The 72,089-nt window shown below is 38.0% G+C and overlaps 1 protein-coding gene across 3 annotated transcripts; it reads right to left on the minus strand.

Annotated features, from left to right (window-relative positions):
- Window positions 1-4,441: 4,441 nt before the first annotated feature.
- Window positions 4,442-25,502, minus strand: lpar4.L (lysophosphatidic acid receptor 4 L homeolog). Of its 3 annotated transcripts, XM_041572210.1 has the most exons (3): window positions 17,696-17,982; window positions 13,005-13,365; window positions 4,442-6,066 (listed from the first exon to the last, which is right to left on the minus strand). In XM_041572210.1, the coding sequence occupies exon 3, from the start codon at window positions 5,901-5,903 to the stop codon at window positions 4,851-4,853; it is 1,053 nt and encodes a 350-aa protein (XP_041428144.1). In that variant the 5' UTR covers window positions 5,904-6,066; window positions 13,005-13,365; window positions 17,696-17,982; the 3' UTR covers window positions 4,442-4,850. The 3 variants fall into 3 exon arrangements, with proteins under 3 accessions (XP_041428144.1, XP_018084780.1, NP_001090494.1); XM_018229291.2 differs by lacking the exons at window positions 13,005-13,365; window positions 17,696-17,982 and adding an exon at window positions 25,317-25,502; NM_001097025.1 differs by lacking the exon at window positions 13,005-13,365 and having other exon boundaries at window positions 17,696-17,948.
- Between the last annotated feature and the right edge of the window lie 46,587 nt (window positions 25,503-72,089).

The raw sequence follows: 72,089 nt of genomic DNA on the forward strand, positions 1-72,089 counted from the left end.
TAATCGTTGGATCGAACTATTAAATCCTTCAAATGGAACGATTCGAATCCATCGATCGAACGAAATTCCTTCGATCAGAAATTTGCTAGAAAGCCTATGGGGACCTTCCCCATAGGCTAACATTGATGCTCGGTAGGTTTTAGGTGGCGAAGTAGGAGGTCGAAGTTTTTTTGAAGAGACAGTACTTCGACTATTGAATGGTCGAATAGTCGAACGATTTTTAGTTTGAATCATTCGATTCGAAGTAGCCAAAAAAACACTTCGAAATTCGAAGTTTTTTATATTCTATTCCTTCACTCGAGCTAAGTAAATGTGCCCCTAAATGTATATTTTAAGGTGAACAAATCAATCAATTTAGTAGTTGTATCTTGACAAAGGTCATGAAATGCAAGGTAACAAAATCAATATGTTTTCAAGTGCAATATTACTCCAAATATCAGAAATGTCACTGCTGTAAAAGGGTACTTTACTATAGTGACATGACAACTTCTTTGCAATACTAACAAGACATTCATTTTGCTTGTGTAACATTTTTTTCCCATTTAGAAGAAACTGATAGAATGAAGATGAGAATATACCATATTATATTGGCAATATATGATTTAGAGGACACAATTCACCCTTGAAAATGCAAACACTATGCATTCCCTATGCTTTGCTGTGCATGTTAAGATTTATTTAATTAAAAAGGAGTGGCAGTTTGAGACCAAATTCTTCCCATTAGAGCTAAATGTGCCTAACATTTTAAATTTTCTTAATGAAACAAGGCTTAGCAGCCCTTAGTGCCCAACAATAACATGTAGAAAGTGCTAGGTAATGTATAGACTTGGTGATGGTAATGAGAAAGAGCTGATGGCAATTGCCTTAGTTTGGGGCTCATTATGGCTTGGTCCCTCTGAAAAATTCTCTGGTGCCTTGCAGACCAGTCCAAACCTGCCACCTGATTGACATTATAGTTTCACCATATTTCATATTGAGTGTTTACTAGTAGGGAAAACACTGGATTAAAATATGGCTGTTTAGTCCCTTAAAGGAGAACTAAACCCTAAAATTGAATATGGCTAATGTTTCAACTTCTCAATAGCAGCAATGAGCCAGGACTTCAAACTTGTAACAGGAGGTCACCATCTTGGAAAGTGTCTATGACACTCACATGCTCAGTGGGCTCTTATCCGCTGTTGAGAAGCTAAGCTTAGGGGTCGTCACTAATTATCAAGCAGAAAGTGAGGTTGGCCTGTAATATAAGCTGATGCTACAGGGCTGATTATTAAATTCTGATGCTAGTTGCACTAAGCTACCATGTAGTAATTATCTGTATTAATTACTAATCAGCCTCATATTGTGACATTTATATTCTATTTGTACTGTATATTGTGAGTGGGTCCCTAAGTTCAGTAAGTGACAGCAGCAAAGAGCATGTGCAGTGAATCAGCAGAAAAGAAGATGGGGAGCTACTGGGGCATCTTCGGAGGCACAAGTCGTCACTGCTAAAGGGCTGAGGTAGCCTTGGGATGGTACAGAAGCCCAAAACATAATGTATAACTTTTCTAGACTGCTTCTTTGGTCAAGCTTTAATTCTCCTTTAAGCGTCAATCAGGTACATGTCAGGAGGCCAGATATGCACATGGCAAGCAGGATTCTCACTGGGTAATGCTCTTGCAGCTCAAAAGAGGAAGGCAAACTTACATCTGTAAGCAGGAGGAGAGGAAGATAAAGACAACAATGCTAAAGAATTAAATAACAAAATGTAAAAATAAAAGTGATTACTAGAGAACACAGAACACATAAAAAGTGTTTGTGTGTGCCGGACCACAAGTCCTTGGAGAATGGACTCTAAGGGGTGCAGTTTAATGCCCTTTAATGTTGTTGCACTGGTAAAGATCTTAGTGCTTATTTATTATTGCCACAAACACAATATATGTATTTTTATTTATAAGTGCTGATATATGCAACTGTAATGGCATCCAAGGCTCTTAGCACACATACTGGATGTACACTTCTCATAATAAATAGGACATTTGCCACCAAGATATATTTTATGTGAATATGCTAAACAGAAACATATCTTAACTGTATATGAAATCTTTTTTACTTTCTGGTCTGACTGGCCCTTTAATTCTCTTCGTGACACTTCCATGCACTTCTGAAACAGTTAGTGCTTAGAAACAGAACACTTGTACAACTTAGAGTCTTAATAAATTCCAGATCTGCTTTGCCATTTGTTTCCAGCTTCAGCTGAGGGAAATCAAAGCATCTGGTTGCATGAGTGCAAAACATTACTTGGGTCCGATCATGTCATCATTCAGAGACCAAAGTTCCAGATGTAAATAACAGCAACATTTTCCAGTTCTTTAGTTTTAGGATGGAAAAAAAAATTGGGGCTTTCTAAAGTATTTTAATACCAACACATCTGTGTACCTACCAAAGTACTGGCTATAGTTCAGCACTAAGGAAAATGAGACATTAAGAAACACAAGTGGAAAAAAAACAATTTTTTAAGTGCCTATCTTTACAACACTCAATCAATGCTCCCAAGCTGCCCAGTCTGCACCCCCTTTTAGGAAGCCATTCCAGTTTTCTATTTGCTAGTAAAAGGGCTGGAAGGTGGAACTCATCTGTCAGTTCAGCAAGAATCAAAATCTAACCTGAAGCAGGTACCAATTTCAGACTTCAACTTAAATCAAGTCACATTATATACATTTTTGTATGTTGCAGAGTTGCTCTGCAATTGATTTTTTGCCTTATAATTGTAGTGGTGTTTAAATTATGTGCCTTTTTGTTCTCATGTGGATTCTTGAAATCACCAAACCTCACTCAGAATAGAGACGATAATTGGGACAATTTATGATTTGCACTTAAATTGAAAATGACCCCAACATATTCCAAATACCCCAGAAACCGACAGAGCTCAGAACATAATCAGGAGCATGGCTAGGGGTGGAGACAGGGCCAAGACACACCCAAAAATATAAAACCACTGGGTTTTCCACTCTGGCTTTTACCTTTGATTATATTGAGAAATGCTGGGAGCAATCCAGCAACATCTGGGGATCCAATGATATGGTGTCTAAAACATACTAAATAATTTCATGTGGCATTTCCCTCTAAATACATTTTGGGCTCAGTGGTTTCATTTTCTGCAGCTGCTGGAAGAAACTACATTATGGACATTTGCCTCTCAAAATCTAAAGATTTAAATTTTTTATTTCAAAGTGCAAAAAGTACCCATCCCCATTTCTGTTCTATTTGGGCGGGACTGTAATTTGAAAATATATAGGGACTTTTCAAACTTCTAAACTGTCTGTAATTTTTTAGAACCTACATGCATTTTGAATGCAGTTAGGTTACAATTAATGCAGATGGATCTGGTTATGATTTATCGTCTCCCTGACAGAGAAAACTCCTTTTTTTCCCCATGGTAAATATTTCTACATATACCTTTCTTCAGGCATGTTAAATGCTCAGCCTTTAGCCACTGAGAATTAGAAGTCCTAGCATATTTGTCCAGCCACTTCATGGACAAAGGTATTAGGAGGTTTACATTAATGTAGCTGGAAGGTTACGATGATCATAATATTGTATTTGCCCTTCCTACTTGAATCACTAATTCCCTAAGCAAGATTGACATTCCTGCATGTAACCAGGATACTAGCCCAAAATGTGACCGCCTCAAAACATTTTTTGACTTTCAGAGCAAGACTAACAACCTTTTTTTTCAAATGGCACCACGTTAGCCGAGGCAATAGATAATCTGGTTCGTCAGTGCAACATAAATAGAGAAACCCTTGTTAAAAACAACTAGTAACACATAAACTGGTCTTCACTGCACATGTTCTACGATGAAGAGGTATAAATCGAGTACACTTTAATTTGACTTCTGGCACACCACACTTGTGGAGCACCAATGTCAGCAGTCTTCGAGCCAATGGTTGGATCATAATCGCACCGATCGATATGCAACCACGTTGATGCAGTCCCTGCCTGATATGATTTTTAAATCTGCCCAATAGGTATCTGGCTAATTTTTGGACAGATATATATTTATGTATTCAATAGACCATTGGGGAGACCCATACATGGGCAGATAAACTGTCTGAAGGGGCCAAATCGGCATCTTAAATGGCTTCTATGGGAGAGTTGCTGCCCTTTCAGTGTTGCCACACTAATGGTGTGGCCAGGCCATAAGAGACTTTAATGGAATTATATGAGCATAGATGTAGCTGGAACCATGCTAATGTAAGGTGTTCCCCTGTACTAAACACAATTCAACAAGAAAGTGTTAGTGTTAATTGTTCCATTAATCTTATTCCTCAGCTCTGCTTATAAAAAACATATGCAGGATATATTTATACGTTTCAGATTACAGTGTTTTGCAACTACTTTCATTCTGTGGTTTAACACATCAGATGCCTACTCTGCTCTAGCAAGTAACCACATATACTTTTTTGCAGCTTTGTGCTTTTAATATTGGGTATTGCTCCTGCAACCACAAATTAAAAGTGCAAGAAAGGAACAGACATACTGTATATATATATGAATATCTATATATACTCAAGTTTTATCTCCTGATAGTTACAAAGATATAGAATGTGTGAATGCTAAGTAAGAGACAGACACATTTATAATATTTTACAATTAATATGTACACAAATGCACATAGCAAACTGCCAAGAAAACACGTGAATGTTATTTTTACACAACTAGCAACAATATAGTTATACTTAAATTAAAGTTTGTGTTTCACACACATCCATCTATAATACTGACCAGGCTGAATACCGAAATATTCTCGTTACCATTGTGGCTGAAAACAACAACTCTTAGCTGTAGCCAACTATTCAAAAAAAACCTTAGTCCTTGTAATTAGCTTCAGACATTAATTCTCCTCCATTATTAATGTTCATCTGTTCAGTCAGCTCCTCTTGTGTAACTGGCAAGGCTATTTTCGTAGCAGAATCAATCTTAAATAGGGTATCCATTTTAATGATAGGGTTGATGTTAAATGACTTCTGAAAGGATTTTGAAGTGAAGTAGTAAACAAATGGATCAAAGCAACAGTTCATCGTTGCAATGCAAAGAGTGATTGGATACATTGTCCTTGCAAATCTCTCCACGGCACAATTGGAAATGGCTTGGGAGCGGACCAAAGCATACAGGAAGAGGATAGAATTAAAGGGTACAAAACACACAACAAAAATAGCCACGTGAACGACGATCATTTTCAAAACTTTTTCTTTGTTGGTTCCAATCTGGCACAGGGTAGCTGGTTTTCTCAAAGTCCTCAGGACCAAAGAAGAGCAGGTGAGGTTTAACAGCAAGGGGATGATAAATCCAACTACTTCAATAAATATGGTGATTTTTGACAAATATGTTTTCCAGATGCTTTTTGAAAAACCTTCAAAGCACGTGGTACTTGTGTTGGAAACGTTGGTGGTAGAAAAGAGGGATGCCGAAATACCTCCGCTAAGCACGATGATCCACACGCATGCACAAACTATAGCAGAATTTCTTCTGGTTCGAATAGTGCGGGAGCGAAATGGGTAAACGATGGCCAGGAATCGGTCAACGCTGATGCACGTGAGAAAAAGCATGCTTCCATAGATGTTGGTTAGGAAAGCTGTCCCAGAAATCTTACACAAGCTGTCACCAAAGGGCCAGTGCCGGTTAAAATTATAAAAAATTTTAAAAGGCAGTGTAAATACAAAGAGCAAATCAGACACTGCCAGGTTAGTCATGAAAATAGCAGTTTCATTTTGCATCTTCATTTTAAAGCAGAAGACAAAGAGGGAGGCACAGTTTGTAATGAGCCCAAAGATGAACACCACACTGTAAACTGCCCCATAGAGATTATATTTAAAGGAGTCATCAATGAGGCAGGTGGAATTATTGCTTTCGTTTCCCATTCCAAGATATGGGCGGGCCAATTGACTCCTTGTTTGCGGATCTCAACAGCATCCATAGAACAATCTAGAAGCAATGCAGAGTAGCTCCACCGGGCTAGTTTTTGTGGCGTCGCTTAGTACAAATTTCCCAGGTTTTCTTTTCTCCATATCATGTATTGTGATCCTATAATAAAACAAAAACAAATAGCATCACTATTTTTATAGTAACATAGTAAGTTAGGTTGAAAAAGAGACACACATCCATCAAGTTCAACCTTTTAACTCTATTTTAACCTGCCTTTAACTGCTAGTTAGGAGGAGGAAAGGGGAATATATTGCCAGAAAAACCTGAGAAGACAAAACAAAGCAACAAATATAATAATAGTACACGGCACTGGCTATGCACAGCTATGATTTTACAACATAATAGGTTTTTCTGCTGCTAACCTTTATTCCTAGCAGCTGCTGTGCTTCTAGCATTACTGGCACACTTCATTTTCCATGAACATAGAATTTTCAACTCATTTTACCTGCTACAATATCTCTAGTTCTGGTTATAGAGTTCTTTGTGTAACAATAGGAGCTCCCAACACTGCTGGCTGAGTTAATTAGAAAAGTTAAATGGGGAAGGACACCTTTAAATATTTAGCAATGATTCATGGGTGTACTTACAATCAAATAAAAATAATTTATTCGTAGGGGTTTTTATTTTTTATTATTTGTGTTTTTTTAGAGTTATTTCATTTTTATTCAGAAGCTCTCCAGTTTGCAGTTTCAGAAATTTGATTGCTAGGGTCCAAATTACCCTAGCAACCATGCATTGATATGAATAAGAGACTACTATGAATAGGAGAGGCCTGAATAGAAAGATGAGTAATAAAAAGTAGCAATAACAATAAATTTGTAGCCTTACAGAGCATTCATTTTTTTCAATGGGGTCAGTAACCCCCGATTTGAAAGTTGGGAAGAGTCCGAAAAAGAAGGTAAATAATTCAATAAATATATATAAATAATGAAGACCAATGGAAAAGTTGCTTAGAATTGTTAATTCTATAACATACTGTAAGTTAAACCGAAACATGTACCACCCCTTTAAAAATACAGCCATTGTGGAACGGAGAGGTATAGCATAATGCATTATTTTTCCAGAACTCTGTAATTTTACAATCCTTAAATACTGTGTTTGGGAGCACTGACTGCAGACAGGATCACAAAACAGCAACAAGAATTACCCAAACATAATAAAAGGATCCTGCTTGTGTATGAATGGAATACAGAGTTTTATATATCTGGTAAAAAGTAGGGAGGGGTGTGTGTGTGGATGCTGGGTTTTCATTTGGAGGGGTTGAACTTGATGGACAACCCAATTTAACTATGTAACCATGGTATGAGCATAGTTGCTCTCCTTTTTGATATGTAGCCTTCCCATAAATTACAGAGGTGACTTGCTCCAGTAACCAAAGGGTGATTATACAAGTAAGACATATAACTAAAGAGGCTATATGTGATTTAAAATACAACAAAATTGATAGGCTATGGAAACATAATGACAGAACATAGAGCAGCCATCTGTCTTGTGGTAAAATATGTGCACAAAGCCCTGGCCCGGCCTGGTTAGAAGCAGTTTAGGATCAAATAAACTATGTTATCCTGTAAAGATAATTGCTAAATATTGTTTAATGTGCAGACAAAATGAAACAGGGTAGTCAAGTTGGTGGCATGTGCTCTTTAACCATGGCTAGATTTTTGATAGATTTCTTCTCTCTTGCAAAAGAATCTGGCTTATAATTATCATGGTTTGTCAAATAATTGGCCCTAGGCATAGCAAACTCTAAAACCCAATAAGATACAAAGTCAAAAGGGGATGCCAGTAGAAAACATGAGCAAAACAGAGCATAATGTTTTAACAGGCCCAAGCCAACATGCAGGTCATTCAACTCAAACACTACCTGTACACTACTATTCCCGCTATCTACTTTCAGATACCTTCTGGCACTTCACTCACTGCAGGACTCTGGCTAGTTTTGGTAAGGATGCTCCTTTTAACATTTGTGTTGTAAATGTAATGTGCTACCCGACTATAAATTGGTTTTAACCATGGCCAATCTGTATTCAGTCACAGACTTGGAGGCATCAGATATTCCATGCTGTCTGAGGTATGGTTGTTGGTCATTTGTAAAACTGTTTTTTAAGCAAAAGTCCCAGAAACTATAGTAATTTTCTAGGGACTGCCTCCAGTCACACAAGGCCCTGTAGCCCAACATAGTACTACATGACAGTAGTGTAACAAGATGTTACTGGGTCCCAAAGCAAATTCATTTTAGGACCCCCAACATATCCAGAGGTTGTCCTGTTTTGACAATATATGTTGAAATTGCTGATTTATTAGGGCCTCATGGGGCCCTGTATACCTCCTGGGCCCCCCTGCCACAGCAGGGTCTGCTTTCTCTGTAGTTATGCCCATGAGTTGAGCCCTTACATGTATTTTATAAAACCGGCTTTAATACAAGATAACATTGACTTGCTAAAGTGCTCATCTCTAAAACTGATGCAAGGTTCGATGCTACAAATCACTTACATCTTCTCAGTTCTTTACTATTAAATTGCCCCTTCACTACAGTTCACATACAGTAAATCAAAAAACGTAAACCTCCTAACGTAAAGACCCATGAACTGTCTTAATACTTTTCATTATATCTGAGCAACTAGTCTAGAGATGCTGAACTATAAAATTAGATGTGTTATCACTTGAACATTGACAGCTTGACAGTCTGCAGTGTGGCTCCGGTTCCAAAACCAGAGAACTGCTCTTGCATAAGTTCAGATGACCTTACCAATGTCAAGTCCAAGGTTCATATATTCTCATGCATACACTACCTTTAGTGTACAGTATTGCGTGCCATGATGGGCATGTATGCATTTAGGATATCCGGTTGAAACTGGCCAAACCTAACCAAATACAGGCATACATGGGGCCTTAGGAGAAAAGGTTGGCCAAACGATATCATGAAATCATTAAAGGAGAACTAAACCCCCTTGCAAACAAAACCCCCTACCCTCCATAGTCCCCCCTCCCTGCTCCCCTCCTGGGTCCTGCGCGGAACCAATTTCTAAGACCCAGACGCGACCAGAACCGGCAGCCCGCGACCCGAACCACAACCGGCATATTTAGCCACTTTGATCCGCTACCCGACCCGGACCCTCAACTGCCTTATCCGCAACCTGACCTGTAACCCGCCAACCATCATCAAACAGGAAGTGGTAACTATCCCTCCATCTTGCGGCGCTTCGGTAATCTTCTGGTCCCTTCGACAATTTCCCTGGCTTTCGGCGCATGTGCAGCTGTTCGGGTCTGGAATATTGCTACAACTGCACATGTGCCGATACATCACTTACTTGAAGATTCCTGAAGCACTGAAGATGGCCCCCGTGAGCTCTGCTGCGCTGACTCTACAATGAGGGGCAATTACCAGGTTAGGGGTATTTACTTGTGTAAACAACTGTGCTGGGGGCGGGAGGAGGAAGGGGGGGGACTATGGAAGGTAGGGGTTTTTATTAGCAAGGGGGTTTAGTTCTCCTTTAATAAACAAAACACTGAAACACCTTCATTAACACATTAACTCACTGCTTCTGTAATGACCAAGCCCCTACATATGTAGGCCATCGCAACTTCTTGACAGCAGCAACCTCCACATTCCATAAGAATTTTCAAGCCTTTAGATCTGCTATCTGTACAATAAAACACCATCAACCTCATCTGCCATTAGAACTTTAGCTAACCATCAGAAATCTGCTTTTAAACACAAAAAAAAACTTTACTTTTTAAGGTAGCTTGAACACACGGATAGCCAATATTTGGATTCTTGGAATTGTCCAAAGGACAGTCAAAAGTTTATCGGGGGGGGGGGTTAATGATTATTAGATTTGAATTTTGCGTTACACATGGCTGATCTCCTTAAGGTTTCTGTTTGCTGAACAGGGGATGCTGTATAAAAAAAGAAAAATCACGAATCCTGTTGCAATGAACGATAATAAAACATAAAAAGGCCCTAGTCATATTTTCTTCTCAGCTGACAAATGCTTATCCACTATTCTTAAACTATATCCTACGCCGGGCTTAATGGTATTTCCTGTCCAAGGCTATACTTGCAGCAGAGAATCTGTTTTCAATTCTGGTCAATTATCTTGACTGAAATGGCTAGCTTTGACCAGATCCTTGGCCTGTGGTGGTAGGGTGGGGTGAAGTAAAGCATATGTTTGCAGTAAAAATAATGTCAGCCTACAGACCACCACACTGTCTGGATTCTTTGAGCTTACAGAGTTTAAAAATATTATCATGATAAAATAAGCCTTATGCTTAGTTATTGTTCTTTCAGACTGTGCTGTTTAACTTTTACAGACAAACGGTCTTATCTTGTGTCCTGCTGCTATCATTATTACTGTAATATAGAGTTTGATTGACAATTTTCTGTAAGAGGCAACTTTATTTCCTATAGGGTAAAGTAGAACGGAATGTCAATTTTCCTAAAAGCAACTGAAAGTCCACATGTAGCAAAGCTCTACCAATGAAAAGACTTTGCAGAATACAATTCTATTACCTGTAATCACTCCTTTACATGAGTCAGGGGGATTAGTCAGCACCCCTTCAAATTCTACTGCACATCCCCCAGCTGGTATTTTATTCTCCTGGCTGCAAACACATTTACTGCTATGCAAATGACTAAGAATCACGGTATATACTGAAGCCACGTTGTTCCAACTGATCCTGCTGCCAAACTTGGCATCTGCCCCCCCCTTCTAGTGAATACTCTAATTTTGTTTGTATAAAAAGTTTTATTGGGTTTTACAAAAACAAGCAAGATATAACATTCGTCCATTGAAGGACTATAACACAATCTTATACAGCTAAAGGTGGCCATAGACGTAACTTTCTTTCCAAGAAAGATTGTTAGTTTCAATACACACGTGTAGAGCTGAATCGTCAGATATACAGGTAGCTATTCAGGTCAAAACAATAGAATTCTACCTGTCTCAAACGATTCAGCACTAACAATGGCCGATGGCCTTCAAACACACCCGATAATAATTTTCCATCCAGCCCGATCGACGAGCCGACCGATATTTAAGTCTTCTGCCGATATTGGTCGGCTCTTTTCCCACCATACACACACCGAATATCATAAGAAAATTCGTTTTGTACAATATTATCTGTGCGTCTATGGCCACCTTTAGAGATTTAGGTGTCCTAGAAGAATGATAATTATCCATTTGATGATGGCAAATACACCTAAGCTGTTATTAGAGCTAAGTAAGAAAAGATTGTTGAACAAGAAAGAAATTATTACGGATATGCCGGAACATTTAAGTGACTACAAACACATCACAAATGTAAATGATCATTTTGAAACGAGTTACAAACTACAATTATAAATGTAGCAGTCCAAGTGAACGGAGTTTGTTAGTAGAGTCAAAAAAGTAATACCCTAATTCTGGTGTCAGAGTAAGCAATTTTATTTGCTTTTTAGTATCATGTAAAGAATGATTTTAGGTAATAAGTTATTTGCTAAAATGATTGGTAGCACTTTGTTAAAGGTTGGCATGCACAATGGGGCAAAGCTATTAAATATAATGGTTTGTCCATGACTTTGTCTCTACCTAAATCTCAATCTTTTGTGAGTCTGCTCTTTCACATGCTAATTATACTGGCTAACACAACACGTACTGGTAGCAGAATGTGATTACATGTATTACTGGTAAAACGAGATTACATTTGCAGAATAATTACCTTTTCTGTTTGCCTATTTACATATAGGACCAACATTATTATAATGTAACCATTAGCCTGAGGGATGAAGACACTGATCCATTACTAGGGCAATGGCCTGGCTGGGCTTGGTCCCCTGTCGTGTTTGTATCTGTTGATACACTTCCATGGTTAGAGAAGAGGCATCATGCAATCAGATTTTTTTTGTCTAGACATAGCTTTAGAATTGCAGTGCAGTCTGCCGAGATTGCATGTTTATACATTCACAAATCACCGGGAAGCAAGTGCAAAAATATTTTCAACTGCCCAACAAACGTGCATATATTGGCACCTTTAAGACATACAATAGGTAACAGTGACACAGCCATCACCCACTGTGAAAATGGTATTATTTAATACATAACAATGAATTTATTTGTCAACTTCTGGACTTAGTTAAATGTCCCTAAGCAGACAAACAAGACACACAGCAGTCTTCACTGGCATAGGCTTGGGAGTCAGATAAGAGGCTTGGAAGAAATGTGATGAAATTTAGAGGCTGTATATTTATAGAACACAAGAAGTGGCTGCCGAATGGGTTTTTTCAGGTAGAACTTTTGCAGCGAGTGTAGATTTGTATTGCTACTATATTGGGAAAAGGAGAGAAGTACAAGAGTAAGTACAACTGGATGCCTGTAGCCCCCTTTCAGATAGAGTGTTTGTGCAATGTGCTTTAATAAAGAGCAAGAGCATCATGGCAGCTGTCAATCAAATGAATAAACAATTATTTTCTAAATAACCAGTATATATGCTTTGCTGCACATCAACGGAAAAATGTAGTATACTGTAGATGAGCCTTCCAGCATCTCTGGTCTAAAAAAAAATCAAGACATTCCAAGCACAAAAAGAATCCACATACTGAAAAGCCAATTAGCAATTAATTTAGATGGATGCTGCATGGCTGCACAGAAACCACTGAAGTCTGCAAAATGCATTTTAATTAATACCTAATTACCCACAGAGGATGTACGTGCAAAGTATGTCTGTGTCAAGCGGTAGTTGGACTCTGTTCTTGAAAAAAAGTTGCATCAGCAAAACCTTCAGAATGGTTACAAACTGCTTGCCCTCACTCAACAAATGCCCTGCTTTGTGCTCCTATGGCAGCAGTTAGAAGAGTGTCAGCTGACATATTCCCCATAGATTCAAAGAGAGAAATCCTCTTGTTGTTCAAGTAAGGCCAGTGGGCTGGATCCTCTGCTGGACAATGGCCTGCACAGGACAACAGATTAGCAGGAGAATAGCAATGGAGGTTCTCACAGTGAGCCGTACCCTACTTCCAGCATTTATGCCATAGGGGCATGGATTCATTCAACACCTACCTCTGGGCATCCCCATAAACAGAATACTGTGTGTGCAGTTGGGTTAATCTCCAGCAATAAGCTTAAGAACGTTCCCTCGTCTCTGAGATGCACAAAGGAAGACAAAGTTGCCAATGAGCAATATGATAGAGTCATTCTTTACAGTCCGGTAAACAACTTGACAGGCTCTTAACAAGGAAATGAGGGAAACTCTTCCTCATTTTGCTGAAATCAGCATATATCTCAGTCTCTATGTGTTAGGTTTTGCAAATATTTACATATATGCTGAAGCAGTTTCCTACGTTAGTGCTGATATTCTAATGGTCGTGGGGCATTGAGAGGTCATGTCATTCATCTTGATGCTGTGCCAGCCAAAGTGTTTCTACAAAGAGATTTTGTTTATTACGTTATTCATCACTCCCATTGTCCACATTACAAAACAAATTCCCTATTGCTGTGTGCGACCTATGCACATCTAGGTTCTTTTTGGTGTTATAGACCAAAATGGTACAATTGTTATGTGAATTTCAGATTTGGTATCAGTCTGAAATATCTGCTATACTATCTGACGGATCGGTCCACAGACCAAACAGAAGATTAACATATAATGGGCACATTTGGATCATTTGGCAGACAGGCTAAACAATTGGAACAGCTGAAGTGACTCACTGCTGACTTTGCACACGTCCAATCCTCAAAACCCAATGTAAGCGATATTGCCCAGAATTTGCAGGCTGTCATACATGTTCAAAAAAAAGTGTACAAAATTTAGTTTTGCATAATGTTATCTAGTGTGTTAGACCAGATTAACTGACCTTCAGGCTGAGACCCGCTACTGCTGCTCTAGAACCCCCTCCCCCGAGAGGGGCAGTCCCATACTTTTGGAAATACTGTGGCACTATGAAGAATAGCAGTTGCAGATGCAATAGCAGGAAGAACAACACCCTTGTAGAAAAAGATGGTGACCATAAAACAATATGGTTTCTGGCTATCAGTGTCTTTTACTTAAAATCTAATCACAAGTGGATTTCCAAGATGGATGCCATATTGACAGCCAGACTGTAAATGTGTTACTGGAAGCTGAACGCCGGAACCACTATCGATATAAGCATCTAATTCCTGGGATAGAGAGTAGACCATACCATGACTATACTGTAGGTGTTCTCCGGTATCTGCATGTGTATATTGGCTGGTCTAGCATATCCGCTACACTCAAGCAAGATTTGATATTCTCAAAAGGAAAATAATGATCACATAGAGAAGACGAGGACCACATGGGCAACTACACCATACCAGATGAATCTAGTGAAAAGAATCCCACATTCTGACTTAATTGAACTGCTGAACTCCTCAAGATTGTAGCCCCGCCCAGCCTAGTGCTTGTTTTATTTCTGCTTCAATTTAAAATACAGAGTATTCTATATTAATATTAGCATACGATACATGGTAACCAGATGCCTTTCCTTGCTAAGCAGCATCCCATATCAATTAATAGGGACAACACAGCCCTATGGCACAGTAAGGAGCATATTTATCATGCGGTGTAAGAAAACGCTGAATCATTTTCCACACATCACCGTCTAATGGAGCCAGAACTTACTTACAAAAGTCTGAAGCAGTTTAAAATAATGGAGGAAAGTCTGGAATTCTCATGGCATAAAATAAAACAGCTTGATAAATTCCCATTTATTCTACACTGTTTTTTGGCAAATTTTGTTTTGTTTTACACACAATAATAAATAGTATGTGCTTCCAACAAATGGCAATGATGTCTAATGGTTCTTCAGTGTGCTACAGAGCAGCCTCTTTTCCATTCAACAGAATGGGAAGCAGTTATTGGCCTTGAAGGGTTTTGATGCCCACTGTTTTGCCCGAGAAGCAGCACAATCCAGATGATCAATGAATCATTGTTCTAAAGATAATATAACTTGGCAAACTATTCTGCACCAGTGAAACACTAAACAAATATCATAAACTGTGATTTATAGTGCAAGATAAAAACTACTACTAGGAAGTTACTAAAATCTCACCTGAGGCAACTCTGTCATAAAGCAGTAGCTGTATTGAAACTTTAAGCTAAGGCTGGTGGCACATGGTAAGATTTGGGGGAGATTATTCACTTAGTAAAAAATCTCCTTTTTCGGGTGACTAATCTCCCCACAATTCCTTCCTGCTGGCAAGAATGCGAATCGTCGGTGGGATGGCATGCGTAGCACTTCATTTTCCCGAAGTAACCGAAGTTTCCTCGTGAGGCATTGAGGGGAGATAAGTCACCCAAAGAAGAGGATTTTTTTTTTCGTTGGGCGACTAATCTCCCCAGAATCGTACCGTGTGCCGCCAGCCTAGAAGTCAATGGAACCGAGGCTTCTAACAGCATCCAGAGTGGTCAGACGTATAACAGGTATCCCAACTGGTCAAATGCAATCTACCTGTGACATATGATGGAAGCTCTTACCCAGCTACTATCTAACAAACCCACAGGATCCAGCTGTGGCAACTAAAATCCAACCATTCTCACCAACTTCCAAACAGTCTTTTGCAAGGAATTCAGTTACAATTCAAAACCTTTTTTGCACTTTAAATCGGAAAAATTGTGAAAATGTAATATAAGCTTCCTCATACTGAAATAAGAAACTTTCTGAATACAGTCAATTACAAATTCTGTACTGTTTCTGAAATAATCAAGTTTATCATCAGATATTCATTGACAGTTAGATCCAATATATCTTATAGGGGGGCTCCTTTTGCCCAGAAGATGTATTAGAGCTCATTCTATTAAAATCATCAGACATCCTGTCTCTCTACATGAAGAATTTGTGCAAAAGGCAGTTATTTTGTTAGATGTTGTTTGTACTGGAATCAGTTATTTGAATGAGCTCTAATTCATCTGCTAGGAAAGGACCCCCCCCCCATAAGATATATTGGATCTAACTGTCAATGACTATCTGACACCCAACTCCTGCATGGAGACAGAATGAAGAGAAACAGATGCTGAGAGAGGAATAGTGAGAAAAAACTTGATTATTTCGGAAATTATGCAGAATATTTAATTGATTGCATTTAGAAAGTTTCTTATTTCAGTATGACGAATTGTTACATTTTAATTTTCGATATAGTTGCCCTTTAAGCTACTCGTTTGTGATCCTTTATAACAGCCAAGGTGCAGGCAAGTCCATTGGTGATAGTATTTTGCCTCTTTGTGCAACGAGGAACAAAGTGTGAACAATTTCAACGACAATCAGTATAAAGCAACGCTTTTCAGCCCCGACTGAGCAAATGAGCAGACTTCTATTATGTGTGACACTCATTAAAACTGTGTAATGCCCCCTCCTCCTCCTGTCCATCTGACACCATCCCCCCACTCACACCATTTCTCATTCCCTCTGGTGTTTACACTGCAGCTCTCCCTTCTATCCACCCAACATCTGCATTGGAGTTCACAGTTCAAATGAAAAACGCCAAGGTCACACCCAGCTCCATATCCAGCTGCAAATGTTAAAGGAAAACAGAGCAACACAAAGTCCCACTTAAAAATCAAAACAACAACTGGGGAAAACACACAACTGCACAACGTAAATGACAGTGATATATACGGTCAGTATCCGAAGTCTGACAAAATAACCAATTTTCCCAATTCCAAACACAGATGAAGTCTTGCATTAGAAGGTGCTATGTGAGGGGGTCCAGGAGTACAAAGCAGGAACTTCTCACGGTAATGGGATGTGAGGATTTTGTAAACTATATACATTGTATTACAATTGTAGCTTTGTAAAGGCATAGGTGTCAGAGGCAGAGTGATGGTTTGATGTACATTGTTGCTTGAAATTGCCAAAAAAAAGTCTACCATTTGCCCCCAGGGGCACGATTATATTATCTATACTATGTCAGCTTGCTATGGAAAAGTAACAGTGAATACATCCAAATAACTACATAAATAAGGCTCAGGAATCCCATATCCACAACCAGTACTCACATTTGTATCTGAACACTGAAAGGAAAACTAAGGCAAACCCTGTTTCTAAATAAAAGTCCATTTCCACTTGAATTGTTTGCACAAGGCGTTTGTGAGCTGTGAATACACAAAGAAACAGTCACTTTGGTGCCCTAAATCCATAAGCCCCGGCTGCCTACGACTTTTTATTTTTTTTTAGGAGTAAATCCTATGGACACAAGGAAAGTTCCTTAAATGTATGTATATGGTGGCTGGGCAGTCGCTAGCAGCAGTGCAGATAATTACCCAAGGGAGGCAATAGGAAATCCAACAGAACTACTGCCATACTACAGACAGAAAATGAACCCTTATTGGCTTTTAATCACAAAGAGCCCTGCTCCTCTGGGATGACATTTTTAAGCGAATTTAAATCCTCCCAATTGCATTTTCCTTTAACCCTCTGTGACCTCGAAATGCTGGGATAATGAAATGCAAATTGAAAGATGTGTTTCAACTACAATTCCCAGCATCCTCTCTGCACACGCGCGACGGTGGGTTGTTGCGGGTCACACACAGCAGTTTTGGGATTTCAAGACCAAACAGCGGGGTCAGGTTTCAGGTTAAAGCCCATACTGTAGGTGTGCTCCCATTAACCCTTTCAATCCCCCCCCAGGCATAGGTTTCCATTCACAGCATGCAATCACTTTAGCATTGCGTTATTTGTCGGCTGGGATCAAATTCAATGTAGTTTTTACCCGCCGTAAAAACGCAGAGCGCTTACCCTTGCCGAGCGATCACACAGCGTTTCCTGCTGCAAGCCAGAGAAGTAGAGAACAGCCCAGGTCCAAGTGAAAACTCCTGTAACTATAGATCCATGGTTGGCACAACTCAGCTGAATGAGAAGTGGATAAGAACCAGATGTCCCGACTTTCTCAGCAGAGCGCAGTGAATGTGCGATGTGAGCGCAGCAGCTGCTCATCCCATTCCTTTGTTAGGCAGCAGCAGCCCCAGGCACAGAATGCAGCGCGCCCCGGAGAGAACACAGGGCAGAAGAAAGGGCCTGATGTCTGGGATGAATCTGAGAACACAGAGACTCTTGGGGGTCTCAATAGGAAACGCTTCTCATTGGCTGAGGAGTAGTATTAGATTCGGAGAGTCCTCCCATTCCCCCCCATCGCGTTCCCATTCTTTAGAAGCCAAAGGCAGGCGCTTTGGAGAGTTTACAGAGCGCCTTTGCCAGGGAAAACAGCTCCCCGAGAAAAGAATTAACATCTTAAGGGCTGTTCAAGGACTAAAAGCCCATGATTTCCTGGCCCATTAGCTGCAGGGAAGGGTGTGCCCCACAAGCTTGTGAATAAAGGCTGCTGGGAATACTCTCTCCCTCTCAATACATTTCACTTTCTTTTAATCTCTTTAATGGTGCCATCATACAAAGCACAAGGTAAATATATGCTTCACAAATTTACTGTAGATTTATTAGTAAGGGGGATTTTTTTTATGTCAAGTGTTTGGGTTCAGTTTTGTAAACCATTCTATTATACCACAATGTGTTATTTTAAAGTATATAGAGTTTATTTTCAGGGTAAAAAAATAACAGAAAGGTGGTATAAAGGGGATACCTTTATTGGCTAACTAAGATAACCATAGCAAGCTTTCAGAACATTTTTGTTCTTTTTTTCAAGCTGTTCGGCATGAAAAAAGGAACTAAAGTGTTCTCGAGGCTTGCTATGGTTATTGTAGTTAGCCAATAAAGGTATCCCCTTTATACCACCTTTCTGTTATTTTTTTTAAAGGGATTCTGTCATGATTTGTATGGTGTCGTTTTTATTTCTAAATTACACTGTAAATAATTCACTCTACAATATCAAATTTCATTCATGAACCAGCAAGTGTATTTTTTTTTAAATTTATAATATTGGTGTGTAGGCAGCCATCTCAAGTCATTTTGCCTGGTCATGTGCTTTCAGAAAGAGCCAGCACTTTAGGATGGAACTGCTTTCTGTTAGGCTGCTCCAACTTGCAGTAAAGAGTGACTGATGTTAATCAGAGCAAAAGTCACATGATTGGGGCAGCTGGGAAACTGACAATATGTCTAGCTGCATGTCAGATTTCAAAATTAAAAATAAAAAAGTCTGCTCTTTTGAGAAACAGATTTCAATGCAGAATTCTACTGGAGCAGCACTACTAACTGATGTGTTTAAAAACACATCAGGCATAGAGGCAGGGCAGATGATATTTGATTGACAGCTCAGATATTTAAATACCTTTATAACAGGTATGGATGCTGTAATGAAAAAAAATATGTGTTCAGTGTTTAATTTGCAAAGGACTTTCATTATACAACTTTTTATGCGTTGGTGACAGGTCCACTTTAATAGGGAAAAAATATAAATATATAGGAGGGCTGGTATTTTTTTCCAGAAAAGTATGGCATGTGCACCACTGCAGTGTGTGCCTTGCATGCAACTCACTAAAGCTGAATCATGGGATACACTGGTGCTCTTGACAAATTTGGGGATGAAAATGCATTAATAATGTCAGTGCACTTCAATTTGCATCAAATTTGCATTTTTGAATGCTTTGGTTTGTAAATGAGCCCTAGTATAATTGCTGCAAAGTTATTAGAGATGTATTAAATACTCATGGTCACACCATGTGACTGATGCCCTGTAGGCCTTATTGCACACTAAAGTAGGTCTGAGGAAGAGAATGTTTTTTTTTTTTAATCCCTAACGCTGGTGACAGAGGACAAATACTATCTCTGCCCTACCCTGAAACTGACCCTACTTTGCCTCACATTTATCACATTATTATGAACTATTTATAAAAAATCTGGAGGGAAGTGACATAGCTGCCAAATGGATATGGCATTGAAATACCTAGATTTTGGTGGGAATGGAAAAGCCTTTACTAGATTAATGCTGCACTGGAAACAGGCCCGGACTGGCAATCTGTGGGTTCTGGCAGATGCCAGAGGGGCTGCTATAAAGTGCCATAGAAAGTCAGTATTGTGTGGACTGTTTGGGCCTCTGTGTACCTGAAATGCCAGGGCTTATTTTAATTCTCAGTCCAGACCTGACTGGAAAATATCAATGACGACTTCCCTCAAAAACAAGTTCTTCATTGTCCCAAAGGAAATAAAAGGATTTTGCCAGGTCTAAGGGGCAATTCAAGTTCATGGATCTGCATGAAGCCATCAGACTTATAATTTTGGTTATTTTTTGCATCAGTCACACTTATTTGAAATGAACCAATCAAATCAGATAATAAAGATCTCATTTCAATAAATACAAGAAACCCCCCACCCCCATTTCATTACAAACGGCATGTGACTTATCACATGGAAATCAGATGTACATCCCATTACTGTGCAAGTCCTTTAAGAATAATGGGCATGACCTTGGCCATTCGGACTCTATGGACTTTCTGCAGCCTCCTCTGATACCTGCATGGTGCAAATGGGCATAAAATGGGGCGAACATTTATCTGATTAGTTGGAGCGTCTGATTTGGCCCACACAATTAGTTTGGCATAGAATGGGAAATAAAGCTCCGCAAAGAAATCATCAAGCTGCAGTTCCATCTGATAAGAAGGGATCTGACCACCAAATAAGGTCTTTGGAATGTTCTAAAATTACTGTGTGTACAGTATGCATGAAAACACAATTAGTGGACTTTCCGAGTGCCAAAATGTTTGCACAGCAGTCTATATTGATTTTGCTTAAGGCTATAATTTGTGTATGTCACACATACAGTTTAGGTCTAAACACGCTGAAACACAACCAGTTCCAAACAGTCTTCAAGGTGGCCTTGAATACAGTGATATGGTGGGGCATTGTGAGTGATTTGGATAAGCTCCACTATTGCCGTCAGTGTAAAATGAAGGACTTCTCCTTTAAGGGCAGAGATACACGTGGAGATTCGGGGAGATTTAGTCGCCTGGCGATAAATCACCTCTTCTTCAGGCAACTAATCTCCCCGAACTGCCTTTCCACTGGTTTGAATCTAAATCGGATGGCACTTGGAGTGCTTCGTTTTCCGGAGTCGACCGAAGTTTAATCTCAACGTGTGTCTCTGCCCTAAAGCTGTGTTTTGCATTTGCATAACCTACAACACAACTTTTGCATCTTCTGGAGACTTAATGGGGTGTTTTTTTAGTTAAAGAGGGTGTAAACCCTGCTGTAACGCTGTCCCACAGCGCACCCTAGTTTTCTATAGAAAAAAACACAATTATAGATGCAATATTTCACCAGTGAGAATTCTACTGATCAAAAACTACATTATGAATACAAACGAACTGACAAATAAGAATGGTAATTATTTAATTTTTTATCTTCATTATATTACGGTGGAATCAAACATGGGGATAAAGGAGAGACTTGTTCAGTGCTGCTGGGATTCTCATTGGAGGATTTTTTTAAATTTTTTATTGCAGTCGCTGGCTGTGGAGAATTGGGGGAAAGTTTTAGAGTAAGTCCACAAAGGCCGTTTTGGGGAGATTTGGTCGCCTGTCGACTAATCGCCTCATTTTTGCGGCGACCAATCTCCCCAAACGCCTTCCCTGTTCCTGCGCCGGCTAAAATGAAAAAACGCCGGCGCATATCACACATGGCGGTTCGTTTTTCGAAGTCGCCCGAAGTTGCCTCACAAGGAAACTTCGGAAAACGAATCGCCACGTTTTTTAATTTTAGCTGGCGGATATTCAGGGAAGGCGTTTGGGGGATTGGTCACCGGAAAAACGAGGCGATAAGTCGCCAGGTGACCAAATCTCCCCAAAACGCCCTGTGTGGCCTGACCGTTATTGTGCAATATTGCTTTACGAATACAACCCTAAAGTTGGTGGATTACAGCATGCCTCAACTTTTATTATGTGTTACATTATTCTTGGATTTGTAGTCCAGCAACAACTGAGTAAAGTTTGTTGTTGCAGCGCAGCAGGGCTTACTAAATTTTAACTTTTAGTATGTTGTAGCATGGCCGATTGTAAGCAACTTTCCAATTGGACTTCATTATTTCTTTTTTATAGTTTTGTAATTATTATTTTTGTTTTTTACTTCTGAATTATCCGGTCAAACGGGGATGCTGATGCAAGCAGCCAAAAAACTTTTGCTCAGTGAGGCTACAATTTTACTGTTACTGTTGATTCTTTTTATTACTTTTTCTCTTTAGGTCTTCTGCTATTTATACAACAGTCTCTCATTCAAACCACTCCCTGGTGACGAAAGTCATTTGAACCCTAGCAACCAAATAACTGGAGAAGTTCTAAACTGGAGAGTTGCTGAACAAAAAGTAAAGAAAAATCACAAATAATAAAAAAAGATCAATTGCAAATTGTCTTCGAATATCACTCTATATATTACAGTAAAAGTTAACTCAAAGGTGAGCAACCCCTTTAAAACCTCAAAATATTAAAAACTAAGTGGTAAGTAACATTTATGGTCCAGATCTAAATGCTGACAGTTTCTGATTTCTGCTAATTTCTCTCATTGGTAGTAAAGCTGGCCGTCCTGCTTCTTATGCAGATCAGATCAGTGCAATATGGATATTCAACTTGCACATATTTAACATTTCTGCTCCTAAGCAATTGTACAATGCTTGGTTTTCCTCCCAAACAAAGGCACATTGTAACTAAATCATTTACTGTTTTGTAATGATTTTAGCATAAAGGGAGTATGCTGCACTTTCCACAATGAACTGATGTTTTCTTTGGATGTTAAATAGTTGGGTTATTGCAAATATATGCAGATTTAATGCTGCAAAAAATACTGGGTTTTTTTTCACACCGCGAGCCTTTGTTAAAGTGTTCTGACTAAAGCTAGGCAAGGTTGGTTAACTGTTTTTGTTTTGCCTTGCCCCTTGACTGGAATACCAATTCATCTCTCTGGAGCTCTGCCAGCTGCTCCCTTTCAGCAACAGCCCAAAGAACTGGGTGGGAAACAGCACGGTAAGAAACCCACAGCTCCAAACTTGGCTCCGTGTAAGAAAGGAAAATAACAGGAGCAGTATTATTCCCAGAATAAAGCACATTTTCTATAACTTATTCTAAAACAAAGAGATCTATATTATTATAATGTTTTTTAATAGCAAGTATTTAAACATTTCCAACATATTCTGCAGTGCTGTATAATAGCATTGTTTTTTTATTATGTTCAATGTTTCCCCTTAACTTTCCCAGTGCTTCTTTCTTTGTGATCGTCAGGTATGGGACCTGTTATCCAGAATGCTTGGGCACAGTTTATTACCCATAGAATCCTACCAGATGGACAGCTGTGATATACAATATTATGAAATTGTGCACTAGATAGATTGTCAGATGAATCTGATGAAATCCATAACTGGCAGTAACTTGTGAAATTGCCTACCGACACAAGGCACTGGCTTTACAATAAAAGAAAGACAATAATGTTAAATGTAAATCGAATTGTTTAAAGCTGGTATTATTAACTGCGCGTTTTTCACCTTTAGTAGCTGTCTTTGGTTGAAGCAGGTTAAGTCATCCTGCCATTAAGTTTAATTAGAGGAACCCCAAGGTTTAGATAGTAATTTCCTGAAATATAAGGTGAGGGCATGTACCTTGTTGTGTATTAGTTAGTGTGGCTGTCACAAGTTTTTTTTTTTTCTTTTTAGGATTTTTTTTTTTCCTATAATATCCACACGTTAGACACTGTAATGGTCTAATCACTGATTATTACCTGAGAAAGGGTCACACCTCCAATACGTTGTATGTTCTTTTGGCATACAGTAATACAGCACAGGGCTAGTCCCTGGGAGTCTAGTGTTCCAGTAGCATTTTATTCTTGGTCACATGCTTGGAAGTGCCAGCTCCCGTAATACTGAGCCCAGGTGCAAGCAACAAAGACCTGGGTGCACACTGTACACCGACCACTCCAGATGCGAGTGGCCATGTCGGACTGGGGGCACCGGGGCCCACCGGGACTACTGGTCCAAGGGGCCCCCCTCCAGCCCCCTACTGTTATGCGCTGAGCTCGGCGCGACTGTGTGAAGGCGCTGCTCGGTGCATATGCATGAACGGCACCATGCACGAGCAGCGTCGCTGCTCAGTGCCGAAAACTTTTTCCCCCCATAATTTAAATATCGGGAGAGGGGGTCTGGCCCAGTGGGGGCCCATGAGGGTCGGGGGCCCACCTTTTTTTCCCGGTGTCCCGCCGGGCCAGTCCGACACTGCGTACATAGTACATGTGCATAATGCGCTTTTGACATCACGCGCATAATGAGCAAGTTGCGGCATTTGATCATTATGTGCATGCGTGTGCCCCAACATGGCCACTTGTACCGGGAGCTCCCTCCTGGTGAGGGTGGCCAAGGGCAATCTGTTATTAGTTATAGATACTGCATGCTGTAAGGTATATTGTGTGTCAGATGGAGAAGATGCTAGCGTTATATATAAGTAACAGACACTTGGAACTTATTGAACTTTACCTATGTTTGCAATACCATAGACTGAAATGCCTCCTGTTAATCTGTACATTATAAAATCCCCCGTGAACTGAGAATTATTTTCAAGACTGCAAATTTTTGGTATATTTTTATCATTTTTAAAACACAACTAAGTTACATATTGACAGAAAAGATAAATGTAGTTCATATGGTTTACTATGTTGGCGCAATCTAGCACCGATGCTAGTATATCTGCACCATGGTGCTTCATAATCATTAATTATATGAGATAAGTACTTTGAAAACTAATAAGATGTACGTACAATGAAGAACATGGTTATGAAATATACTTTTTCAAAGAATTCAGACATATTCTAAGAAAAATTTAATTTGTTTATCTTACTAACATTTCCTAACTGCAGAAAATGCACTGAACAGTTCACACATAGGTTGTAAAAATGTAGCAAGTTGACCCAGTTAATTTCTCTAAACACAGGTGGTTGGTAGAGTATTATTAAACTTCCTCTTGCCTAATCAAGTTTCTTTTGTAGCCCGAGAGCCTGAATTGTCCACAATCTCCACATTTTTAAATCAATTAAATACAGGTACAAGTGTGATCCATTATCTGGAAGTTATTCAAAGACTCCCATTTTATCCAAATATGTAAAAATAACTAGCTTTTTTCTGTAATAACAAAACTGTAGATTGTACTTGATCTAGACCAACATATAATTAATAGTTATTGAACACAAAACCAGCCTGTTATGTTTATTTAATGTTTACATGCTTCTCCAGTAGATTTAAGGTATGAAGATTCAAATTATGGAAATATTTATCCAGAAAACCCCAGGTCCCAAGCATTCTGGATAACAGGTCCCATACCTGTACCTGTTTAAGTAATACGTTGACAAGTCACTAGTCTTAAAGGAATGCTATCTCCAAAATAAAGTTTAGTTACTTTATTGTTGTTTAAACAATGATATATATATATATATAGTAACTCACAGTATCAGCACTCTCCAATTAGGGAAAGAAAATTCGTGGTGCACAGCCTTCAGGGGGATTGCCGGATCTCTCCTCCTCCTCATACAAAAAAACACACAGGTAAGGCAGCACTCACTTGATCAGAAAACGTGTATTAGATATAAAAATAAAGCATCAGGCTACGTTTTGGGCATGCATCGTGCCCTTTATCAAGCCAATGGTTACACATGGTTTACAGGTGTGCAAGGTCAGGTGACTTAAAAAGGAGTTATCAGGAAGTGACATCAGCGTTAAGTATACAGGTGTGACCCCTATAGGTCAAGGTTCACATTATATTACATACACATTGCCCTTACCCTTCATGTGTCCAATTTAACCCATGATAGCCAGCATAGTTTACAAATCATACATACATGATTTATTGACAGGCTCAGTCCAAATTGTGTCTAAATCACATCAGGTTTTTTAGAAACTCATAAAAAGAGGTACAGATCTTAATCCCTATTTAATCCTTTGGGTTGTAAGGATCCTAATTTGTGGATCCACCACACCTCTCTCTGTTTTAAACGGAGTTCACAATCACCTCCATTTTTGAGTGGGGGGATCATTTCAAGCACCATAAATCTGAGTTGATCAGCACTATGTCCTTTCTCCAGGAAGTGCTTGGACACCGGCTGACTCATATTGCCTAAATTAATAGCAGATCTATGTTGTGAGATACGTGATTTAATCATCTGCGTGGTCTCACCTACATATATATATATATATATATATTTATATATATATATATATATCCTTATATTGTAAAAAAAATTCTAGAGGCTGGTTGAACCTTTTTTTTGTATCCAGCCATTTGGCCCACATGCCAGCAAACAGATTGCTACCATTTGAATGGCTGTACACATGCATGGCCATCTTATTCATTCGACCAATCATAACTCCAGTAACTGAATAGGAACTGTGGCTCCTCTTGGCTATACCCCCTGACTGTCATATAGGAGCTACATTAGAAATTGTACTACTATAATTAAATGAATAAACTATATAACAGTCCAAGCACAGTAGCAAAATAAGTACCAAAATATATTTTTATTTTAAACAGATGAATTTGTGTTGGTGAACTTGATCAGGGAAAATGACCAAACATGTTTTTTTCAAAACACACCAGCTAGTGCTGCTTCAGCAGAATACTGCACTGAAATAAGTTTTTTAAAAGAGCTAACAGATTTTTTATATTTAATTTTGAAATCTGACATGTGGCTAGACATGTTGTCAGTTTCTCAGGAGCCCTCAGGTCATGTGACTTGTGCTCTGATAAACTTCAGTCACTCTTAACTGCTACTGCATTGCTTTAGTTTATGCTATACATGCTGTTTGCTAATAAGTATCTAGTTTTTACTTTTTGTACAATACATGCATCCAGTTAACATAAAAATGACATTAAAACTTGCCTGGTTGTCACTGCCTAATTTTCTGAATTTATATAATTACTTTAAAAATACTTTAAAAATACTTTCTGTACATAGTTTAACCACATTTAAGCTTACTTTGTGGACTATTCATGAGACTTGGCTGCAATACTTTTATTTTCCTTGGAAACTTCTAGATCTGTAGCAGGAATCCCAGTTACGTTGTTATAGAAAGGGACCTCAAAAGGACGTTCAACACTGCAGGTCTATGCTGCAACTGTGAAAGGACTTGGATTCTCATGCCTGCCCAAGCATTCTAATCATATAAATCAACACTTTTTGTGTCTATTTATTAAAGGTCGAGTTTGTGAGTTTTTTTTCTAGCCCAAATAAACTCACAATTTAAACAAACTTGAATGTTTGCTTGAATACTTAGAATTTATCAAATTTAATACCTAGAATATATTGCTTTTTATTGCGAGCGCAAACCAGCATAAAACACCCGAAAATCATGAAGGCAAAAAACATCTTCAAAGGACCTATGCCATTGACTTTTACATGACTTCGACAGGTTTTAGCTGGGGTATTTTTGGATTTGGACATTTAACAGCTTCGGGGTATAATAAATCTCGGAAAATTAGAGTTTTTTTTAGTGAAACTTTGCTCAAAAAACTTAAATTTTCAAGAAAGCACAACTCAACCTTTAATACATTTATTAAAGTCCTAATGCCAAAAATCCGAAAAATTAGTGTTTTTTTAATATAAAATCCAAATTATTAAAAAACCATGAATTTTTCAGGATTTATTTTACCCCAGGGATGGAAAAAGTCAGAATCCGAAAATCCAGTATCTCAGAACTGCCGAGGTTGCATATAAGTCAATGGGACAAGTCCAGAAGATATCTTGATCTGCTCTGGGTTTCGTGCAATAATCCGAAGATGTCGTAGTTATTGGGCAAAATTCTGAGTTTTAATTTGGAAATTCCAAAACATTTGTACGAATTGTTTTCTTATATGATTTTTTAGGGGTTTTTCCTGCACAGGAATTTTCAGGAAAATGTATTGATAAATAAAGGGAAAAAACCCGTGCAGATTTGGTCGGTAGTTTTCAAAAAATAATGACATAAATTCAGACTTTGATAAATGGGCCTCTACAAGTAATTAAGGGGCACATTTACAAAGCTCGAGTGAAGGATTCGAATTAAAAAAACTTCGAATTTCGAAGTGTTTTTTGGGCTACTTCGACCTTCGACTACAACTACAACTTCGACTACGAATCGAACGATTCAAACTAAAAATCGTTCGACTATTTGACCATTCGATAGTCGAAGTACTGTCTCTTTAAGAAAAACTTGGACCCCCTAGTTCGGCAGCTAAAAGCTACCGAACTCAATGTTAGCCTATGGGGAAGGTCCCCATAGGCTTGCCTGAGTTTTTTTGATCGAAGGATATTCCTTCGATCGTTGGATTAAAATCCTTCGAATCGTTCGATTCGAAGGATTTAATCGTTCGATCGAACGAATAATCCTTCGATCATTCGATCATTCGATCGTAGGATTTGCGCTAAATCGTTCGACTTCGATATTCGAAGTCGAACGATTTTAGTTCCTAGTCGAATATCGAGGGTTAATTAACCCTCGACATTCGACCCTTCATACATCTGCCCCTAAAAGTCTTTTCTTCCAGCAATGTTTTTACTGCATGCTATTTAAAGGAACAGGTTTATTAAAATATTAATCACTCAGGGAATACACCTCCTTTATAAACAAACTATATGATACCCTCACAGAAATGTTTATTAAAACACAATGGTACTGATTTTTCTACCTGTACACATATCTATCTGTATATTTCTATATATGTATACATCTATTTTTACTTTATTTTGCATATTTCTACTCATTTAAATATAGTCTGACTACAAAACGATTTAAAAAGAGAAACAGTAAAGCTGGACTGGATCAATGAAAACTAATTTGGCTGGCTATTTATTTCAAACACAAAATCAGATATAAAAGACTGAAAATTTATTCAGATTTGACCAAAGCTTTCAGTTGACTGGATCAGAATCCGTTTCCATTTATTGGCCAAGACATTTTAAAAAACACCACACTTTCTCTCATAGATGGGCCGAGCTTTCTCTATGGCTTAATACATTTCAATAACATAACACTTTATCCTGAAGCCTCGATGGTTGCTGAGAGCCCAGTGGTTTTGACCGGTGGAAGTTAGAATAATGCATTATTTTATTGAAAATGCTTAGTACAGCCCCATTGGTGGTATAGATCCTGTATGGAAGTCCTATGGGACACATCACAGGATTATGTTACCCCTTCAATAGTATTAAAGTTTGGGTTACAGTCTCTTCAATTCTTCTACTCAAGGTAGAGAAAAGAGGTACAGAACCCAGTGCAAGTAAAGGAGTAATTAGACTAAGTAAAGTAATTTGACGAAATATTTCACTGCGTTTTGCTGTGAAAAAAAAATGCCCATATACTCTAATGGATAGTTAAAAATATGTTGTGTGGTTTAAAAAATGCTGCACAATTTAGAAATATTACTTCAATGCGCCTGGTGAATTTGCAAATTTTAGGAGAAGTGAAATGGATCAGATTCAGCCTAGGCAGCTGCATAGCATGGTCAGCCAAGGCTTTAATGATGGTTTCTAGTGAAGGTCATTAGCCACGTGGCATTTACCAATACAGGTTACCTGGATATATGGATGCTGAAAGAAGTTGTGTGCCCGGGACATCTCATAAAGTTTCAATGAAGTATAGGAAGTGCTGCATACAGATAGATGGGCAACTCTTTGGGTAGAATTATCCCTATCCCTATGTTCATAGGGGGAAAAAAACAGAATCACAGGAATAAAAATGCAACCAAGTTTTTTATTCTCAAACAACAGAATATGTAAGAGAAAACCACAACTAACATGAAAATCACACATTTATTTTCAAGAAGGCTGGGAAGCTTGACTGTTTTAAATTAAGTTGTGTCACATCTTCATAGACAACATCCATTTACCTACAGAAACGCTATAGCTTTTACTTGCTGATTTGTTTTCACGTGCATTGTTTTCTTTAATAAATTGGGACTCTTTGAGTTAAAAAAAAAATATTCTTGAATAACATAATTTTTGTTGCATATGTTCTCCCTGTTCTCCATCTCAAATATTGATACATCTGCCCTTTTGTGTTAAATTATAGGAGCACAAAGCGTTGGACTTCAGTGTGCAAGGTGCAACGCCAGGGGGGGCACCTGTTTGCTCGCATTTTCCACGATAAATGGAAAATGTAAGAACCTTACAAGATCAAGTCTGTTACACTTCATAAATATAATGCAGGGAGCTGGACTTATTACCGAGCTGCACTTATTCTAACCATGCTTTATTCTAAGGAGCTCATTTATGGGAGACATCACCCAAGGATTATTTATGATTAGCGATGGGCGAATTTATTTGCCAGGCGCGAATTTGCAGCGAATTTGTGAGATTCGCCGCCGGAAAATTTGCGAAATGGCCGCGAAAACTCTATGGCGTCAAAAAAATGTCGAAAAAACTGACGCCGGCATCAAAAACAAGACGCCGGTGACATTTCGCAAATTTTCCGCCATTTCGCAAATTTCTCGGGAAATATGCAAATTCGCCCATCACTATTTATGATCTCATAACTGTACATTTTGAAACCTTGAACAAGACATTGCATCTCTCTTAACTGCCTTATACTGTTTCTATTACGATCAGTTTGGTCTGACTGCACTGCACTGAATGAAATCGACTGTCTGTAAAAGTACATAGTAGTCGTACAGAAAGCTTAGAACAAACAAATTGTCAGTGGTTGACACAAGACATGGTCCTAAAATATTTATTCAAAGTGGATGTAAATGATGATCTGGCGGAGAAGTAAAATAAACCCATTGTACATAGTCTCCACTACTATACATTGGTTTCTGCCTCTTTCATTTCATGGCAATTTCTCTTTATGTAAGATTCAAGTAAATGATTGATTTTTTTTTAAGTTTGTATTGAGAGTAACAGAGAAATAAAAAAAAAAAAACTAAAAAAATCTCATTTGTGTCATATTTAGATCGAGTAAAACTGCGCTAAGTCATTACTCTGTTACTATGTAATATTAGGTTTTTATGTTCTTGTTATTTTTGCTGAATGTAACATATATGCTTCTGAAACATACAGGATCTATGCAGGTGCAACAGTTTTGCTATTTATAATCATGCAGCCTCAAAGTGCATGATAACAATGAAGTGATAACAATAGAAATCAAACGTAAACTTTTTAAACTTCTTAAAGTTTAAACCTGTAGTTAGTATTCTGATTTTTTTTTAAAGTTTTATCCCCGTATCATTATACACTATACAATATATGAGCTGGATGAAGTTCATATCTCTCATGTGATATTGGCTTTCTTTACTCAATGGACAGACAGTTACAACACTGACAAGTAGCGTTCCGGATTAAAGCTATTTTTAGTAAAGGGTCTGCTGGGAACACAATGTATTGTTACCTTTTTAAGGTAACTGGGAAAGAGTTATCATGTTCTCAAGGGCTAAACTGCAGCATTAACGTTTTTTTAAGGTAGAGGTTTTCAGTCTATAGTTCTTTACACCTGTTTGTCTTCCAGGGTAAGAACTAAACATATTGGGGCAAATTCACTAAGATGCGAAGTTGCGCCAGGCGCAACTTCACCGCACTTCGCCAGGCGTAGTTTCGCCAGGGCTCCGCAAATTCACTAAAATCCGAAGTTGCGCACAGGGGTAGCGTAAGGTTGCGAAGTTGCGCTAGCGTTGATTCGCTATATAAAGCGAAGTTACGCTAGCAAAGGCTAATTTGCATACGGCGCGAAATTCAAATTTCAATGGAGGAACACGGATCTGCACTACAAATGCCAAGAAAACCTTCAAATCAGCAAATAAAAATGTTATTTTGCCCTACACATGCGCCCACTGTCTAGGTAAGTTGCCATGAGTCAGGAAATGTAGGGGGGAGGAAGGGGAGCCCCAAAAAATGTTCGATCTTTTTCAGCCTATCAGCCATCATGTAAAAAACACGCCAGCGTTTTTTGGGACTTAGAAAAAAAATTTACTTTTTTTTAAACAATCCCTATCTCTATTGCGCTTCGCCAGGTCTGAGGTGGCGAAGGAAGTCTAGCGTAAAAGGTAGCGTTCAGTACACTGCGCAAGTTAGTGAATTTGCGTAGTTTCGTCGCTAGCGAAAATTCGCCTGGCGTAAGGTTGCGAAGTAACACTAGCGAAACTACGCCAGCGTTCGTTAGTGAATTTGCGCAGTAGCGAAAATGCCAAACGCTAGCGAATTAATGCCAGCGTTCGGCGCTTCGCGGCTTAGTGAATTTGCCCCATTGTATTGTATTCCACACAGCTTATCTGTTATCTGCTATGTAAACTTGTGTCCTACAGCCCAATTTCACATTGAATTGCTATCCCCACTGCTACACAGCAGCTTATTTATATAAACTATAGAAGCTTATACAGTATAAGCTTAGTTATTTCAGAAAAGGTACAGAAATTTTAATTGATTAAATATAGAAAGTTCCTTATTTAAATTTTATGAGGCTTATATTACATTTTCATGATAGTTATCCTTTTACAAAAAAAAATTTGATTTTAAATCTCTGGGCTGATTATACATAACATGCTTCTCCTGATGTAATTCTCTGAAAATTTTATATTTGGTTTTATCAGTTACAGTCCAGTTTGCTTAGCAACCATGATATGACATTGTGGTTATTATGTATCTTGTTTAGTTGCCTGGGGCAATAAGGATGAGCGTTTAGATTCTCCACATTAATTTACTTATAGCTACAATATATATTTAGAAATCATGGACATTATGGTTCATACTCATTTACTACTATATGCAATTCAGACTCACCCTTGAGTCAGCACATTTCCTTCTAATATGAATGTACATGATGCCAGGGAAGTGAAGGGTTTGAAAATGAAATTAAAAAAAAAAAAGAATTATTTTAGCAGTCAAAATGAGAAACCCTTTATGAAAAAATTAAATTGTTAGTGATGTATATTGAAGGATGAATCTACTTCTTTTTTGTGATCAAGGTTCATTTCCAGTTATCATTGAGGGGGTTGAAAGGAAGCATCTGGAGTGATAGCCTCTCCTTGAACTGAAAACATGACAGTCGTTTAAGAGATAGCCATAAAAACAAAATTAGCTCTTATTAATGTAGCAGCCAAAGAGGCTCTGGGTGAAGGGGTATGTGGAATTCCACCATACCAGTGGTATATTGTCTGCTTTTATTCTTTTTTTGCTTTGCTCAATGCACCATTTGATCTTAAACCCTAATGCCCATATTTGTTAAAAGGCACTTAGTTTGCCCAGGAGCAGTAACCCATAGCAACCAATAATATGTTTGATTTTGCTGCAGTACATACTATCTGCTAATTGGTTGCTATTGTAGTTCAAGAGGTGTGTGCTTTAACAAGTCAGCTGTAAGGAGGTTTACATTCCCTAACAGCTGAAATCACACTTATATTTGCACACACATGCAGTTTTTTAAAATATTTTTATGATATTATTCTGATGCTTTATGAATTACTGACCTTTGTTCCTACATAATGTTGGTAGTTATGCATGCATAGGATCTGTTATCCGGAATGCTTGGGACACAAGTAGAAAAAAATTAAATAATTTAAAAAAAATTTGAATTATTTGCTTAAAATAGAATCTATGGGAGATGGCCTCCCCATAATTAGGAGCTTTCTGGATAATCGGTTTCTGGATAAGGGATTCTATACCTGTGCACTGTGGAAATATCCACACTGAAGAGTTACAGTAGGTGCCTATGTAACAGGATATTAAGGTTCCTACTCAAATTCCCAATTTCGACTAGTGGAAATCTATTAATAAAATAGATTGTTTAATACTCTGACTAATTAAAACAACCCGAAAACTCGAATTCGATCAAATTCGTTTTGATTTTTTTCTCAGAAAAAAAACTTGGATTTCAGGAAGGCTGCAAACATTTACAAATAGATCCCTGCACCTCTCCCTTTTTAAAGGGCCAGAGTTTTGAACTCGAATCGAGTTGGATAACTCCCTTGTCGAATTTGACAGTTTTAACTATAAACATTTTCGAAAAATTCGAATTCGAATTTTCAATTTGACCCTTGATAAATCTGCCCCAGAGTGTCATAATCAGTTGACCACTGCACCTATAAGACAGAAAGAACATAGAATTAATAATCAGTGAATTGGAATTGCCAAAAGTATTACAGTAGCTGCTTATACTCATGCTGTACTCATATACAGTGCCATGTGTGGTATGAACAGAAATTCCCTTTTACTATTTTCCGAAACTGATCCACAGTGAATCTCTTTTCCTAAAAATGTCTCTACCACACAATGACCTATGTGCATAAATCCCTAGAGAGTAAATAAATGAGCTCTGTAAGACTGGTGGGAAAATAAAACTGGCAGAAAAATGTAAATATACAATTTGGTCATTTTTCTTGTCAATAATTTTTATTAACAATTTACATTTTACAGAACGAACATGTTAAAACAGAAGGTATATTATGAATTTCAGTTGTCCATTTAGAAATAGAAAGGGAAGAGCAAGAAAGAGAAAGTATTGGAAACATACCTTTAGGGGCATATTTATCAAGGGTCGAATTTCAAATTGAAAAAACGTCGAATTCAAAAAGACCAACCGAAATGAAGTCGAAGTTTTTTTGGTCGAATAGGTCCGTTTTCAATCAAATAGGTCAGTATTCGGCCGAATTCGAATTGTATGAATCGAAGGAATAGCGCACTTGATCAAATTCGATTCAAACTTTTTCCCAAAAAAACCTTTTTCAAAGTCCACCAATTGACTCCAAATAGGTTCTAGGATAAAACAGCAATTCGGCAGGTTTTAGATGGCAAATGGTTGATATTCAAATTTTATAATCAGATGATACAAAGGAGAATGGAAAAACATAACGTAGGATAGGATTTAATTGACCCATATGTATCACTGGAACTCTGTTAATTTAAAGGGAAATGGTATGTCTCTATATTCCACATGCTCCAAAAAGACTCTTTCCTCTGTTTTTTCTCTACCTGAGTGTCCTATTGCTTTTTTACCCATGAACCACATTCAAATGTAAAAAGTTGGGGAGCAAAAAAGCATGAACATTTTCATGGAGTGCCAAATAAAGGATATAATTGGCTATTTGATAGACCTTTGGGATTGGCAATCTGCAGGAGACTCTGCTTGGACATAAACCTGTCTTTTATGTAGTAAAAACCTCCCTCCAAGCCAGGAATTGAAAAAGAAGCACCTTCTTTGAGGCCACTGGGAACAACATACAAGGGTTTGGTGAACAACATGTTGATTTCACGCAAAACCTTCTTTTCATTCTTAGGATGCTTCATTGAGATCATCCTCATAATGCAGCATAATAAGTCATACAGCTCATTTATATATGTATAAGTGCAGTATGCAAAGTGCAATATCAGGTACAAGTCGCCATGTTTTTTTTAACTCACAGTTGCAGCCACAAGATGGTGATGGGCCTGACAGTATTATGTCCCTTATATCAAAACAAATGAAACTGCATGAGCGTTCAGTCATGAACTGGGTGCTGCTGCTAAAATTTTCGTAGTGGGATGATATTACTTTCAGCATGTGGCATTGACATACCGGCAGATTTACTAAAGGGCGAAATGGCCATTGCTAACGAAAATTCATCAGAAATCCCATCCGTAGGCACATTGCCAATTTACTAAGAGGTGTAGAGGACAAATGTTCTCTGAGACGAATGCTCGTTACTCCGCAAATTCACTAAAGTGCGAATTTTACATAACTTAACTCTTTGGCCAGAGTTTCCATTGCCACCTTAGACCTGATAAACTGATAAAATGAAGCTACTTCCTCCTCAATGTTATGTCAGTGATATTATATCCTGTATGCAGGAAAGTCATAAAAGTTCTAAAAAAGGCTGGTATTGTTTCATATTTTAAAGCGGGATTGCCTTCAAAAATTCTAACTATTCTAACATTTTTGTGTTAACAATTTTTTTAACCAAATTGAGGGGCATGCCAAATTTGTTTTATTTTCTGAAACTGATCCACAGTGAATCTATATTCCTAAAAATGTCTCAACCACACAATGACCTATGTGCATAAGGCCCTAGAGAGTAAATAAATGAGCTCTGTGAGACTGGTGGGAAAATAAAACTGTCAGAAAACTATTTACATGTATATATACAATTTGGTCATTTTTCTTGTCATTTGTTTTAGGGTGTACTCAGGTCTAGGGCATTAGAGGATCTCTTAAAGGGATACTGTCATGGTAAAAACATTTTTTTTTCAAAATGAATCAGTTAATAGTGCTGCTCCAGCAGAATTCTGCACTGAAATCCATTTCTCAAAAGAGCAAACATATTTTTTTATATTCAATTTTGAAATCTGACATGGGGCTAGACATATTGTCAATTTCCCAGCTGCCCCAGGTCATGTGACTTGTGCTCTGATGAAATTCAATCACTCTTTACTGCAAGTTGGAGTGATATCACCCCCTCCTTTTTCCCCCCAGCAGCCAAACAAAGGAACAATGGGAAGGTAACCAGATAGCAGCTCCCTAACACAAGATAACAGCTGCCTGGTAGATCTAAGAACAACACTCAATAGTAAAAACCCATGTCCCACTGAGACACATTCAGTTACATTGAGAAGGAAAAACAGCAGCCTGCCAGAAAGCATTTCTCTCCTAAAGTGTAGGCACAAGTCACATGACCAGGGGCAGCTGGGAAATTGACAAAATGTCTAGCCCCATGTCAGATTTCAAAATTGAATATAAAAAAAATCTGTTTGCTCTTTTGAGAAATGGATTTCAGTGCAGAAGTCTGCTGGAGTAGCACTATTAACTGACGCGTTTTGAAAAAAACATGTTTTCTGATGACAGGATCCCTTTAAGTCTTTATTTTGCTTCCTTGATCATGTGTAATAATAAGTGGCCACTTCAAGCATTTGCACCAACATCTCTCACGAATTAACGCTAGCAAAACTTCACCAGCGTTCGGTTGCTGAGACTTCGCATTTTAGTGAATTAGCGTAGTGGAAATGAATTAGCGCCTGACGAAGTGGCGCAAAGTGTGGCTGATCATTTGGTGAAAATTTGCCCGTGAACTTGCCCCACTGACGAAGTGGCGCAAAGTGTGGCGGATCATTTGGTGAAAATTTGCCCGTGAACTTGCCCCACTTTTTTTTGCCACAAGGCTGGTAAACTTATTGATGCAACATGATGGGAGAACCCTGGAGATAACACTATGTTCATGGTGGCACTAGCTGCAGTGTACCCCAGAATCAATAGGTGCATTTGCACACTATTCTTCTGACAGGGTGGGGTTAACGGATGCTCAGAATGGAAGTGAAAGGATTGCTTGAGACAGAAGAAATGAATGGTATAGTTTCTCACAACGACTGTGGCACACTGCTCCCCACAACTAAGGTAGCGCTTTGTAAATGACCCCAATAAACCAGTCTACAGTTATAAGAGTTCCTTGGATAGCAGACTAATTTTAGTAGTTAGCTCAGCATGCTCATAACCACATCCTGCTAATTAAATGCAAACATACTACTGAGATCTATTAGACACAGAACATTATTCAAGGGAAATACATATATAGGTCTCAATTAGCAAAGTTTAAAATTAAATTTTTTTTCATTTACTTTACTTTTGTAAACCAAAAATGTTTTTTTCTACCTGTAAAAATTCATTGGGCACATAATTTTCTCATTCTAGAATGTCAAGTAAACTCTACTATTTATTATCAATGAGAAGCTTGTTCAGTGGCAGAAACAGTACTCAAGCAGTCAAGCAATATTCTGATAAATATTCACTCTTTCCTTATGTATAAAAGGCACTAAGTTTGCCCAGAAGTAGTAACCCATAACAACCAATAAGATGTTTGCTTTTAAACAGGTGACCAGTAAATACTACCTGCTGATTGCTTGCTGGATTTGGAGTTACTGCTCCTGGGCAAACTTAGTGTATTTTATGACATAACCCCATTTGCATATTTAAGATACTTTTGCTGATTCAAAATTATTCTTTTTATTGTTACAGCTCCTTCCCAGCCAAATGGGATCATATCTTCCATGTTTTGCTCCAAGCAGATGGATGCCTGTATGTTTTTTCAGATTGTTTGGGGGTATCATGGGAGCTGAATGCATAACAATTCAAGAACAAAAAGGTTATTTATAATGCAGAAACATGGAAAAGCTCTATTCTGCTATGAACTAGAGGGAACAAACGGTAGCAAATCATTTTTGCATTTATCAGATGCTCCATTGTTTCTTAAGGCAACAGCTGTGTAGAATTTCCTGTTTGCACTTGTGTTTCTAAAGGGCAAGCTTACCTAAAGCAACTTGACTCCGTATGTTCTTCCCTTATGCCACAGAAGGAAGAGGTTACGGAACCACAACATCATCTAAAAATATATCTGAGACTTACCACTTAGGGTTACAATGGTTAGCTGGGTTAAAAGTCACTAGCACAATCAAAAGTTAAACATAAGTAAAATGTATGAAGGGGGGAGTGGAATAACTATTCATAAATCAGAATGTGAGAGTCAAATGAACTGAAGAACTGGGAAAAATGAACCAAAAGCCCATGAGAATTCTTACATGAGCACCACACTTCGAGACAAAATTTTACAGAGAATGTAAACAAAGCTAAATGATATGAAATCCTCCTAGGCTCTACATTTTTTGGCTTGGGAGTATCAGGGATACATGTTTGCTACTATTCTCTACCCAACACTTTGGTTCTTAGGAAATTCATCCTCATCTTCATAGATTTCACTGTCTTCTCTTTGCAGACTATATTTTATTAATTAGATGTTTTTTTCCATTATCACTTACCATTTCTCATAATTATCTATGCCTGCCATCACTTCCTATATACAGTATCTCTTCTATCCCCTAAAGCTTAATCTAATTTCCCCTTTTTACCACAAGATCTACACTAGTCCCTGTATGGATGCTTAAATCACACCAGATAAACCAGTTGGACCAATGTTGCATTGTAGCTGATGACCGCTGATTAAAATGACTTAAAGACACCTGACTTGTGACAGTACATTGTTGTAGGAGTCAGAAACAGAGAACAGAAAGGGATAAACACATCTCAACTGCAATTACATTTACAAATACATTTAAAACCACTGAAATTTTGTAATGCATGTACTGTTTTTTGCAAGGTTGCCTAGAATTGCATTTTTTTTCATTATGCAAAAAACAGCTGTGATCTCTACCATCAAACATTTAATTTGAATTAAACATTTGAATAATATATATGCAACATAACTGAAATACTCTGCCACGATCTCTTCCTACCTTGACTACCCCTGAAAGTATTATAATTGAACTTCTCTTTGCAAAACTGACCTCTACAATTAACCATAATGTACAGTAAATGCTACATCCAAATTTAATGTATACCCATCTCTAATTCTCTATTGGTTCCCTTGGATCATTGATCCATGCTTTGGCAGCTAAACTGACCCCCATGACTTTTGCTTTGTGTTCCCATGGAGTGTATTTCTTTAGGTATGGGATCCTTTATACCGAAACCTATACAGAAAGCTCTGAAAGGCCATCTCCCATAGATATCTAAAAAATGCAATTTTTTTTAAAATGATTTCCCTTTTCTCTGTTATAATAAAACCATATCTTGTAAATGATCCCATCTAAGATATAATTAATCATTATTGGAAATAAAATCAGCCTATTGGGTTTATGTGATGTTTGCATGATTTTCTAGTAGACTTAAGGTTTGAAGATCCAAAATTACAAAAAGATCTGTTATCCTGAAAACCTCAGGTCCAGAGCATTCTGGATAACAGGTCCCATGCCTGAAGTGCAGTTACTATATACTATAGTAATAGTGCTTATTTATGAAGCAAGTGTAAAGTGTACTTATCAGACTCAAAACACAGGACCAGGCTGGCAGTACATTTAGGTTTTTATAATGTATATACATGCAATCCTGCAAATAAAGTAAATCAATCAATAGCAATAAAAAATGTCAGAAACGTTAAGAACAGGCCATTCAACTAAAATATAACTTCATGTTGAATTTAATTTTTAATTGAATATTACTACAATTACCAATTGTTTTGCACTTCACTTAATAGCTACCGAGCTACAGTATCCAAATGGAAGGCACAGCATTCTTTCCCAGATCAGAAGTTGGCTGTACCATTCTTACTGTTTAAAATTGAAGAAAAGTAATCTTGAAAGTATAGCTCTCTTTAAAGTCTTGAAAAGACTTTAAACTGTATTATGATAAAAAAAATCTTTAGTCTTTTCTGCCTAAATAGAAATTAAATCTAAATCTAGTGCATGTCAAAATGACAATCCACTTTTAAATAAACCCAGTGTTAGAAAAGGTACTCTGGAATAAGGTTACAAAAGTATTTATCCAGTGGAAAAATTGTAAATGGCGAAAATGTGTGCAATACAAATAATATTTTTTTTTTAAATTTGTTTATATTTTTTAATATTAATATATGTGAACTTGTGAAAATATGTAGCACCTCATATGCTAGTGGGGGGGGGGGCAATTGCGCAGTTTCTAGTTTATACCAGTGTGCTGTGTATATCATAAAACTTCTTACAAAAACATGAGTTTTGTCCCAAACAATATACAAGTGCCACCTTTATGGCCACCTTTAAGAACCATTAAAATTCCTAATGTAAGAACAGTTTGACAAATATTACATTGCAAAATGGGAAATTCGATGCTATGTATGTTTTCCTTAATCAGTGCACATTTTCTAGTGAATAATACATTTCAAAATCAAAATTCTTATTTATGCAATACCATTTATGAAATTTTTTATATGTCTGGAATAAATAAAGCTCTGTCTATTTGACAGGACCATGATAGTCTCCTCTGTGATGTGTACAGATGCAGTATACCTGCCCTGACCCTCTCTGCAAGAGGGTAGTGTCTGACCTGTCCTTATTGGACAAATAACATCCACTTAAAGGACAAGAAAAGGTTAAATTACAGGGAGGGAGGGGGATTTAATCTGTCAGGAATCCCCAAGTGATCTGAAATTATATCCTTTTTCCAAGGGTCAGTGTGACTCATCTACAAAATATATACCACCCCAAGGTCCATGCCTGGTGATTGGCATTGTGTTTTAGTGTCATGGTTAGTGCTTGTGCTGATTTGGGGATGTTACATGGATAGTACACTAAAGGGCAGATTTATCAAGGGTCGAATTTCTAAGAGGAAAATACTTCGATATTCGACCATCAAATAGAATCCTCCGACATTTGAATTTGAAGTCGGAGGATTTAACTCATCGTACAATCATATTCCGATCGTAGTACGATCATACTCCGATCATACTTGAATTGTACGATTCGAAAGATTTTATCGTACGATCTTACGATTTTCCTTCGAATATAAAAAACTTAGAAAATTGCTCTGGAAGGTCCCCATAGGCTAACATAGCACTTCTGCAAGTTGGCGAAGTCGAAGTTTTTTTTAAAGAGATAGTATTTCAATTATCGAATGGTCGAATAGTCAAACGATTTTTATTTCAAGTCGAAGTCGAAGTAAATTTGAAGTCGTAGTATCCTATTCAATGGTCGAAGTATGGAGATGAGATGATGGAAACAGAACTGTGTGAAGCTGTTAACATAACTGCCTCTTTCTCTAGTGGTTAATACAGCAGTATTACAGAACTATGTCCCTAGTAATTTTAGAGCCTGTTCACTTTTCCCAAGTCAAGCTTAGTACATATTTTGAACAACATTGTATGTGTCTTTAGAATGTGGCTGTAGATAAAATCCTTAAAGAGATACTGACACCAAAAATGAAACTCTTTTTTTTACATTTATCATAATATTGCCTTTGAAAGCTACTTATAACTTTGCCATAAAGTATTGGCACAATGCTTTTACATTACCTGTCTGATCCCCCATGTTCCTGTATGAGGGTGCTGCCATATTTGTGCAGCAGGAGTCCATTAGCATTAGAAACTTTAACTGACAGGTTGAGATGGGACAGTCAGGTTTAGAAACTTCAACTAACAATAACTTACCTAAACAAACATAAACAAACATCTCCGCAAAAAAACGATCAACATGACCTATAGGTAACTTTTAATGTACATTAATATTTTAAAAAGTAATTTTTTAGTGTCACTTTAAGGATATAGTACATGCAAGTAGACAGCTATGCAAGTAGACATCTACTGTTCTAAGGTGAGATGGTGTGTCTGAAGGACCAGCAACATGAGACAACTGGACATTGTTCAAATTAATAATGGAAGTTTAAGATTATAGTTGTATTTGGACCAATAGATAGGGCCACTAGTCAGTCTGGTACCTACAGATCCTGGTGTTCCCTGACACCGTTTGGAGCCCAATCTTTCTGTGGTGGCGCCTACAAAGATCCAGTCTTACTACAAACGCCAGATGATTAGAATAGCAAGGGCATAGATAAAAGAGTAGTTAAGGCAGTGTCAAGGCAGTAGGAGTCAGAACATGTGAGACAGGCAAAATGGTCAAAGCAGGAAGAAGGCATCAGTGTCAAGGTCCAGGCAAAGGTCAGGATTCAAGCAATGAAATAAAAGCAAAGGTCACAACAACTAGGCAGTCTGTCACTGAAGCAAAACAGGAGGTTGCAGAAATAGGTGGCAGCTTGAGCTTTTGCCTAAGAAAGCGTGCTGATGGTGGTACACATGATGGCGTTAAACTTGAAGACAGGTTCAATGTTCTCTGTCTATACAATGAATGAGATTGGGAAAATATACAGTATGTAGTAATTTTGAGACCAATACTTTTAGAGATTTATGGTTAAGTAGTTAATATATATCAATGCCTTCAGTCAGCAATGTTCTGAAAATTACAGTCTGTTTCTGTGCCAACAAGCAGCTATTCTCAAAAGTCTTATTACTCAAACTTCAGTATAAATATAGCAGCAGCATTTTTTAAGGCTTGTATAGCCTAATTCCCATTTGGAGTCCTTTGCCAACAGAAAGCATTGCCCATTAATCCCTAAATAAAACAAACAGAGGTAAAGAATGAAAGTGTATATTTTTATTCCTTTTTGGTTGAAATGCCAATTAAAACATCTGTTCTCCATTTACAGGAAGAGAAAGAGGAATACAATAACTATTAAAAGCCCATGCAGATATACAAAGAGCTTGGGGTGGAGATGCTGCGTAGGTAGGTGGAGCTGCGACCTTCAGCCTCTGCTTCCAGATTAGCAGTCTATAGCCATTGTGAAGTACAACCTTTGGCTGTTATAGGGATGATGTGAGCTGCAGGTTGGACAGCACTAATATAGATAATAAATATATCTAATAATTGTTATATAATATATTTTGTTTGAACTTTTACTCCCAAATGTCTCTGTATGATTCTGGAGGCCCTGGACAAAAGCCCTCTCTCAACACAACTGTACATGAAGGACAACTGGGTGTCCTCAGTGAACCACAAACCTATAAACCAGACCACAATATAATAACAAGAAAGGAATGCCCTATGAGGGCGGTGCTACAATCTGGCCAATAGATAGTATGGAAAGCTCCTGTTCACTAGTCTAGACTAGGGAGCACATGGTGATGTCTCTTATATTCCATGTTTTGGAGAGGGTGAATGTTCTGGAGGTCCTGAAGCAGGAGACCTCTATAAGGGGTAGCCAGAATCCTAAGTTTGGCTGCACACCTTAGAGGAAGTGGAGAAAGTGGCATTGTTAATGCAGAATTCTCGATGCACATTCTAGAATTTGTGAGTTAGATAATGTAAGAACAACTTTATGCTGCGCCAAGAAGACTGTAGTGTGGGGTAGTTCCTGGACGAAACCTGCCTAATGTAGGGACTTCAGTTGGTAGGCTTAGGCACGCTATGAGACCTACTTTAGGGGTACCTGGGGTGTGAGAGATACCTATGTGAGCTCCGTGATGTGAATTGATGTGCTGATTCTTTCATTTCTTCAATAAATCGAATTTTCTATTTATCAGCCTAGAAACCCATCTTCCAATACATCTGTGAAGGTCCAGCTTGGGTGAGGAGTCAAAACTAGTGGTTATGTACATTAGAATGTTGCTAGAAATCAGTATATCTTGGTGTCAATAGTGCTACACAACTTTCTTGCATGGAAGTGGGATTATGATGGCTAATGGTTATTTTAACTGTCACTGTCGCAGTCATTAATGCTCAAAAATCATAATCATCACCACAAAAATAATGAGTTACCCACTCTGGAGTGACATTAGCTTAATGCAACAAAGCATCCCTTTTACTATGATAATTGTGTTTAGCCTTTAGAGAAGAAAAATAGCCATGTGCCATCATCCCCCCCTAATCCATTTCTAATTGAGTCTTTTATAATGGATTCCCAATCTCCGTCTATGCTCGAGGTTGTGAGTTTCTGAAATTGCTCAGGGGATAATTTCTAAAAGAAAGATAAAAACCACACATCTATGCAGTAGGGTAAAGGGACCATTTCAATTCGCCATTTCTATTGACAATTTCTAGTCATGCTTTCAGCATACAAAATGAAATATATATTTACCTTTTCTCTCCAGTTCCTGTGTAGTCAGACTGCATGTTTACCCTTACCTCCTGCCAAAAAACAAAGTGGCCCTTAAAATAAAATATCCATAAGACCAGCTGTAAAAACAAAATAAATAACATTTTAAAAATGTCCACCACATCTCCATATCCAGTCTCTTAAGAACTTCTGTACACTTTCGTTGAATCTGGGCTCCTTTAAACACACCCCTTTCAAGTGTATTTTTTTATAATATATCAATATGATTTTGCAATAAAATGCAATAAATGCTTGTTATTTAGATTTAGCCTATTCTTATTTTCGTTGTCTAAAAAAATTTGTTCTTATTTAGTGTGCAGCATGGTATTGAGAGTAAAACGAGTGCCCAAAGAACTTATGGCTATATACAGTATATTTATATTGCACCTCACCGTTATGGTCAATGGATATATCTGATTGTACAGATGATATTCAAACACAGACATGTTCAGTGACATGGATATGTTGCATCACTTTTAGCTATCACAGACCCACTATCTCACACACAAGGAGTATAAAAGCACTTTGACCCTCTATACCTGTCAAAATAGCAAAATCCCTAAAGCCACATTGCTATAACCCAAAACTGATTTCACTATGGGAGCCAGGTTATCCTGTTAGAGAATTTGACCTTTTTAAATTATATAGAGGCTGCATTCCTTCTGACTCCCCAAGTAAGGTACCTTCAAACCTCCCAGATGGGCTTTTCTGTCCTGTGCTGGTATTCCACTTAGACTGTAAGCTCTATGGGGAAGGTACCTTCTTGCTACTATCTCTTACCACACGGCATTTAAGCTGCATATATATATATATATATATATATATATATATATATATATATATCCTATCCCAAGGTGCAGCATCTAGGTATTTTAATTGACCTGTTGCCTATTATGATCATCATATATAGAGCTACTGTATCTATTGTATACTGAAATAGTGGTGGTTGTGGATAAAGAATATGTATGTGATAAGAGTTAAAATGTAAAACATGTTATGCACTGACTGGTTCTAATAATAAAAGTTAACTTTCCCTTTAACAATGATTTATATTAGGTACGTTGAACTAGTATATAGTAACTGGGTGTTAGGTTTCATTACTTTGGAATTAAACCATAGTTTGAAGTAGAGCTACATTTGGAGAAATAGCAAACACAGCACTGGAGTATTTATTTGAACATTCAGGTCTTTATGAGAACAGTTTACATTTGCCCAGGGACTGCAGGTGAAGGAGATTAAGAGATTTATTCTTGGTGTCCCCAGTTTTCCATAACTTGTGCAGTACAAAATATACGTATATTATACGTATATGCTTCCACCAGCCAGGGAATGCTAGAACTACTTTTGATGATTTATATTTGTGATTAAAACTGGCACTGAGTCCTGTGACACAATGGGAAAAGTTTAGAGCCTAACAGTGTTTGTTAAAGGGGAACCATTTGTATTCTAAAAAAATCATAAAATTGTAAAGGAGAAGTTTAAAACAATTATTTTTCTTTGTGCATTCCTTTTAGCATTTTTTTCTTCCAGCACAACAACAACACACCCAGATTGTGAATTGCTGACTGCTTTATCTTGCTGATTCCAGCATAAGTCAAAAAAATGGCAACCCTACTTCCAAAAAGCATGGCTGAAAGCATTGGGCTAATTTATGGATGCCTTTTTCACACAATTTAACACATACTTATCTGCACTAGCACCTTGATCCGAAGCCAGGTGCTCCAGCTTTTCTGGATAAGGTACAATACATAGGGCACAGGAACTTTCACCTGATGATCACATTCTAATGGCATTTTTAGTGGCTTGCACATTTGTTCAGTACTTATGATCTGATTTATACTCCAACTGATGCAAACACGGTTCTTAAAAGTTTGGTTAACTTTATTTTGAGGATGACACTGTTAGGATGCTATGCTGTCATTCTGGAAATTGTGGATAACAAAAATACAATCTGCATGTCTTTTTGCTGTTTGCACATTACACTGATCCACTGATCAACTAGGGATAGCTAAAAAAATACAAAGATAAAAAATAAACATATATCATTTGCATCTTTTATGCGTGTTTATATTAATGATAGACTTTTAACCTTTTTCTCAGATGCTTGTCTTTGTAAACTCATCTTCTTAACACCTACTTTAGCGTTTCTGTATTCTAATGTTCCTTCTCTGATATTCAAAAGCAATATTGATTCTGTAAGAAATTACATTGGTTGCAACATCAGTCTTTCATCTTCTCCTTGAACACCCTTCAATGTCCTTTGCACCTTTTCACCTAAATGACGATAAAGTTATAAAACTCCTGTTCTCATCTCATCTCTTACAACCTGCCTGTCTGTTAACAAGGACCCCCTTTGGGAAACAGCTGGTCAAGCATCCTCCTCTAGGTGACATCGGCATCCCCCTGCAACCGCGCTTTTCATCGACCCTGGAACTTTCTGCGGCTGAGGCAACAGGGACCAGAGCACTAGAGAGATGAAGCATGGTACAAACAAGGAGTAAGCAGAAAGTGAAGTCTAGGTCAGGCAGAGGTCAGGTCAGGCAGCAGGTATCAGTAGTCAAATAAACAGGCTGGGGTCAGAAACTGGATCAAGGACAAACACGGGCTTAAGCAGGTTCTTGGAAAACAGAAGCCAGCTTGGGCAAACAGGAAACAGCAGGAGCAACATTTAAAGGGCAAGGAACCAATCAGGAAGGATTAATTAGTGATAGACAGGCAGGGGACCTGCAAGAATTCTTTGTTTATAAAACAAAGCTTGAACTTTAATGATGTCATTGCACTTGATGCATGCGTCACACTCATACCGGTGATGTCACTATGCTAGGCGCGTGTGCCGGCGCCATTGCACGCTGGAGGACCCCTGCCCCTGCACCTGCCTGCCACCTGTTACCAAAAGGTAAGGGAACGCGTCTGTCCTGCAGGTAGGGTTACACTGCCCTCTGGATCTTATTCCTTTCAAACATCTTTACTCCCTCTACTTATCCAACTATCAATCTTTGCTATAGATATGTACTAATTGCCATGCACTCTGTAATTCTCCTTGTCTCCAAGGAGCTTCAGTGGCTAGTATAAATACTAGAACAACATACTAGTGACCTTTAATAAGTCGCACAACACTGTCCTGTTCTGGTTAACTTCGTACGTTTCCATAATTCATGTTTTTAAAATGGACCACTATCTTCTCCTTTTTGTATTTATCATACCATGTAAAACATACCACTACTAATCTCTGTTCTTTAGTGTACATGTATATTCACTATCACTGCCTTTTGCCATGTGTAAAAGGTTTATATTTCACTGCCAGTTTTTGAAACTCGCCAAACCCAAATGTTTGCTTATTTATTGAAAAACTTAAAACTTGAAAACTCGGTTGCTTAGAAACATGGTAAACCCATCAATTATTTGATGAGTTTACATTGCTGCAAAATATGTTGGTGCTCTATAAATACATATTCATATGTTAATAATAATTATACATATCGTTTCCAATGAGTATACCAACTTTCAAATAATTTCAAATAATAATATTGAAAAAATCGCTTGAATTTTGTCAGGACAACTCCCATTGACTTCATTGCATGAACTCACCAAGATTTTAAGTGCCAAATTTAATTTGAGGTTTTCACTCTTAATAAATCTCAAACATTTGTGTTTCAGAAATCCTATGATTAGTAAATTTTAGTGCAAAAAATTCAAATCATGGTAAAACTTGAAAAAAAAATTGATTGTTAATCATTTGGCTCCCAAGTATCTCCTTTAGTTACACAAATACCTACCAACTCACATTTGTATGCTCCCTTATGCAAACTGCTGATTGGAATGGGAAAAGGGAATGGTCTCTGTGACATACTGTAATAATTTGTATATAGATAAGATTTGTTTTCGAGGTTACAATGCCTCCCATCTTTATTACACTCCAAAATGGAAGACAGCAGAATCCAGGAATATATAATGTTATTATACTATATTATAACATATGAAACTGATAGTAGAGAATAAGGCAGATACTATATATTTGTAAAATATGAGCATCTGGAGAACCTTGTGTAGCATCTGTGGAATCCAAGAAGTCCCGGTCTTCCTATAAATTGTTATAAATAGTGCTTGACCTTAACAATGCTAAATAGCCCCCTGAGAATTGTAGGGGTCCAGTGGTGGAGAGGGTTGTAAATGAGTGTGTGGAATGAACAACAGCAGAAACATAGATTGATGTGTAAATATACAAAATCATCACAATATGTGTAAATAAATGAGCAGTGTGCTGAATGAATTGTAACAGCGTCTTTAAGGGGAATAAATGTACAAATTTATAATATATTTAACAGATATAAATAAATGTACTTTCTAAATAATGAGCTACTTTCACACATTCGTGGTTTTACATGATGTTAAACTAGAAGTTGCCTCATATTGGAATGCACTAACAAACTTACACTTTATTAAGTGTATTGTTAATCATTATGTATTTGCTTTGTCATGCATCATCTCTCTGTTTGCCTACATCTATCTTTGTTGTATACAGTATGTATGCTTCACTTTTTTTTAGGGAATAACAAATATGGAATGTTATCTGGGCCTGTTCCCTTCTCTTATAGCTAAGAAACAGAAACCATTTTTGACAAGCACAAAAAGCAGACCTTTCTTGCAACAAACATGTGCCTGAGATTCTAACCCTTTCTGTGACACATAAGGTTGCTCCTAAATGTACTTACATAGCTAGAAAGGTTGAACAATATTAACAGTTCATAGAAGAGGTGAGAAAACTCATAATTCACTTTGCAGTGTTCTGCATCTGTTATTCAGAAGATTGTCTTCATCGAAATGTTTGTTTTCTAAGAGACTTCTGAAAAAGGGTGCTTATTTGGAACTAGCCTATCTGAGTTTCTGTTTCGTAGAAATTTCACAGAAAAATCTTGATAAAAGAAATACAGACACACACAAAGTTAGCTCTTATTATATTAAACAGTTTTGATGGTGCAGGTCCAGTGGGAACCAGTGCAAGATGGCTGAAAGCTATCTCTGTATGATAATTTTTAATGAAAGATAAAAGGCATTCAGTATTTGGGTGCTAGGGACACTAAGGGGCAAGGGGACTTTACTTAAAGTCGAATATCGAGGGTTAATTAACCCTCGATATTCGACTGTCAAAGTTAAATCCTTCAACTTCGAATATCGAAGTCAAAGGATTTAGAGCTATTCGTTAGATCGTTTTTAGATCGATTTTAATCCATCGATCGAACGATTTTTCTTCGACCTAAAAAAAAATTAAAAAGCCTATGGGGACCTTCCCCATAGGCTAACATTGACTTTGTAAATGGAAGGCAAGATCCCAAGGTTCTGCAGTTCAATCCCTTTGCCGGTATATGACCTGTTCTCCCTCAGATCGACCAAAATGCAAACAACCTTTTCTTCAATTGAAGATATACCAGCGCTAAAAGCTCAGGGTAGACACAAGAAGGAAATGCAAACACAATATGGATATGAATATATTTCATTCGATCTAAAAACTACTACACTATATTGTGTTTGCATTTCCTTCTTGTGTCTACCCTGAGCTTTTAGCGCTGGTATATCTTCAATTGAAGAAAAGGTTGTTAACATTGACTTTGGTAGCTTTTAGGTGGTGAACTAGGGGGTCGAAGTTTTTTCTTAAAGAGACAGTACTTCGACTATCGAATGGTCAAATAGTCAAATGATTTTTTAGTTCGAATCGTTTGATTCGAAGGCGTAGTCGAAGGTCGAAGTAGCCCATTTGATGGTCGAAGTAGCCAAAAAAAACATTCGAAATTCAAAGTTTTTTTTCCTCTATTCCTTTACTCGAGCTAAGTAAATGGGCCCCTAAAGGTTGTGTAATATAGGGACTTTGAGTCACTTACTTTGGTTGGCTGAGTTTAATAGGAATTATAATGGAGTGAGATGTGAAGCATAGCTCCCAGGTAGTGCTACTTTGTACAGGCACCCTGTTAGCAATATTAGCAAAGCATCCAATATAGCCCCTTGGCAGCAAATTATATTATTTTGGTAACATGTGAAATAGCACATTAAACAAACCCTACTGCCTTTGTAAGTACATTATGCTAGCACTTAGTGCACCTTATGAGTGCCCAGGAGTCCTCCTGCCAAAAACACCCCACTGCCTGTTGACTTTGCAGAACAAGTGGTCCACAACAATGGTCCTTGTCATGTTAGAAGGATCCCATTACACTAGAAGCATGCTGCACTATGCTTTCCTGACTTGAAATCACCCCTGCCCCCATCCTGATTGAGCTCATCATAGGGAAGGACAGGGAAACAGGGAATTGGGTAAAAGGTCAACTATGCTTTAGTAGGAAAGGCCAGTTTCCACTTGATGGGACTTCCTATAGACCTTACAGTGCAGTCAAACGCAAAGCTTCAGTTATTCAGCCCCTGGGTGAGTGTGCACATTTGGGGGGGGGGGTGCTACACAAGGCATTGTCAGTGTGTATTTCCTCAACAAGGGCACAGTAAATCAACCTTCTATGCCAAGCCTTGTGCTTGGTGGTTCTCCTGATCCCTGTGATTCAAGCTATTGATCCTGGAAGTCAGAAACCTAATATGTTTCTGGCACAATGTGAATTCTTCTTTCAGGAATTCAAAGTGACTCAGACTTGAAACTTACACCCTTTTACTCAAAAAATCGAATCTAAAAATAGAAATACTTACAAATTTCTATGAGCTTAAAAATACACTTTCCGGTCATAAGGTAGCAAGCAGAATCATTGTGCCATATTTTCCATTCTCTATTTGTAGCATGCCATGTGGTACACTCTCCCAGTAATCCTGTTGCTTCTTGCCCTAGGAAATCTCCTTTTAGGGGCCAGTCTTTTTGCAGCCTTAATGTGTTCAAGAGCTGTCTGTATGAATTTATGTCTTTATACTTTATACTTCTGCCACAAGTTTATTGCACTATAAGGCTAGGGCCATACTAGGCGGACTTTGGCCTGCTCTGCTGCTGATCTTCATCTGCTTCTGTTCTGCAGCCAAAAGAATAGTCTCCGCTCAGCAAATAATGGGAAATGTGAATTCTTGTGGTTTCCCCCCAAAATCTGATGCATATGCCTGCACCCAAATGGAGACTCTGCTTCCAGATGCAGCAGAGCAGCAGAAGAATATCAGCAGGAGAGCATATTCTGGCCCTAGCCTTGAGGGTTTAAACAATTTGTACAAGGAAAGTAAGTCTCTGAAATACAAATGATCTATTTCTATATAAATTAACTGAAGATAAACTTGCCTCTACAGCCTCTGAAGCACCTGGCAAAGTTCCTTTCCACTCTCTTTCTCAGCAATGGATTCCCAAATAGTGGCCTTTAATCTGTTGTTGCATTGCACTACCGTCAACAACTACCCAACAAAAGCTACACGGCTACAGGTTAGATTTATGTGTCCTAAGCCTGACCGGGGCAGCAAGTTGTTCATTCACATGAAAAGCAAGAGAGAGTTAGCATCCAGTTAGCAAAGATAAACTAATATACTAGTCACACGTTTCAGAATAAAGTCAGTTACTGCATGCTAACGTTTTCTTTTATATAAGTTAATTTAAATGGAGAATGTTCTATTTATAAAAACACATCCATCAAAGTGTATCATACAAGAGTAATTGGAATGAACTTTTGTTGATAGTAAAAGTTGTCAACATGCAGTGTATAAAACAATGGAAGAATAAAATGAGAAACAGTTGTTTGCTTAGAGGAAAGCAAGAAAGTGACTTGCATTTTGACCAGGATCCCAATCTATACAAGTGATTATCCCATCTTGACCCACTCTTCTCCTCACAATAAACAAAACAGCAGATGGTCCCCCAGACAACGGTTTAATTTCAAAATCTGGTATATAAACAGTTCCACTGAAGCCAATAAAACCAATTTATTAGAAAGTAAATCTGTAAACTCTTGCATTAGCGGCATCAAGACTCAAAATTAGCAATATTGGTCTAATTACTGAAAACAATCTTTGGTAACAGAATGTCCCACTCTGTAATGAAAAACATAGCCAATTAAGGATTTATTTATTAATTGTATCCTGTTGCAATCTCTCAACACTCGATTTCTAAATGGATGTATTTTTACATTTATAAACATATGTTAACAACGTTGGAAACCCCCAAAGAGTAAATTACATTTTGAATTCTTGCAGTCTATTGTAACACCAATGACTGCTCTCAAAACAGCATGATTCCTGCTTATTAGTGCTGTCCAATTATTTATTCAGTAAGCCATATTTTGTTACAAAATCAAGATGAATTACATAATAAAATCGTTATGCCATTACATTCAGAGAAAGATTATCCAGACTGTACATATTTCTCTTCTGTTTCATTTTAAGTCTTTGTATATAGAATGTTTGGGAGTATTTTTCAAAATGAATTCTAAAACGAATCATGACCTCCTCCTCATCTTTAAAGGAATGGATATTTGGATAATTGTCGTTTGGACTGGCTTGAGTCTTGACAAGTAACTTACATTCAATGTCAAGTATGTAGCACATTGTTTTCTTGTATTTATACTCCTAAGTTCTGTTCCATGGCAAAGTTCCAGTACAAATTGTGTTTGGGATGGGCTGACCAAGTATGATATTCTGATTTGAGTTTACTTTCAAAAGTTCAAAGGGTGTTTAAATAAGAGACAATCACTAAAAACAAACATATGTAGGTCTCTCTGATACAGACAGCTATATTTCTATATACAGTACATTCACTGGGCAAATTACAACATTTTAATGCTCTGACAATATGTTTTATTTCTATTATCATATCATTTCTCACAATGCAGAATTTCCCCCCAGAATTATCATAGGCACAAAGGGGTGCTGAATCTGATGCAATTGTATTCCATCTAATTCACAAAAATTAATGCAATTGCACATGTGCTTTGTAGCAAATCAGATACAGTTATACAGAATATTTTCTGGTGTTGGCCATTCAAGTGACCTATTGTTTTGGCACAACTGAGCTGCAGTGATTGACACCAAACCCTGTAGGAACCTTGGAGCTACTGTCTGGCCAGGAGGTGGCTTTAGAACCAGGGTTCCCTTGCATCAAGAGGTGCATATATATATTTCTCAATTCAGATATTGAGTTGAATTGAGAAAGCCAGTTGGAAGAGAAAAAAAAACAAAAGTCGATGTATTTGGTTGATTTATTACTTTATATATCCATTAAAGTCTGTGGGAAAATATGGAATTGAATTAGGAGATATATTTTTTCTCACTGAATTGAATGTGGGTCATTGTTATCATTTGGTGTGTAGATAAGAAATTTGGGTGATACTACCATTGTCTTTGATGCATCTGCTGCATCTAGTATGCTCCAGTGTACAAGCTTATGTCATGTAAATGTTCAATCATCTTAAAAATGACATTTAAATGTTAGTAAACAATCTTTACAAAAAGAAATCTCTTTAGATAAAACTGGGCAAAGTTCTACTATGATACCGCTTACTCTTGGCTGTATTGTTGAAATGAGAATGATCAGAAAGCCAAATACTGTAGCTGCATTATAACTGCTCATGAAATGATTATTTAGATGAGTCACTCAATCACTGGTTGCAGGATGTAGAAACGAGCCCTATTAGTAAACAAGAGGATGCAAGATTTAAACAATTCTTTAGTCTGGATGAATTCATAGCTTTATTAAGCCCGGCTATTTCTTAGCTTTAATAAACAAATATACATTTCATCAAGGCAGGATAATCCAAAGGACTATCAAGGACTGTCAAGGACAACCAGGCTTTTAATTATAGAGTCACTATATTTTCATCATCATTTAAGTGTACATGAATGTGCTCACTTTATGGGTGTTGGATTACATAGAGCTGTGCAGAAATTGTAGTTCAGCGGCAGTAGCAGCAGCTGACATACTACTATCTACATATTTGGGATTTACAGAGGCAAAATGGAACTGCTGATCATGAAATGGAAAAAGCTACAGTATGTGATAACGGCAAAACTAGTCTGTATGTTGGTAAATGGTGATCCCAGCGTAGAGAATATAGGAGATGGATCTTCACAAAATATCTGCAAAATGGAACATACTGTCTGACAAAGGTCAATTGGTCACATGATTCAGTTATAGGACTGGAACTGGCAATTATTTATGGCGGCCGGGAATCCATTATAGGAGGCAGGCTTAGTTTAGGGGATAAAACTGCACAGTTATTGCCCAGTAAATCTGACCTTTGGTCTATCTGTTTTGTGGCCATATGGGTTACCTTTACAAACATAGGTATACTAACAGTTTGTCATTGATTGAAACAACTTCTGTATTATATCACAATTTTAATATTTACTGTTTTCTTACAGTATTTTCAATACACTCGAGCTGCACACTTTTCGAACAGAGCATTTTGTGAAAAGTCACTTGTATTTTGTACTCACCCTCTATGAAATAAGATGGGATCACGTTAGAAATGCCTTCACAGTCCACACCTTAGCAGCAGAACATTTCTCAGGATGTGCCTCAGCTTCTATGTGCTTACCATTGTGAGAGGATCAAAAACTGACAAGTTATGAAAACATCCACTTCCCCTTCAAAGTGTTTATTTGAGATCATCTCAGCAGGGATATTGTATTATCATAACATTCCCTACTTTGTGAACTTATCGAAAAACCCATCTGTCCATGCCTGTCTATATTTGTACATATATGTGTCTATTTTTTCAGACTTTCCAAATTCAAACATTTTACTTATACTGTATAAACAGTCACAACTTCTAGTGGGAAAATATACCATACCCCACATAACCCAAACCTTCATGGATCCACCCTTAATATTCTCTTTCAAACCAGTGTTTGACTTCAGCTGGTATCTTTGTAGATGCAAATGAAATGCCCTGTAATAGATGCTGAATAAATACTTCCATTGGCAATCAATTAATTTAACACTATGGGGAAGGGAGGGTTTGCATGTGGAGAATATACTCAAGAACCTATGGAACCTCAAATAGTAGAGATTTATTAAAGGCAAATCCACGAAAAGTCACCAGAAAATACTAAGCAAGTAAAAGCTTCTATAAAAGTCAATGGGATTTTTTTCTAACAACTTTATTTATTTATTTTTCAGTACAGGTATGGGATCTGTTATCCTAAAACCTGTTATCCAGAAAGCTCCAAGTTAAATCTAAATAATCCAAATTTTTTAAAATGATTTCCTTTTTTGTCTGTAATAATAAAACAGTACCTTGTACAAGATCCAAACTAAAATACCGGTATACTTAATCCTTATTGGAGGCACGGCAAGCCTGTTGGATTTATTTAATGTTTAAATGATTTTCTAGTAGAATAAAGGAATGAAGATCCAAATTACAGAAAGATCCATTATCTGGAAACCCCAGGTCCAAGCATTCTGGATAACAGGTCCCATACATGTATGTACATAACAATGTTCAAGATTTAGAAAAATACTGGAACAATATGATTATTGCTGATGTGTGCTGGCTTGTGTTTTCTTCCTGCAATAATTTTTTAAAACAAACTCACTGAATTTTAACTCTGCTGCAGTTGTTGTACAGTAGCTATAAGCCTCACATGCAACAATAGCATAAAGGCAGCACATCACCATTTCAATAGGGAACTGCTTCCCTTCTATTAATATATTTATTTTGCAATTTATACCGTGCAAACTGCATTTGGCATGCACAATGTTTTCCTGCAGATCACCTCCTGCAAAATAGCTATAAGTTACTATATATGGGGAATATCAAACTAATAAGACATGCCAATTAATTGTTCCAATAACACATCCTTCCTTTTAATTTGTTGACAATGCAGCCTTTTGAAAGCTTTTAGTGGTTGAAAACTATATTGTTATTGTATTGATTTATTCATATAGCACTGCAAGTATACACAGTGCTATACAACCCATAAACAGAAATATGGATATAGTTGCTATTAAACAGTGAGAATAAATACATAAGTACATATTTATAATGTTGCCCCTGCCCAAGAGAGCTTACAATCAATACGATCCTATGGGGGAATGTAATTAAAATTAAAAATGTTTAAAATGGCATTTTTAAGAATATTTAGTAAATTAAAGTCCAGCTTTCCCCATAGACATCTGCAGCCAGATTCAATTTAATGGTCAGGGCCAGAATTAGAGGTAGGTAGAAGTGGTACTTGTCAATAGTGTCGGAGGTGCTAGACATGTACCTCTTATGTCGCCTACACCTAGTCTGGATCCTTGTCCTCCCAATGCTTGCTGGTCATTCATGCTGCTGCTGCCGACTCCACTTATTTGGCATATAATAACCAATCATTAGTTTTTTTTAACTAGTACTTCTGTCTTATAGCGTTAGGGTCCTAAATTTTATTCCAGTCTGTTAAAAAAAATAGTGGCTAGAGTGGTTAGAGAAATGGCGGCTTCCATTTCATGCAGCCGTACGATAATATTTAAATAAGGAGCGACTGGAGAGGGGGAAATTTACAGCAATAGAGGAATCTGACCCCTCCCCCTTATCCCCAGCCCCCCCCACAGCATTGGGGGGTCTGTTTCCTCTATAGTTACGCCACTGAATTGGAAATAAAAGTAAAGATCTGATTGGTCATGGGCAATATAACTGTTGCAGTTTTAGCACATATTTTAATCAGTTAGCCCCTAACAATATTTGTCTTCTTATTTCAAGTATTAAAGGGGAATTATCATAAATTTCATATTGAATATTCAACACATTTACAAAAAAAATGGTATATTTAAACGAAAATATCCAAACATAATTTTTCTTTAGGCTCTTTTCATGAGTCATGAATTGTCAATCAAGCAGAGATTCTCAGAAAACTGTTCACAGCCCTCTAGCCCTCCAAAACATTGCTGTACCATATGTGTACAGTGGCAATACCAGGCTGATACAGGCAATGGTCTTCTCCAACTTTTGCTACAAAGTAGGAACCCCAAACTTGTCAAAGATGGGTTTATACACTGTAGTGTTAAGGTTTGCTTTCACTGGAACTAGAGGTCATGTAAAACACATCTCAGATCTTTATCCCACGTTGCTGTGGACCATATGCATTCTTTCAGAAAGTTCTTCTGGACTTGTCTATCTGACTACCAAATGCTGAAGCACAATTCATCACTCCAGGAACTTGCTGTGAGTCCAATGGCAGTGACACAACCTCGTCTGATGCTTTGCATTGCGCTGTGTTTATAGCTTTCTGTGCAGCTGATTGCCCATAAAAATGTCATGCTCCCGATTAGCTCTTGTGCTGACGTCAATAGCATGTCATGGGGACATGCTATTTGAGAAGAGGTCTCTGGAAACTTCTGGTTAAATTGTGTCTGAAAGCTTTTTGCTCATATAGTTTATACTTTGTAGAGTTGTGTAGTTTATTAGCTTAAAATCATTTCCTTAAGGGATACTGTCATGGTAAAACATGTTTTTTTTCAAAATACATCAGTTAATAGTGCTGCTCCAGCAGAATTCTGCACTGAAATCTGTTTCTCAAAAGAGCAAACAGATTTTTTTTTTATATTTAATTTGGAAATCTGACATGGGGCTAGACATATTGTCAATTCCAAGATGCCACTAGTCATGTGACTTGTGCTTTAGTCACTTTTTACTGCAAGTTGGATTGATATCACCCCCTCTCTTCCTCCCACAGCAGCCCAACAACAAAACAATGTGAAGGTAACCAGATAACTAACACAAGATAACAGCTGCCTGGTAGATCTAAGAACAGCACTCAATAGTAAAATCCAGGTCCCACTGTGACACATTCAGTTCCATTGAGTAGGAGAAAAAACAGCCTGCCAGAAAGCATTTCCATCCTAAAGTGTTGGCTCTTTATGAAAGCACATGACCAGGCAAAATGACCTGAGGTGCCTGCCTACACACCAATATTTCAAATAACAAAAATACACTTGCTGGTTCAGGAATTAAATGTTGTAATGTAGAGTGATTTTGCTGTGTAAAAGTGTAATTTAGAAATAAAAACTACATCATAAAAATCACAACAAAATTCCTTTCATTTTGAATATTTTGTGAGTCATACATTAAAAGATTTGGCATGACTCATCAGGGCCCATTTATTAAACCTCAGTTTTTTCTGATCAAGTTTTTTAGGGAAAAAATGCCAGATTTTTGTGGAAAAATAAAAATTTGAATTTTTAGAGATTTATTATACCTCAAAGCTGCTACAAATCTAAATCCTAAAATGCAACCATTTCAAACCTGTCAAGGTCATGTAGAAGTCAATGGCAGGTGTCCTTTTTCCATGAAGATATTGTGATCTGTGCTGGGTTTTGTCTGATAATCCGTTTTCGGACGACAACTCAAAACATTCAAGCAATTCGGTCGTCAAATTTGAAAAAATCAAGCAATTTGGATTTTCCTTCAATTTTGTTGAGGTTTTTCGTGATTGCCTTTTTTGAGCTGATTATTTGATAAATTAATTTAAATTGTGGAAGGGATTTTGTTGGGATTTGTTTTCACAAAAAAAATGATTAATTTGAATTTTAGACATGATTAAAAATGATTAATTTGAAAATGTTCAGACAGGTGGCTAGCATCAAAATAACATAATGCCAAGAAGTAGAAGTTGGCAGGACAACAAACTGCAATTGTGAAACACATTCTAGCAGGTTGCACTGCCTAGCTGCTACAATCTAATCAAGACGAAGCACCTTTCAGTGGAGAACACTACTGCCTAGCCATTTTAGGGCAACAGGCAACAGTATTTATGTGCAGTAATTCTTGATTATTAATTGGAATAAATATAGAGATACAATTTTAGGTGGAAAGCTCCCAATAGTTTGGATTTTTTTTAAACACTCTGGACAAGACAAACTCATATAGGCTCATGACCAAAGAATTTTGAGCATACAAACAAAAAATGTCTTGTATTTTTAAAATAATTGGTAAATCTACAGCAGAGACATTTGGACTTTTTTAGCTTAAGCCTTAGCTCATTGCAAGGTTACAGATATATGAAAACTCTAGGAGAGCAGATAAAGATGTTAATGAAATCTAGCCAAGGCATTAGCCCCACCACCAGAAGGCCAACCCCATAGTTTAGGATCATAGGATGTTAATGTTCGTATTACAGAATAACCTTTTTTGCATAACTCAAAAGCTAATTATAGCAAGCTATCATTATACAGGTATGGGATCTGTTATCCGAAAACCCCTAATCCAAAAAGTTCTGAATTATGGAAAGGCCATCTCCCATAGACTCAATTTTATCCAAAAAATCCAACTTTTTCTCTGTAATAATAAAACAGTACCTTGTACTTGATTCAAGCAAAGCTATCATTAATCTTTATTCGAAGCAAAAACAATTCTATTGGGTTTATTTAATGTTTATGTAATCTTCTATCAGATTTAGAGACCCATTTATGCTGTGTAAAAAGTGGGGTGAAGCATTAACAGTGGTGCTGCTCAGAGGAACCAATCAGCAATTGGATTTCAACAGGTAGAAAACAAAAACAAAGATTGGTTGCTATAAGCAACATCACTGGTAATGTTTCACTCCACTTTTTACACAGCACCATAACCCCTTTAACAAAAAAACCCATACCCCCTCCATCCTCCCCCCAGCCTAACTGTCCCCCTGGGGAAATGCCCCATACTTTATACTTATCCCTCGGCGCAGATTTTGGCATTTGGCATTTGGAGTTCCACGCAGCCATCTTCCAGGTCTTCGGCAAGCTGAATGGGAGATCTGCTTGTCAGAGCTTGCACAGTTGGAGCAATTTGCCGGTTTACGGCAATTGCCGAAGCAAAGGAAGAAGACACAAAGACCGGGAAGGTGGCTTTAAGGTATAGACCCCTTAAGGTATGAAGATCCAAATTATGGAAGGATCTGTTATCTGGAAAACCCAAGTCCTAAGTATTCTGGATAACAGGGCCCGTACCTGTATCAGGATCCCCTTTTCAGACAGATTAAAAATATTTATTCAATCTTTTTACTTTTTTAATAAATGTAGCCAATGTAATATGATTGTTTCCATAATATGCGACTACCTTAGCAAAATTGTTTGCAATTTTTTTAAATCAATGAATATGCCAATAATTGTACAGAAGGCCTTAACATGGGAAACAGGAAGTGTATCTCAGTTAGTTTAATATAATAAAATAAACTCAAGCACTGCAAATGTGGTTTGATTTACAGACAACACCAATCGACATCTATACACACAAAGGAAAGTTCATTTAACCACAGAGACATGTGGCAACCAAAGAGAGCACCTGCATGCTGTTAACTCTGGTGTTAACTAAACCATATGTAGTATGGAGTCTAGATAACTTGAATAACTTGAGGATTACACGGAGATATGGTATTGCTGGGAGAAAGAAGCTCCCTTGAGCCCTGGAGAATTAAAAGCTATTAAATAAGTTTCCCCCATATAAACAGAGACAGCTCTGCATGGTGTGTACAGCTGAAGTGCCCATACAAAGTAAAAAAAAGTCAAGGATCGGCTTCACTGTACAGTTTTTGCTGTAAGAAAAAAGGAAATTTCATACAGAGAGGAACTGATGTGGGTCTGCTTTGCATGCTTGGATGGGGATTTAAAAGATATGTGGTTGAAGATGATTAACTCAGTTGCAATACTATTCTTGACTCATCCCGTCAAGATTTAGAAATAAAGCATAATCTGATTTGGGATTCTAAATAGACAACCACCCCCCCCCCACACACTATCAGGGCACTATTCTAGACATTACTATATCTACTTTTCTAAAATGATTTCTGTATAAAATTTACAAGAGCATAAAATATTTTACAGTACATTCTCTATTTCTTCAGTGACATATTGAGCTCTTTATCACAATGCACTTAAAGGACAATGGGATTTATTTATCTGAGCCAAATGTTAAAAAAAAGCATAGAGCCTATTGTTGTACTCTGGGGATTTTAAAGCTATTTTTTCAGCTATACTTTCATGTGAAAAAAGTGAGGATATAGCATACATTTTTCACCATGCACCATCATATTTTTAAATTTTGTTCAGTGAAACATGTACAGTGGCTTGTTTATGCTGGAATTATGGTAGATAATCTGAAAATCATTCTGAGCTAATGTGTATCGTATGGTATCCCAAAACCTGGAACAAACTCCAAGGTCCTGGTGTTGGCTTACTCTTCTGCCTCTAACAACCGCCTTTCACTTCGGGAGGAGCCATCCGCTACTCTACACTGCCAGGTCTTAGCGTGAGAGGACCAAGGTGGGAGTTCTGGGCAAGCAAGGGAACTGTAACGTATACAGAAAGGATGAGGAACAAGGAGTGTGGTCAAGGGACAGACCAGGTCAATAACAAACAGAAAATACAATACCAAATCCGGAACAGAAACATAGTTGAGGTCACAGGCCAGGGTCAAACCAAACAGATACGTGGTACAGTAACAAGATCTAATAGAATAGTCGAGAAACAGGCAGCGGTCCTTACAGACAGTAGAACAGCAAGGGTCAGGGTTAGGCAGTGGTTAATTAACAGGTTCAGACAAGATAACACACCCAAGAACTATGGAACATATACCTACGTTGGGCAGTGAGTCATTGCAGGGTAGGGGGTTTTATAGGTTGGGAACAGGTGAAACAAGCCAAGCTTCTACTTGCAAATACATGGAAAGCAATAAGAGTGAACCAGGGCTTTAGGTGTCTGCTCACATAGTGCAGCAGTAATGCAGTCAGCAAAGAAACACCAGATTCCTGGTTTAACTCCAAGCAGTTTGTTACATAACACCTGTGGTTCATGGTCTCTTTTTTGTCCATGTAGTCTATGCATTTTTTCCAGTTTGTTACAGAAATGTCTAGGGTTGCCTTATAAATCAAATCTATTCCTTAATGTCCTTGCTCCTCATCATCCCAAACCTGGGCTGCCGAAACCCAACTCTCAGTCCAACGAAAACCATGATTATTGAGACAGTCAGCCAACCTGTATCCACCAGGCCCTGGCTAGAGTTCTAAACCCCCCCTACCGGAATATATATCTTAAAGAATTAATTAAGAGCATGTTTTGTGCAAGAAGAAGCACAATGCACTCTTCAGCAATACTGAAACTGTAATCTGAAAATCTTGTAATCTATAGAAATGTGTCAGTATCACAGTAAGTAAGATTGGAGTACTGGCAAAACGTTTCCTGTGGAAACACTGTTATTTCAGCTGCTATAAATAAAAACTATAAATAAATAAACTGGATGAATGTACTTTTTTTTCTAGTTACAGAATGTACGTTGGATAAAGATTCATTAATAAGACATACGTATAAGCAAAAGAATGCATTGTGCGTCATTGTTGAATGAGGAGGAATGACATTCTGATATTGGTCTGATATTATTTACAAATTAAATGCAGCTTGTTTACTTGAAATATTGTGTTGTGTTGCTAGGATAATAGGAGATTTATGATGCAAATAGGAGACATAACTGTATTTTTAAAATATGCACAAAAACTATTTGTTGTGGCAAAACATAAAATATTTGGGAACATGTAAACCAATCCACAAACAACAAGCACTGATAAAATTGTACTAAAGAAACTTTTGTACCATTTTTAGTGCTTGTATACTGATTGTACTGTTCCAATCAATATCTATGGATACCTGGAATTACTGCCAAGTCCAAACTGGAAGTAGTTACAGGGTTCTCTTACTTTAACACATGCAAATCTGTCCTAAATGGGATAAAAAATCCAGAAATTGCTATTTCAGTAACTTTAAATTTTTTTAAGAAAGATTATAGGTTAATAAAATATGCATAAACTAATTTTGAAAAAATAATGCTGTTAGGGAGTAAAACTATTTTCTATGGTCCATTCAATTCCTACATACTGTGTCATTGTTGAGGTTTCTGATTTTTTTACAGCTGGATAAATGACAGCCTGTGAATGCATGGAATTTGCATTCTCTTCAGTATACATCCAAATCACATACTATATCTCAAAGGTTTATGTAAATAGTGTTCATCATGTATGACTCCCTTGACAATGACTGTTTTTCCTCCAATATTATCGTCTCTTATTAAATATTTAACATTGTTGGCAATATGCCAAGTTGCACTTAGCCAGAATTGAAAATACAAATTGTAACCAATAAATCCAGGTTGAGTAACAATAAAATATTTTGAACACTGAATTATAAATAAGACGGTAATAGTAAAGAATATTTCATAGTAAACTGTTAGTCTTTGATGTTTTCATTCAAATAACTTTTTATTTGCTCCTATATGAGTCAACATAGCAGCTGCCAATGTACTATGCAGATACCACCACTTGTATAGTACAGAGGCCCCCCAACTTCATGCCTCCTTTATGGTAATGCCTAGATGTTTGCACAATTCATGTTTACAAAGAAATCTGCAACAATGCAAATAAAAATTGAGTAACATGACAAAATCCTGTACCACCTGCCCTGTAATAATTGCCATATGCAGTTCCAACCTGCAGAAACACTCTGCATCCAAAGCCAGATCCATTAAACATGTTCATATGCTCTCAAACTCAAAACACTAGAGTAATGGTACATACAAGTGGTAAACCCTGGGAGCTACTGATTTAGCCATGACTGCTGAATCTTGTTCCAGTTACTAGCACTTACCTAACTTTACACTTCCTTTATACCCACATGGCCTATATGGAAATGACCTGATTGGCCTGTTAAGACCCAGAAATAGGGTCCTCTTCAGCATATCGAACCTTGGGATTTAAACTAGAAGCCACAACTCCCATGCCCCCTTGCACATACGTAGTCACTGGGCTTTACCTCTAAACATTGGCAGTATTGTTTTCAATGGCAGGCTCTCATAGTGGAAGAAAATTCTCACCACCGCACTCCTGTATATCTACTCCTCTGCTTCCAGTGGTGCTGGGTCTCCGTGAACCCGGCAAGGTTCCTGTAGTCAAATGAAGTGAATTACGGATCCGCACACACTATATCTTCAAGCAGATGGGGATTGACCCCAGTTTATTGTGCAACCACAAAGATCAACGTTTCGGGGGGGTTTAACCCTTCACCCTTCATCCCCCGAAACGTTGATCTTTGTGGTTGCACAATAAACTGGGGTCAATCCCCATCTGCTTGAAGATATAGTGTGTGCGGATCCGTAATTCACTTCATTAGGCTCTCATAGTGGCCCACATGCTAGTTTTATGACCATATCAGAGTGCTGAACTGTTAAGATACCCCAGACACACTTTTCATACACAATTTAGATCCCTAACTGCTGTACTCTATTACATTAAAGAGCCAATTTAAGATAAGTCTACCAGCATGACAGCACTCCTTAGGAGCCCCAAGTCAGTCAGTTCATTGCTAAAGTCCTCCCTGCTACTTGCCCCTGATACACCTTTGTGGCCCCTGGTTGGTACAGGTCCTCCTGCTTTCTTTTCTGGCACTGTGCCTCTTCTGAAACTTCTCAAGGACCTCCACCCACTACCTCTCATGGAGAATAGTAAGTTCCCACTACTTACAGTGCTCCTCCTCCAGCTCTTGTCCCTCATTGAGGTGGTATGTGATAAATATCAGCTCCAGTGGAAGAAAGCTTTTTATTGTTTTCACCTGAGAGCAGTACCTTTTATCCAGTGAGTGCAAAGTGCAATTTGTGGATACTGGCAAATGCTAGAGGTGCTTCTGCAAGATGCCATAGACAGACACTATTTTGTGGTCTGGTGGGGGGCTGTTTGGGCTATACATGAACTTGAAATGACAGGGCTTATTTTGAATCCCAGTCCATGCCTGCTTAAAATGTCGTGGAGGCAGGAGTGTTGAATTAAAAGAGTGGGACTATGTCTGATGATGAGGTAAGGGACATGGTGATTATGTAGATCGGGGCAGGACACTGGGAAGAGATTGGAAGGATCAGGGCAGAGTTCAGTAAAGGAAAGCTAAACTGGGAGCAGTAGGGTAACTACAGTGGAAGCCTACCCTGTGGCTCCAGTGGGGCCCAGGAAGTATAGGGGCCCCATGAGGCCCTAATTCATATACAATTTCAATAAATATTGATAAAACAGGTCAATCTCTAGACCTATATAGTAGAAAATCAGATGGCAAACACTCTGGCAAATGTGCAAAAAACTTGTAGTTTATTGAGATCCACACACAACGTTTCGGAGGTACAACCTCCTTTCTCAAGTGCTCTCTTATGTGTAACCCAGTTCACAGGTATATAAAGGTGCTCTGGAGGAATGCTCCTCCTTTTCAATTAAGTGACATCACAAAGTGTGTATACAAGAAAAAATGTATCAGTAAGTGATAGTGTGTACAATATTGCATAATTATAATACCTGTGTAGTGACAAGTAGTGTTTATCATTAGTGACAAAACAGTAGTAATAAAAGTGAATTGTCCATAAAATCAACGCATTTGTATGACTTATATATGGATTACTGAAACCAAGGTTTGCAGCAAAGTTTCCAGATGGATCACCACCCAAATACACGCACAGGTTTTGCATTACCACTGATTACAATCGCTAAACGTTTTTGGGGCCTGAAAAATAATTTGCTGTGGAGTAATTTCTACTTACGCCACTGGCTGGAGGCAGGGATTTGGGCAGATCAGGGCATAAGTTTTGGGTGGACCAGGGGCAACGAAATCGGGAATAAAACTGGGTCATATGTCCTCTTAAGCAGGTACTTATTTTTCAGCAAATAATAAAATATTTTCTTTAGTGGTATTTTTAAATCGTGCATAACAGGAGCCTTGTGAATTACAAAAAAAAAATTAGTTAGCCCACATCTAGTAACAGCATAACATTTGGTGGCTTGGACGGTGCCACTGCTCTGTTGAGAGGAACCCTGTTACATATTGGAGTGTGGGACCATCAACATTTAAAACTACCACATCTAGTAACCATTAGCAATCAATAAGATATTTGTTTTAAGCTGACCAGCAAAAGCTGCCTGCTGATTTGTTGCTATGGGTTACTAGTCAAGGCGCACATTTAATACACTGCACAATTTAAAGGACAAAAGTTATTTTATTAAAGAGAAAGGAATAATTGCTTGGATTCTAAAAGGTTACCCCCCCCCCCCAGTGATTATAAACACCATGTGCCAGTGCTCCTGTTTGTCGAAAAACAGCACCAGCCTAGGAACAACATGTTGCCATCCTCTTACTCATCCTCTTAGTCTACGTTGATCCTTGATATGGCCCTCGGCCAGTTGCACACACACACACGCAGTAGCAAAATGCACATGTATACACCGACACATTGGCTGTGAAGGACCATAGGAGAGAGAGAAAGATGGCAATGTTCAGGATGAGTGCAGTTTTCAGCAAACAGGAACACCGACCTGGGGTCTCAGGTAAACTATTATAATCTCTGGAGAGTGCCTAAGAACCCCCACTAGTAGTTGTGGCTTTTCTTCTCCTATAAATTACCATTAGAATGCTCCTCTTTGTTTCTGCATTGGGAAATAAGGGGGGCCTAATTTGGTGGCTAATATTTTTTTCGTAGACACTGTAAAAGAGTGTTGTTCTGTTACTGCTATTTGGGATTACTTACTTCATTTTGATGGGGAGTTACTGGGTGGAGCCAAGAAAAGGCCAAAGTCAAGTTCAATTCTAAGACAGCAAGTTTGGGAGTGGAGCCAACTGTCACAACAGAGACCAGCGAGAGAACGATGAAAGACTGCAACTTTGTTTTTAGGGACAATAGGCCTCAAAATAATGAAAGGATATCCAGGGAAAACACAAGGAAGGCGGGTTGGATAGCACAGCACTAAAGATGGATTTGTGTGTCATCAAGCACAATGAAAAAGGTGATTAATCTTCCAAGGGATGAGATATAGGAAAATAACAGTAGGGAAGATGAGAAAGAAACTTTTATCACTGCTATGTACAATAGCAGAGGAGGGAAGGTTCTATAGAAGTACTGAATGAATGAACAATGAATGAAAAGTATAGGAAGTACCAGCAAAATAAATATTATTCATAAGCCAATCTTTGTTAAACATTATTACTTTTCCTTTGTGCAATCTGTGTGTGTTGCATCCAACAAGTATGTGCCTCAGTGAATACACTACAGTAACACAAAATGTATCTATACTTCATTTAATTCTTACTTTCTTTTCAGTAAAGGCCTTACTTGGTATGATGCTGAATGTACAAATGTTAAAGGGGTTGTTCACCTGTGAGTTAACTTTTAGGGGCAGATTTATTAAGGGTCGAAGTTAATTTTCAAAGTAATTTTTGGGTACTTCGACCATCGAATAAGCCAAATTTGACTTTGATTCGAATTGAAAAACCTTATAATATTCGACCACTCGAAAATTTCGACTTTAACACCGCCACCTTAAACCTGCCGAATTGCTGTTTAGCCTATGGGGGACCTCCTAGAACCTATCTGAGGCTTTTGGGCAAGTTTTGAGAAGTCAAAGGTTTTTGTTGTAAAATCCTTCGAATCGTTCGAAGGATTAAATCGCTTGATTGTAGGAATTTACTTTGATCTAATATGGCCGTTTTTGCTGGAAAAAATACTTAGACTATCGAAGTACTCAAATTCGATGGTTGAATTTCAAATTTTTTTTACTTCGAAATTCGATCCTTGATAAATATGCCCCTTGGTATGATGTAGACAGAGAGTGATATTCTGAGACAATTTGCAGTTGGTTTTCATTTTTTATTAATTGTGGTTTTTGAGTTAATTACTTTTTTACTTAGCAGCTCTCCAGTTTGCAGTTTCAGCAATCTGGTTGCTAGGGTCCAAATTACCATAGCAACTATGCATTGATTTGAATAAGAGACTGGAATATGAATAGGAGAGGCCTGAATAGAAGGATCAGTAATAAAACGTAGCAATAACAATACATGTGTAGCCTTACAGAGCATTTGTCAGTGACCCCCATTTGATAGCTGGACAGAGCCAGAAGAAGAAGGCAAATAATTAAAAAACAATTAAAAATAAATAACAAAGACCAATTAAAAAATTGCTTAGAATTGACCATTCTATAACATACTAAGAGTTAACTTAAAGGTGAACCACCCCTTTAAGTTAACAGGCATAGGTAACACACAAATACCAGCTGCTTTTATATAATAAAAACCTGTTGTAGCAAAAGTGATTATTTATAGTTAATAGTACTGTATATAGTTCTATAGTTAAGAAGTACTGTATATTCCAATACTTGCTGTCTTTTATCAGAATAGGGGAAGAAATTTCCTTGGCACTGCTACTTTCTTATCACTATTATTATCTACTATTGTAAGACAAACAGTAAGTGAAGACAGGGCAAATTGCTTCCTGCATCTTGTTGAAAAGGGGAAAAGCATTTTTCAAATGATAGAAAATTAACATAATGATTGATAAAAAGGTAGATTTGTTTTACATGAGAAAATTATACATTTTAATATGCATGGTCACAGCAAAAATGTCTCCGTTGATGCTGTTATGATTTGGTCTCATAATATTGAGTTGAACTGTGTAAAACTAAGTGAGAGGGACAAATTACCCTTTAAGTGCATCTAACGCTTATGGTATTTTTTTATCCCAATGGTATGTGCCATTATCTCTCCTTGCGCATTAGCAATGTTTGTTTTATGCAGCTGTTCCAGGCATCTGCTTCTCATCTCCGTGCAGTGTTTCCTTGCGTGCTCCCTGTTTCATGATGAAACCCTAGCAAGTCATCTAATCCTGTTTTCCAATGGGATCACTAACACGCCTTCTCCAAAATATAATATTCCAATGTCCTTTCAAGTAAAATCTAAATCTATAACAGCTTGAGGCTGTAAAAACGTAATGCTTTTCTTAGGGATGCACTGAATCCAGGATTCGGTTCGGGATTCGGCCAGGATTCGGCCTTTTTCAGCTCAAATGTTTTTATCTCATCCAATTTTGTTGGATGAGATTGGATTGGTCTTGGATTGGTTTTACAGTAATGCCAGCAAAGACAGTGCTTATAAATATGGGTTTTATATAGTGTAACCCTAATCTGGGCTATCCAGACAACAAGGAGTTAAGTGTCCAACTAGTGATGAGCATGGGTTACATGGCGACTCACACTTCCGCATCAGGGCCTTTGCTAAGTGGAAGATTAGGGATGTAGCGAACTGCCGATTTGGTGTTCGCGAACGCCGTTCGCGAACACCGGCAAAAAATGCGAACGTTCGCGAACAGTTCGCGAACTTCGAACACCGCTAAAATCGTTCGATTCGAACGATCGAAGGATTTTAATCGTTCGATCGAAGGATTTTCATTCGAATCGAACGATCGAAGCCATTCAATCGAATGCTTTTCATTGAATCGAATGCTTACAATCGTTCGAACGAATGGACATCGTTCGATTTTTAGCGGTCGAAGGAATTCGAATGGTCGAAAGATCGAACGCGAACTCAAAATGCTAACGTTCCCAAACGTTCGCGAACATTCGGCGGACGCGAACGGTCGAAGTTCGCGCGAACTAGTTCGCGGGCGAACAGTTCGCTACATCCCTATGGAAGATTCCCATACAGGTGTAGTAGAACTACAACACTCAGGCTACTCATAAAAATAGGAATGATTGGACGCCAGGAGGTTTTTATAGTGAAACAAAAGAGTGGTCGTTTATTGTTACAAGAACAATGACCCCAGGTTTACTTACATAAGATTTGAGGTATTAGCAGGTGTAACATCAGATGTTGATAGAACAGGCAGATGACACAGCATAAAGGACGTGACTCCCATAAGGCATTGCAGTCAAAGAGTACATCAATTCCCCCAGGCAGATGTACCTCAAAGTGGTCTGGATCCCACCCAGTGGAGTGGTCAGGGAGAAGGAGTCTAAGCCTGACACTCTAAGCACTGTGGTCCCTTCACTAAAGGCAATCAAGAAGCCTCGGGAAGCTACACAACTGCTCTTTCTATATAAGCTCTCTATCTCACTCTCCTAGAGAGTCTATTACAGAACTATCCTGTTCTAGCTAAACCTCGTTTAGGGGTTCCCTGATCCCTGAGGTAATCATTAAAGTTGTTGTCCCTTTAGGGCAATGGCTTTACTGGGCCTTGGTGCACCCAGGCTCAATGGGCACATCCAGTAGGTTAGGACACCAGCAGCCAAAGAGGAAGATCCACCCCTTTCCCAGCACTATATTGAAGTGTGGTAGGAAGTGGTCATTACACCTCTTGGCCAATAACACTGGTTATGTAAGTATAAACTAGATACATGAGCTTTTGCCCAGCAACTAGGGAAAAGGAGGAAAAGTAGGGATTTAAAGCTATAGGAGTATAGCAAAACTATAGGTCCCTACAATAGTTTCTGAAAAATTCAAAATGGGTAAGAAGCCTTTCTACAAATATTTGCTACATTTAGTGGTTTTTATGACATTTTAATAAAATTGACTCAAAGCATGTGATTTACATCATCATCTACTATGTGCTGTATAGTATTTTTCAAAGTAATCAAGGTCAATACAGAATGCTATATCACCAAAATCACCAAAATATAAAACCAAATCAACGTTTGATTGCACAGTGGTCAAAATTCCAGCTGTGCAGTGATGGTTTCCAGAGCAAAAACAAACTCCACGTGTCTGGTGCCCCTGTGCCACTCTGCTCTTTGCTTAGGCATGGGGGAATGACGTGGAACTGGAACACAGTCTACAGATCATTAGATCCTGATCTATGAAGCTTTAGTCTCTTTATACACAGATTGTATTTTCTATGGTTTTAAGGGGTTAAGCACTATAGCTTAATTTAAAAAATGGTCCATTGAACATGGAATGTAAAGAAATTATTTTATTGTCTCCACAACACAGTAAGCAGTTTTCAGGTAGACTCAATAATAAGTTCTGCCTCTACAAACCAACCCTAGCCTACATGGTGGATCACTTGAATGAAAAAGCTTCAGTTTGTTTATTGCCAAAATCACATACATAGATATCTTAAATTTAAACATTTGGAAAGTGTAATGGCCATGTAAACCATACACCAAGTATTACAATCAATAACTTCATTAGCTGCTCAAGGCTGAAAACAGTCTTAACAAAGGGTGAGGGCCAGGCTGCTGTCACTCCCCATATCTCATGCCACTTCCACCCCTTCCTTACCTTTGGCCCCTTCCACACCCCAAACTTTGTACTCCCTTTCATTGTCTACCCCCACTCCAATAGAAGCCCCTTCCACTGCCATGATTAGTATTACCAGTATTAACTTCAAAGTGATTCCTGTTCCTCTACTACCCTAACATTTAAGGGGCAATGGGCTGGGGATACTTGAGGCAAAAGAGGCTTCCAGATCAATTTCCCTATTCTTTTAACTTATCATTAATTTCTCCTCTCCTACCTCTTTCTCTCCAATGGCGCTACAAACCAGTTTGGGCCCTGGCCTCCATCGCTCCATCCATCTTCAATAGTTTTCTGGCTTCTTTATTCATTACTCACTTTGTCAGCCCATCTCTTGCTAGGTCTTCTGGCTTGTCTTCGACCATCCATATTCCTTGTAAGTATTCATACCAGTTCCCATAAACTTCAACCCACAAGTGGCCAGTTTTTATTCCGAATGAATTCTTTTTAGTGCAGGAGTAGTTTGAGGGGCAGCTGCATCATTAGTGCACACAGCCCATTTGCACACGCTGCACTAGGAAAACCAATTTTAAAACTGTAATTTCATCTCTTTAAGTTACCAAGAGTGTCTTTTTGCCACCCTGATATCTTACAGGGCACTGCCACCAGATGCAAGATTCTCATTTTGCCTTAAGGCCGCAGCGCCTCCAGCCTAACCCTATCATTCCACAGTTCCTTGCTCATTCTTTCTGGGCCCCCTTTATGGTTGATTATTCTGTCATTATTGTTTGTTTAAAGATTTTTTTTTATCAGAATGCTTTCGCCAGCAACACTAGGAGATAGTAAGCCAGTCCTCTTTTTTTTTTTAC

The sequence above is a fragment of the Xenopus laevis genome, chromosome 8L, assembly GCF_017654675.1.
Source record: "Xenopus laevis strain J_2021 chromosome 8L, Xenopus_laevis_v10.1, whole genome shotgun sequence".
NCBI lineage: Eukaryota > Metazoa > Chordata > Amphibia > Anura > Pipidae > Xenopus > Xenopus laevis.

What these genes read in the sequence shown, in the direction of transcription:
- lpar4.L (XM_018229291.2), bottom strand. Translation starts at nt 5,903, where the DNA reads ATGGGAAACGAAAGCAATAATTCCACCTGCCTCATTGATGACTCCTTT.